This window comes from Carassius carassius, chromosome 39, assembly GCF_963082965.1.
Source record: "Carassius carassius chromosome 39, fCarCar2.1, whole genome shotgun sequence".
Classification (NCBI taxonomy): domain Eukaryota; kingdom Metazoa; phylum Chordata; class Actinopteri; order Cypriniformes; family Cyprinidae; genus Carassius; species Carassius carassius.
In genome coordinates this window covers 26043884-26115972 of record NC_081793.1, presented here as the reverse complement: position 1 = coordinate 26115972, position 72089 = coordinate 26043884, and the positions used below count along the sequence as shown (strand labels likewise).

The window sequence follows — 72089 nt, the reverse complement described above, 5'->3', positions numbered from 1 at the left end:
TTCCTTCTTTTGCTGTAGTATCAATATTCAATAAGAGAAGGGACACGGAATTGGATCAGAAATAATAGTGTTTGTTCTTGTCAATCTATAAACAACATCAGATTTTTTTCTTCTGTTGACTTTTTTTTTTGCTATAACAAGTTCCAAAGATGCATTGTTACAGCATGTAAAAAAAACAAAAAAAAAACACTTAGTTGTTGAAAAGTCACATTCAAGAGCCCAACTAAAGTAAACACTGATCTCCATCATGGTAGAGAAAAAAATCACCTAAACCTATTTAACTCTCAATAAGATCTTCTGTAGACATCTGACAGAAATAAAGTCAGTCTGTTTAGTAATGTGAATCTGGTGAAGCTGTTTTAGGAGTTGTTTAATCAGATCTTGATAGATTTGATGAATTATTTTATTTCAATTGATTTCATCTAAGGCTGTGGCTGAAGTCATTTGTAGTTCTTGTGTTTCTCTTTCCTTTAGTGATTCTGTTTGTTAATAGCAGGTGTTCATCACTAATGCTCAATCATCAATTAATCACATAATTATCTCATTAACTTCACTGATTCAGTGTTACTCAAACACTCTGTAGTGTGCACACATTATAAGTGTTCATTTAAAACTGAAGATTTTGTTGTGGGGTTTAAAGGGTTAAAGATTTAAGATGAAGAAAAAAAAATAGCATGAAACATAATTTAACAGTAATAAACTGTAATTAATTTACAGGAAACAAACTGTAGAAAAACAGTTAGTTACTGGCATAACTGTTTTTCTACAGTTTGTTGCCGTAAATTAATGGTTGCCAACAAAAAAAGTGTTTTTCTACAGTTTGTTGCCATAAATTAATGGTTGCCAGCAAAAAAAGTGTTTTCTACAGCTTGTTGCCGTTAAATCAAGGAAAAACAGTAATATACTGTAAAATGTAAATGTCAGATTTACCAAATAAAAAAAAAAGTTAATTTAACTAAAATATTTATGAACATCCATAGAAAAAAAATTATGCAAAGTCATACACTGATAATGAGAGTAAATACTGAACTCGACTGTATTAATGTGTGTTTGCACAAGAGAGATCGGTTAGTTTAATGTAGTTTTGTTGTTCACCATTGTGTAGGAGAGTAGAGCCTGTGCTTCAGTCAATGATGAGCCACAAATTCTGATCTTCTGCTGCTTTATATAAAGACAGTAAATGTGGAGGCGCTGATACAGCATTTCAGCACATACATGTGTGCTATAGCTGACAATGAGCTGCAGTGATTTGAGTAAAAGTCATGTAACCCCTGCTGCCAGTAAATAACTGATATTTAACGGCACAATTTTTTACAGTGTATTATAACTTTGGCCACAACTGGACTTGCTCATTGAAGGAAAAATCTCTCTCTCTCTCTCTCTCTCTCTCTCTCTCTCTCTCTCTCTCTCTCTCTCTCTCTCTCTCTCTCTCTCTCTCTCTCTCTCTCTCTCTTTCTCTTTCTCTCTCTCTCTCTCTCTCTCTCTCTCTCTCTCTCTGTCTAATGTTAGCAGAGGGTTTGCTGACTGTCTCATAAATAAGGAGTTGCTGTGCACACCTGTGTACCTGCAGCAATGAGGCTGTTACCTGGCCAGAGATATATTTGCTGTCTGCAACCTCATTAATCAGGTCTAATGGAGCTCCGGCGCTCTCCTCCTCTCACACGTGTGTCTCTGTGAACATAAACACACATATATATGTGCATTCGCATCCTCCAAGACTGCTGTGGTTCTACCAGAGATACAAGGACTTTTCAAATAAAACATTCATACACACACAGTCTGTTGAATGTCACCTGGACAAGGTAAGATATAAATAAATAAAAATATTACTCTCGTGGCTAGAGGCAAAAACAGCAGTTCAAGTGCCCTCTACTGTACCGCTCTGTTTCACACATCCTGCATGGTATTATTTACTATTAAACAGGAAGTTTGGGCAGGACATACCAGGGGGATTGTACTGTTATTTGAGCAGCCCTTGATTTACATCACAGTATGATTTGCTACTTGCTATACTAGTCAGAATCATGTGACATCAGGGGGAGGGGCATTCTCATTTTATAGAGCATGTGATTGGACAACAATTTGGATAAAGACAACTTCATACCTTATCTACCTATCAAATGTGCATATGACCTTAGAGTAGTAATGCAAAACCTTAAGCTACTACTATGCACCATTTAGCTGTAAATAAGGTACAAAGATAGTCTTTAAGGGTACTGTGGTTTTAACCCTAAAGATACAACTTTAGAGTGCATAGAAGGTTTTTAAAGCTAATAAACAAGGACTAAAGCCACAGAACTCTGCACAGGGTGGGTGAAACAGGCAGAGGAATTAACACTTAACACGGGCTTAATTATAGCACGCACACGCCTGTGAAAACCTGCCATTCAAGACCATTGGTAAATAAACCTCTCTTTACAGGTGATCCAAATGTGTCTCGCTCCAGACAGCCCTCTGTTCCAGCACTGATATGTAATTAAAATCATCTCCAAAATTCTCCTCGACAGGACGGGCCCGAGCCAAAAATTTAAATGAAATTAAGGGAGACAATGAATTGAATTTTGTTTAATGTCCCTTTTGCTGGTGCTAATTTACATAGCGCTTTTCCAACAAAAGCTCTGACCTTCTAAATGCTGGCATTTGCTCAGCTCCGAGAGCAGGCCTGTGCGCAGATGAGAGGGAGGAGTTCTTTTTAAGTAGCCTGGTCGGAGAAGATACAAACAAAAGGGCAAAAAAATGGAGGAACGATCTGTGTTGGTTTTTAAAGATTAAAAAAACCTGCAACAGGCAGAGTTTGAACACAATTTTTTTTACCCGGCATATGGCTCAAGGAAGACCTAGCTAATAACCAAGCGTAATCCCTTCTGGAAAGGTCCTCTGATACGAAAAATTAATGGATGTTTAGCTAAATCAGCATTGGGCCCAAATACCATGCATCACGAACAGGTGCAGAAGCCTCAGCGAAATGAGCTAAACCGTCCTGCTACACAACTGTGTACTCTGACCAAAAAAAAAGTCAATCTAATGAATTATTCAGTCGAGGGAGGGGGTTGGCTGTCAGAGGTCAGCATGTCTTGACCTTTCTGACAGGAAGTGAAAAGGAGATCGGTTGGCTAGGAAAACCCTGATCGCTCTTGAATCGGAGGGGTATTATTAGTTCTCGGGCTCACACTTGACATGTGTGTTCAAGACATCACCCACAAGAGTTCGAGTCTAGCCATAGAACCCCTCATTTCTGAGGCTCAATATATCTTTCAAAAATACCAATGAATAATCTATGGCGAAGCCAGGTCGGTTGTGAAATATTTAAAGATCCATTGAGGTAGAAATTTTGTAACAGCTGTGAAATACAACCAAGTTTTACTCTTTTTTTTTTCTCCTCGTGAAGAACCTAAAGCTGCACCAAAGTCCAAGAGAAATAGTATAAACAGATGTCTGGCTTGACTACAGGAAAATAGGACACATTTGGAATGATAAGTCTCCTAAACTCCATTGAAAATGCCAGCAGCGAACGGGTGCCAGTTATTGTCCAAGCCCGTGCCAACGAGCAGTATGCCTGGCCCATGTGCCATCTGGGAGAATGTGGCTGAAAACGTTATTGATAATGGATCACCAGATCTTCTGGTCACCATAGCGCTGTTTAGCAGAACATTATCTTCCTCTTTTTGTCTATCTAACCCAGTAAAATGTTTTGACTGTAGTCGACCCTCACACAACTGCACTTTGACTCGACTTCCTGTGCACGCATGCTTGTTTATAAATGGTGACTGAGCATGCATGTATCATAGCTATGCATTAAACACCCTGGTGTACTGTAACGTTCCATTTCTTCCTCAGAGACAAGGAAAAAAGACGGACATAACCAGACATTACCCCACAGGATTGGTTTTGTGATTACAAATTAGCTTTATATCATATACCCCACCTGCACGATTGCTCGTGTTTCTGTGCGTTCCGGGCTCTCCCGGCCGCCTTGTTCTCTGATCGTTGGATAAAATCATCTGTTCACAGTTGTGATATGCAGACAATGTAGTCGGCTAATGAAGCACATCTGCTTTTGTGATCCGACAGAACGGATCAGCCCTCTATGAAAACGATCCTCTCGAGTCTTTCAGACGCTTCACAATCAAATTGTGAGATTTTTTATCCGCCGTTTCAACCTACCACAATATCCCTCCTTTTTGCAGAGTATCAGACCTTCTTTGCACTGTTCTCCTTTTCCTCTTTTACTAGTGTTACACATATTGTTCACCAGAATGAAGCACAAAGCGCCAAGACATCCGATCCATCCACCTCTATTTAGCCACAACACAAAGCCCAGCAATTTATGGTAAGAGTCAGTGCAGTAAATATCAGTGAAACTCTGTTGTAAAGTGTTCAAGGTTTTTTTTTTTTTTTTTTAAAGGTAAATACATTGTATAAGCCATGGCTAGTGGGCAGAATCCAGAATCCTTTTCAGGATCTGCTAAGAGGAAGTGATATGTGTTTTATCTTCTGTTCAGAAAACCAAAACAAATCCTCCTCCTCCTGCTCCTCACTGGGACTCCTCTTAGTTTTTTTATTTTTTTCTCTCGCCCCACTAGCTTATCTTTCTCCTGCGGTTGAGTTACAGTGTGTGCATGAATGTCGGTCCTGTAACTAATTACTGTTCGCACACTGTCAGAGCTCTTCAGCACGTCTGTTTAAACGAGCTAATCATTTAATGCAAAGATAACCAAGGTTACTGGGATTGATTCACATTCTTTGAGAGTGTTTACAGAAGAAGATGTAAGGAATTCCTATTCCCCTCAAAAAGGATAAACAAGGGCTCTGTTCCAAAACCTAGTAAGCCACCTACATAGGTAACATTTTAAGGCATCACATCATTATGCTAATGTGAATAAATATTTAGCATTTATGCTACCTCATAAGACACCACATTATTCACGGGCAAGAAAATCCCAGTTGAATTCATCCAAAATCAAAAAGTATAAATGAAAATGGAGTATTTTATGCTCATTAGAGCACTGCAGATTTAGCAAGATGTTAATACCAAACTCCAATCAAATGTGATTTCTATTTTTCCAAAAAAAGAAGAAAAAAAATCCAACTTGAATCAAACAGCCTCTGTCCACATGAATTAATTCAGTCACATTATTGTTTAGTACGGCAGGGTTTCCGTATTACGACCACATGACATGAGAGCGGGAAAACACTCAGACCTCTAAACACGTCACAAATTCTTCACACAGGGCATGAGTCCGTTTTTCCAATGCTTCATGCACTTTATGTACAGTGAGTGACAGCGACAACTGGTCACTGCTATTTGATTACTAATAAGAGAGATGTTCCCTCTGTCAGATACCAAACATTCCCTGCTAAGCAAACAGCTATTTCAGCAAGTCAAACATTAGCATTGCTATCCACTGGTGGCGCATATTTCGTTCCCGCCTTTACCCACCATCTCACCCTCCAATCAAATATCCCACTCAGTGGACAGACAAGTTTGTGATCGGGAGATAACTTTGGAACAGCTAAGTGAGAAAACAAGAGAAAGAGACTCTTGCTGCTGGCATTGCTTGCTGGTTATTCATGGCTCTTTACAACAGATGGAAACTGGGGAAGCAAGGTAGGCTTGTTCTGGCTCAATAACCTCCAAGAGGCCCGGACTCCAGCAGCCAGCGCTCCCTGTCACATTTACCGTTTCAGCCGCGAGTCCGAGACCTGCCCTGCCGTAATCCATGAACGTGCTGCCACCACAGGGATAATTGGACAAAAAGGAAGAAGTGTAAGTCTCGCAGAGTAAGTGTAACCTTGAGCCAGACTCACAAAGAGAAACTTAAGCTTCAGAAAAAAAAAGAAAGAACGTCAATTACCCACTCGGCGGGAGCCAGTGTGTTTGAACATGCTTTCCCTAATGTGATCAACAGCCAGCCCAGAAACATTACTCATTTCCCACCGGCAGCACTACAGAGTGCAACGTAAAGATACCTTTTTGCCTTGAACATGCACGTTTCGAGATGCAACATTACTGCTCTGCTCCGTCACGCAGTCGTGCCACAAAACCAGCAAGAGGCAGTGCACTGTTTACAGAGAAAGATAAGCAGAGTAGTTGCTAAAATATTACAATGAAAGAGTTGTGAATTTAAAGCCAAATGCTCTCTAGATGCAGTGAACTTGCAAGTCTCAAGGGAACCACTCCCTTGACAACTCTCCAGCAATTACATGGTCCCTAAAGACACCCCACGTCAACCCAACTGTGCGGCCCACCACACAACAACGTGGGGCAAACCCGGGCCAGAATGCTGGGCCACAGCGCCCTACGCTCACAGACCAGAGGAGGGAAGCAGATAGATAGTCTTACCTGTCGATGATCACGGGGTCTGAGGGCGTTTCGTTCCTGTTTCCGCAGCTTTTTTTGTCACAACACCGACTTGAGGAGAACACAGGGAGAGAGAAAACGAAACATGAAATGAGATATGACAGCATCAGCAAACAGCTTGCATGTGTCTTTCGTCTCCGAGCACCGATTTATTCATCTGACATCCACTTTTCTAGCTAACCGCCGAGGTGTTTGGCGTAGGTTCTGGCTGAGCCGGATGGTGATGGTGGCATCGGTTCTCACAGATGCGGGCGGCGGGTAAACACGGAGCCCGGCGCTGTGGCTGAAGGAGGGAAAACAGCATGTTTTTGGTGTTTGTCTTAGTGCTGAGAGGAGGAGAGGGGGTGCCAGGAGGCTGGGGGGGGGGCTCTCTCTCAGTCCCAGCTTTTGTTTACCTCTAATTGTCAAGCTGTTGTGTCTGGAGAGGATGCAAGATGCCACCTTCAACCAGGATTTCTGTGGGGCACTTATTAATTACCAGCTCAAAAAGCCTCCATCAGTCTCCTACAATGTGCCAATGCCTCCATTTTGAGGCCCTGAAGATGCTTCCATTATGCTTTCTTTAATTAATGTTTAAACTACAGAGGGGAAAAAATGTTATGCCTCTTGAATTTAAAGAAGCCCACTTGTATAATGGTTACATGTCTAAGTGAGCTAAATGAACACCATATGGTGTGGAAAACACGTAAAGCTCCTTAAAGCTGACAGCTAAAGTGATTAAGGTATGTCTATGGACCTCTGCTTGGGACTCTGAAACGCATCTGTGTGGTTTTGACGCAAGCAACAGAGTGCAATGCGAGGAGCTTTCTTGATGTCTCAGTACATTCTTAAAAGTTTGAAGCACGCAGAAGTATGTGGCGTGACCTTTGCGCACGGTTCTGATTCCTTTCCTTTTCATTTGGTGGAAAATTGAGTGCTTGCTTCAATAAGCGTCGGGTTCTATTTAGTGCAATTATTTTATTTATCGTAATTTTTCTACTCTTAAAATAACCACAGGATAAGGATTTTTTTTTCTGTGGCGTGTGCGAACAGACAGACAGAGTGGCGCACGATTAAAATGCTGAGGATGAAAAGACACTTTCCAAAAAAAAAAAAAAATAAATTCCAGAGTGCCCAAACACGTCTCCATTTAAGCCGACCGCTGTGTGTGTGAATTTCAATTCATCCTCTTCAGTGTTAAAAGTCCAGTGAAATCATTCATAAGTCCAATGTCACCAAATGATACGGTCAAATTTGCGCTTCTGAAGTAGAACTTGTGAAACTCGCAGAGCAGGGCGCAAAGCGAACCGTAAATCATTAAGCATAAGCCGCCTGACAATTCTGAACATTTGGATTCTTTTCAGCGTATCCAGGCAGATCTATTCAGGGATTCATTGATTTTCTGTAAGTCTGAAGCTCGGAGGCCTGGATCCTGGCCTACATCATGTGCGTTACGCATTTATGAAAACACGACAAGACATTATGGATGATAACATTCAATTACGCAGTCAATGTAGTAGTTTATAATTATCTGGAAATTAAAACGAAGTGTGTTTGTTCTTACCTGCACATAATTTCGTGTGTGAGAAGAACTCGGCACATTTCTGGATTTTTATCTTGCCCTTCATACATAATAGCCTTAAAATAAAAGTCACAGTGAAGACATTTTAAACAAGTGGATAACACATAAAATATAACATTTAAAATATGAAGTATAAAACCGCATTTCTCCTGCAAAAATAAATAAATAAATAAAATACAAAATAATTTAATTAAACATAAAATAATAACGTGTTTTTGATCCCACAAAGTTCAAGTTCATCCATTAAAAATCGTCAAGAGAAGGCGCGTAAATAAAATCAATTTAGCCCACATACATTGTTAAATCTGTAAACCAACACACATGCCCACACTCTAGATAGAGATAACCTTTGTGTTATTAAGGTGCATAAATAAATATGATGTTTGAAATGAATATCATCACTTGGACGGTCATTGCGATGAAAAATTATACCACATGCATATCACTTCAGAAATGAAGAGTCGCATATGGTTCTGTTTAGATCTTTGCACTATTTATTTGGGGAATGATAATAGAAATCACAGACATGTCGCTTCTCCGACGCAGATGGCCGCGGTAAATAATACCCATAACCGTACACATCAACGCGGTTATAATCTGCAGATATTTAGGGGTAGAGTGCTAATGGGCAATCTGTTGTTTATTTTGAGCCGCTAACAATGATTTTTCTTTAGATAAAAAGCGGTGTCGGGGGGTACGCTTGAGTAATTTTTGAGCATTGGCTTTAACAGATGGCGTTTGGAGCTGTAGGTGCGCACGGGCCTTGGTGCTTTTTGCGAGTTCTGCCTCACTCTCTCTTTCTCTCTCTCTTCTCCCTCCCTCCCTCCCTGTTTGCCCTGCTCCCGTTATGATGTACTGTGCTAGAGCGCACTCCAACGCGTCCTTCCGTGGGATCCGTGGAACGCGTTGGAGTGCGCTCTTGCACAGTAGCCTACATCACTGCAAAAAGATAAAAAAAAAAAAAAAAAACTTGGACTATATATATATATATATACAGTAGTCATTATTGTTGCATATAAATGTTTAAAAATCAAGCACTGTTGTATACACATAAAACTGGAATTTAAACAAAAATACTCATGCGTAATGTGTCTAAATAAACTCAAGGTGCAAAAAAAAAAAAAAAAAAAAAATTGCAAACTTATAATAAAAGTATAGTAGCAATGACTGAATTTTTATTTGCCAGCTGCATGCTGAATCTAAGCGTTGGTCTGTAATTCTCATGATATTAATTATATTAATCAATCCTATTAAGAAATGTATAAGAAAGATAAACCTAGATAAATCCGTTAACCTAAATCTAGAAATTGCAAATGACTAAATAAGCATTTGATAGAATTTGTCAGACATTATGTGTCCTTATTTATTTTCCTGCCTCTCGCTGAAAATATATGGAAAACCATAAAGATGCTGTTCAGCGCCCTTGACTCTTTGATCATGTTCAGCTCCATTCAGAGGCGCCTCAGATAAAACCTTCATATTTTCTCTCCTGTGAAGCCAAACGATGGATAAGCTACAGATAACAAGAGCCTCAAAATCAAGCCAAAGATCCGCCCTGTTCTTTACCATGAGAGGCTGAAATGGACAATGGAAATGAGCTGAGAGTGATTTCATAGAACATCAGACTACAATATGAACTCAAGTGTGTGTCTCAAGCCTGGAGCTTTATTTTTATGCCTTTATCCAGATCTGATTACAGCACAACAAAAGCGAGTTTATACGTTCGACTGCGCGATATGAATGACACACTAAATATAGTAACTGAAAGGCAATTAGGTAATATTGCACTGCGAAAAAAATAAATAAAATAAATGTATATCATATACAAAGCAGCAATGATATAAAATTATTAAAATAATGTTCATGTATTATAAATTGGCATTTTGTGTTTCACAAGCACACGCATATCAGCTATATATTGTCTCCGATTAAAAACACAATAATTATAATAATAATAATAAAACAGCCAAGCGCAATACAGAAATATAGGATTTGACAATTATGCTCCATATGCGAGAGTAAGACTATAATGTGGCTCTTAAAAAAGTACTCGGCATTAATTATGAAGAAAATTATTAACACTTTAGGTTATTTTCCCTTTATCCTCAGTATTATATTATTATATTGATTTATTTTAAAGAGCTTTTTTAAAAGTGTGTATACATAATTTTGTGACCTGCACCATTTCATTAATTCGCAATAAATTATCAAGCAGCTACACGAGAAGAAAAAAAAATGTGGTAATGTGATTCATATTAAATTAAATCCGGCAAATAACCTCCCCCGTTAATCAGAGCAACTCAAAATACAGCCACGGCTTTACATTACAGTGTTCTTTGTACATGTGAATATATCCAGTTACAACAGCAATAACAATAAAATGTTCTGCATCTCCAATAAATATTACATATAAAGAAGTAGATACATTTGCTTGTTTTGTTTTTACTTATGGAAACATGTATACTGTAATATAAAGTGTGACCAAACCACGTGCAACAAAATATCACACAGATTAAAAATATAAATACACACACGCAAGAGAAAGGAAAAGTTCTTACCTGTTTTGTCATGGAATCGATTAACCGAACATAAAGATCCTGTTCTGTTCTGACGCCTGTGGGAAATTATTTGTGTTTTTCAATTTGGAAAAAGTCTGGTAAAAAATAAAATAAAAAGAAAATACACAAAGTTTCCTCGAAAAAAAAGCAATCTTGAAATTTACTAATAGAAAAAAAAAAAAAAAAAAAAAAAAACAATCGAAGGCTTGCCAACTAGGCTACTAGAATTACATCTGTGGAATAAACTGAACTACATTTTAGGAAACCAAACGTAAGTTAATACGGCTCCACCGAGCGAATAAAACACTTGTAAATCTATCCTTGCTGAATAGAGAAATTTACACTTACCGTTGCTGTACAATAGTTGTAGTTTGTAATGTATCCCATTGTTAGTTTTTTCACTGTTAGGCTCCTGAAAATAAGCATTTGTTTGGGATCAGATTGGCATAATTGGGTTGTTGAGAATTTTATTTTAGTATAGGCTACTTGAAATGCATGCATTTTTGTCTGAATGCATGTTCTCTCGTATTTACGCTTTTATCCAGCAACTCTATTTCAAGGTTGTATTTTTGTAGATTAATTCCTGGCAATAATGTGTGTAATGCAAATCTATTTCTGTGAAATCCGTCAAAACGGTTTAATGGCGCACGTGTTTCCAGGGATCTAGAAGTGTGGAAGTTTTAAGGTGAAAATTCAAAGCAGTATTCCAGAGTGGCGCTTACTTTCTCCTTTTCCACAAAGTCCACAAAAGCTGTCCTTTCGATCTCCACTGGCTGTCCCTGTCTGTCATAAAGCGCCAGCACGAAGTGGAAAAAATTGGATTTTCTGAGGTTGGATGGCGGTTGTTTCTCATAATGCGCCCGTGCCAGACCAACTCCACTGCGGGGGAAAACAAGACACAAGTGTGGGTTAAAACAACAGGCATACACTTGAGATATAGATAGATGTAGATAGAATGAAAACATTGGAGAATTCTTGATTTGTCACTTAAACTGTAATATGATGTAATGAACAGGGGAAAGCGGCGAAGAGGTGCATGGGGAGAGTGTAATTGATACATGGCATATTGGGGATTTAGGGGTCGATCTGAGAAATGCATTAAAAAATCGGATGATTTGGCAAACGTACCTCTGGGCGGCCGTGTTCGCATCCACCACCCCAGCCGTGTGCATCCACGATCGGACCGAATTCATGCCACTGCCCAGCGGTTCCTCTTTCATAGTGGTCCCCCCTCTTGGTATATTTTCCTGAATCCCAAACATTAAAACAGTTCGCGTGTAACCCACTTCCAGCCAAAGAGATGAAATGAGAGTGTGAGCGAGGGCGCGTCGTTTCTCCAAGAGCCCCTTCGGATAGCCGTGAGAGTTTGTTTGGGATTTGTCAAAAAGAGAAGAAGAAAAGAAAAAGCAGTCCCGACTCCTTCTTCAGTCCGTCCTGCGTTGGCACCACATGAACGATTCAGTGAGTAAAGATTCTCAAGCCTCTCCAGCAGCTTGTTTGGATAGATGGAGATCCTCCCTTGGAAGAAGCGAAACAAGTCGCGCAAAGAGCTGGGATATTCGACTTGTTTTAATTCAGTTAAACATTTCTTGCAACTTTCTGATGTTGTTGTTGTTGTTGATGATGATGATGATGGTGATGGTGCTCTTAGCTTGGTGGCATCCTATAACAACAGCATCAAAAAAGGCTTCGGGACACTGCTGAATCCACCACTTCTGGCTCCAAAAGACAAATAAACGCGTAAATGATCACCGTGGAGGTGTTCCCGGACACGGGAGAGGATGATGAGGGGCCTTTAGCGCGTCTTTGCAGAATGGATGGAAGCATACAAAACTCAACCCTCTATCCCCCAGGACTGGAACCTTTCCCGGGAGCCAAAAACTCCAGACCCACGGGATACACGCTGTCAGAGGATGACGCGCTGGTGGGCGTGGTTTTGCCCATACATGGAGAGCATTGACGCTTCCTGTCGCTGAGCTTTAAGCTTGGACCGTGAGTACATACACGAGCTTTTTGCTCGCTGCTGCTGCTACTGCTTTTCCAGTGAACATCGTGTCAAGTAATCATCAGAGAAGAACAAAAATGAATGATAATGAAAGCCCGCGAATGAAGCGCGGTGAGCGGGAACTATATATCCTGAAAAACTGCCATGCAAGTTTATAGATTGGAAAAGAGCACTGATTGACCACCCATCCGCTGCATTTGGGTTCCAGAATAAAAAAATAAAAAAGTAATATAACAACTCTTACTGGGCCATCATCACAATGACAACAGTGCCAAACGTCCTGGACGCAAGCCTCCAAATCGATTCACTTTGATTGCTCTCAAGTCAGGAAGGTGCACTGGCATTTTAAGACTAGATGCTCCTTATAATAAACAGTCTGGGCATCTGCATAATGGCGTAATGCGCGTCTTAAATTAAGGCAACGTTGACTGCTTGAATCTAAAACCCAGTTTGCGTGCGTGGAGCGAGCCGAGGCGATGTCAATCTCCTAGTCCTAGCGCGTACACGCTTAATTTTGTAAATTATTGCAAAATTACATCTGAAACTGTGAACGGACTCGGGGGAAACATTGCGTCCACCCTCTCCTTCTGTGCGCAAGAAGTAGGATGTCTTTTGTAATAAAGATATAATCATTTATCAGGACAATAAGGGGTCGTTTTTTCTTTCATTTCGTAAGGTGCTCATGTCTACGATTCATGGCAGACTCTGCATGTATGTTAATATTTGAATTAATGGGCGAAAATGGAAGTCCGATGTTGGTTATCTGGGGACCCTGTGCGCTGGAGGGAGGGATGGATGGATGGACGGAGAGAGGAGAAGAGAGATGTGTTATACACAGCAATCTATTCTGCTAGTGTTGGGGGTTAATGACTATTGCCAAAGATAAGTGAATTATCAAAGCTGTTGCTCCTGCCTCGACTCAAAATCCATCACATTGCATCGTCGTCTAATTAAATACGTAAGTAATAAAATTATATGTTAAGACAATTTAAGATTGATATGCTTTTTTGTCTTTAATCTGCAATGACTTTGATCCGTCCATACACTGAATGCCTCGGTGAACTTGAATGTTAAATGGCACTCTAGGCAGCAAATGATGATTATTATTATTATTTGTCTTAATCACGAAACAGTTGTTTTATGTTTCACGTGAAATGTTCTTATAATTACTGTTATCAAAAAAGTCTTAATAAAATGAAGTGTGTTATAATGAATAAACTTAAAGTTTCCGGAGACCTATTTGGCATGTGATAGATATTTTACTTGTCTTTATTATTATTATTATTATTAAATTAGTATTATTTTTCTTTTTATCCAAACTCTATTCTAATTTACCATCATAAATATTTCACGTTTGCTAACTCTAGGCCTAATCTACATAATCTTTAATACAGATTACACACCAAAGCGATTTCAATCTGATTACCAAATTAGGGTTTTAGTCTAAATCCCTTTAAATCTGATACTGTTGACTAGAGAAGTTCAACAATCCCATCGCGTAGGTAACGATCCCGCCCTAAAAAGGAGTTCTAAACCTTATTTGACAACAAATGCAGCTGCCCCTCTATTTTGGAAGATATTAGGCGAAAATAAATGCAAATCTGTGTTCAGAAGCCATCTGGCAGGGGACTGGAGAATCAGCTGCTCGCCTGAATCCATCTCGGCTCATTCCTGAGGCTCATCTGGAGCCCGGAGCCAAAAGCGTGCAAAATGCGCTCTTTAATTCACCAACTTTCACTTTCACTCCTCGACGTTTGAAAATAAAGTGCGGGACAAATTTATGACACAAAAAAATCCGCCGTGTTTATTGTGATAACCGCTTTAATTGGGTTTTACATTTCGAAAGTGTCAGATGTGTCAGTTTTTGTTATGCAGACAAAAATTAAAGGCGCAGTTTAAATATCTACTGCATGCAAGAATTTCTGTAGGAAAAAAAAAACATTTGGCAACACAAAGAGGTTTAATTGTTTACAAACCTAATAATAATTAAAACATGATTTGTGCTTTTTTTTTTTAGACCTTTAATATTATCTTCAATAATAATACTTGCCAAATTATATTCTTCAGATCAGTAATTTGGTTTATGTGTTTTTTTCTTTTTCTTTATTTTTCTTTTAAGGAATGTTTTAATATGAAACGTAAAACCTTATTGCTTCTAACTGGAACGTTTCTTTATTTGTTATTATTATTATTTTTTTTTAGTGAACGCTGTGGATTGAGCTCTATTCTGTCTGCCTATGTTAGATCTTATTTGGGGAGATGTACTAACCGAGAGCGCAGGACAAAGGAAAAGTTAGTCATGCAGAAGGTGTGTGTGGGTTTGAATAAGATTTGTTCGGCGTTGCCAAGGCCTCCCGAAGAAACGACCCTCCTCCTTATTGTGTGTGAAGTGTTCCTTTTGTGTGAATTTACGGGGTGAGGCTCCAATGATCCCCAACAAATTTGCATTTAAATAGCGACATCAACCGATTCGCGTGCCACACACCAGTGGCTTTCCCAGATGTCAAGGCAAAGTCAGTCAGATGGCCAGTGCCCAGATGTCCCCTCCACACATCATACCAGCGCTCCACGATTTTCCTATTTGCATCTTTGCGCGCGCCAAATCACCCAAAGCCCAGTTTTAATCTTAAAGGTCTGGAACAGAAATGACACCTGCGAAACTCTGGAAAAGCTGTAAAGGGTAGGCATGTCCGGGAAAAAAATAGCTTGGAGAGAGCGAGGGCCTGTCTGTCTCCAACATCACAGAAAAGCGTTGACATGTGCATGCGTTCGGGCTGGTATTGCATTGAGACCTTAAATTAAATTAGCAGTGCTGAGATTCTGGGTGCGTAAAATCGGACAACTGACCACTCAGAGAGCACGCCATGTAGTGAAAGGCGTGAACCAGCTCATCATAACTCATGTAGAGATGCTGAAAGATGAATTACTTTCGGAATATAAATGCTCAAGTTTCTATGTTTTATGCGGATATGCCAACTCCAAACGTCTCAGTTCTGTGTTTGCGAGCATCACAAATAAATCTGGAAACGAACGATGGTCGATTTTTTAAGAGTTAAATTTCATATTTGCATGCTTTTAAAACCAAGTCCTCTTATAAATAATTGTTATATTTGGAGTGGGTTTAGCCTATCTAAAAGGGAATGTGGGAGAGAAAGAGGGAGAGAGATGGAAATCAAAGATGCGTAAACGTCAGTGCATGACAAACAGGGGGAATCAATCATTCGTCTTTGCATTTTTAAACTGTTGCATATGTTCTCTTCGCTTTAATTATGACAACTAATTACATCGTTAATGATCAGAAAAAGGAAAATGAGGGCAAATAAAATCTTCATGAATTATGTGCAATACTATTAGAGTCGCGACACATTTCCCTATCACTTTATCGTAGTTTCTTGCGCCATTATATAAAGTTGTGCTTAGAGCAAGCGCAGATATTGCATTAAATTATATTGCCCATTTTATTATACATGTTTTATAATGAAACAAGTTCATATATTTTTCAATTGTGGCTTTGTAGCGGGTTGAAATAAAGACTGAAAAACAAATAATAAAATACATCAAAAATAAAACATGAGAATAAATAATAGCTTACATTAACAGGAGAAAAATAATCAAACAATATGCTTAATAATTTACCTCGTATAAAATATCATTAACGATATGAAAAATCTCAATATCATTCTTTCCCGCAAAGTTGAATTTGAACATCAGCCTGAATGAATAAAACGTGAAAATGTATTAATTTTCCGGAAGAAAACTGCAGGAGCTTTTCGCGGAGCAGCTTTTAATATTTGAGAGAAATTTGATGAAGAGCGCCTCCTTTCGACGCATCAGTGAAACAGCGTTTGAGATCACAGCACAATTAAACGTGGAAGAGCACTAATCAATAGTCTATTATCGATCAAACATGAGCCAATCAGTTTCTGCTAAAAGAGTGCCAGAATTTATCACTTTACAATGTTCGCGCATTGGATATATCTCTGCAAACGTCAAATAGTCTGAATAAAACAATAAATAAAAAAGACGATGGGAAAGATATAAATGAAAAATAATGAAAAAAATAATAAATAAATAAATAAATAAATAAAAGGCAAAGTCTGATATGATTATCATCACATGTTATTATTTCGCCGATTAAAGAGTCCAACATATTTTAAATACACACACACATACATTTAACAGTGAAATATAATGTGGTGTTGCTGCAGAAAACAATAAATCTCCAATAACAGTATTATATCGTATGACACGCCGTCGTGTCCAGTATCTGCTGATGGTTTTATTTTGCAGACCAAAAGATAAAAAAAATAAATAAAGAAACAGATAAATCTCCATATGCAGCATCTGTATCGCGCAGAAGCACAGAGTGCATGTGCTGCAGAATGCATGTGTTATTTCTGTGTGAAACAGATCGTGCTGAGGGCACCTTCACTGTGTAAACAGGTTTCGATTAGGTAATTTTAGATATTGTAATTGGCTTTAATTAAACATGTATCGCGCTAATTAACTCAGATTTTTGCTCAGCCGCTGGGACTCTCGTGTCGGCTTTGATACAGTCGAGCAGATGTCCCAATACAACTCCAGTGACAATTACAAACTTCAGCTCTATACTTGGCTGGAAATAACTTCAAACCTCATATGCTGCCTGACGACATGAAACAGTTCACCGTTCCTATATATTCATCATATACTAAATATATATTTACCTATTTAGTTTCATTGTAATATTTATTCTAAACTAGTTATTCACACAGAGTATTCTTATTTGATATATTAAATTTGATGTTTCGAACGTAACATGTACCAGACCGACTTGAATATAAAATTGACAAGCATAAATAAAGTATTATTATTAGCTTTGTTTTTAATGCTATTATTGTTGTTGTTGAACTATGTATATTTTAAAAGTATAAACAATAACAACAACAATTAAAAGTTCAAATTACAATATATAGTAGGCTACATGAATTATAAATGTATAAAACATTATTAAAGATTAAACAACAAGTATAATAATAACAATAATAATAGATGTCATTTATAACCTAAAGTTCTCTCTTTGTGTGTCGGTGTAACAAAGATCGTGGTTCACAGCTGATTTTAAATGAAAACAGCAGAACATGTGAAATGGGCTGGTTATGTCGAGGTTGCCATATAATAATTAGCATTTTCATTCTGCTGCTGAAATGAAGAGGGAGAGAGAGAAGGAGCCCGAGGCGCAGCTCCAGGCAGCACCTATAGAAAGAAAGGAGCGGTGAGCCATTCTACACAATTAACATGTAAAATATCCAGTGGAAATGGGCTCTGAAAAGAGACGGAGCGGGTCAGATACACCTCATTTCAGTAGATCCCGTAAACTCTCGTGATTACAAAGTTTACCGGAGTAATTAACGGCGCGGGGCCGTCAGCTGCACCTGCGCTCGGGGCCCCACACACACGCGCGAGTGCGCGCGCAGACATACACCACCATTGACAGAGATTTCAGGTATCGTTTTTAAACAGCTCACCCTGCAACGAGTTTGTCACCAGCAGCAAGTCCTTCACGAGACGTGATTGACCTACTTTCATCCAGTTATTTTCACAAATCAGACGCTCGTTGGGAGTTTGAACATCTGGTGACCGAGAGGAAGAGCCACCGGTCTGTCTATTCAGGCCCTTCTATAGGCGTTCAGTTACTTTTACCCTGTAGGTGAGACGATCTCGGGCTTTACTAGCACGGAGAGGGAGAGGACCATTATGTGGTGCCACTGCCCCACCTACAGGCCTGAAGGGGTAAAAAGACCCTGTAGTCGCAGCCCCGGGTCAGAGCCTGCATCTGCTGGACAATAGAATAGAATATAATAGAATAGAATAGAATAGAATAGAATAGAATATTTACAACAGAATAAAACAACACAAATCCAGTCTTGTTGCTGAATGTGTGATTTTAATTTCTTATTTTAAAATAAGTTATCTACACTAAAAAAATGTTTAGGAAGTAACCATTTTTTCACTCAGAAGTTGCTAGTAAATCTCACAAATAATTACAAAGAGTCAGCAAGCAACATTGAATTCAATGTGTAATTCACTCTGAAAGATTATAATTTTTGTATCAGTGTACAGAAGTGATCAAAAATAAACATACACATTTAAACATTCAAATCCCTTTCAATAATGCATTGACAATAATTAGCTATTATTATTTTCTGTGCATATATATAATCTATAATCTTTATATTTCCACTTAGATAATTTGCTATTTGCTTATCTTTTTGTGTTATTTACTAAAATAGCATTATGGAAAGGTGGCGCTGATGGTTAAAGCTAATGTACATGCTGACAGATGTTTCTATAGGAAACATCAAATTTTATTATCAGATTAAGCTGCCAAACCAAAATAATTCTCACTTAATTGCAAACTATTATGATGCAATGAGACAACTAAATGTAGAACACAATTTATCATTCGGAACTTCCTGCTATTTCCTGAGAGCACATCTTCCAAACACTCCACATGACAGAGTCAAAAAGGTCAACGCTATGAAATGAAAACTACAGAGGAAAGAAATTGAAAATGTGAGAAATGACAACTCATAGCACGAAGCGGGACTGTTAGTGACTGCCTTGCTGTATCAAAACGAAATTCCCCAGCTGCCAGCTCTAATAGGGAGGGTCAACAGGTCAAAGTTCACACAGCCCCTTATTGCTGTGTTACGTTGCAGTTTAAATTCCCAGTGGTACTGGCATGAATGTGGAGGCGAACACTCACTTAAAAACGTGTCTTACATCCACATAATAGCAGGTCAGATTGTATCGAGGTGCATTATTAGCCCATGCATTTTTAATTGAGTAGCCTTAATGCTGATATAGAGTCTGGTAGTTAATTATTTTTTGTGGTCCATTGTTTTGATGTTATAATGGCATATCAAGTCTGAATTGTTTCAATACCACTGCTTTAAAAAACTATTTCACACCCAAAAGGGCCATTTTTAATTTCACAAATGATTAAAGAATTAAACCTCTAAGAAATCATTCTGGATGTTGAATGAACAGCTTAGTCTAGAATCAGACCACAGTAGTGACAAGTCTCACGGCTGGGAAGACAGTCTAAATGTGTGTGTGTGTGTGTGTGTGTGTGTGTGTGTGTGTGTGTGTGTGTGTGTGTATGTGTGTCTTGCACCATGTGGGGATACCACCGTCTTCTGTGGATTCTACTGTATCTCTGCCCTGAACAGATTCACACAGTTTCATTCTAAAGATGTTCGACGCCGCCCACGTGCATAACTGAACCTTTAATCACACAGAGGAAGCAAACAAACAGACTCTTTAATGATATTCCTCAAAAGATGGAGATGAAAACAGCTGGTGGAATTATTTATTTCCTAAAAACAGCATTTTATGCATTTTTAAGTACAACACAAAACATCAGATGTGGATTCCTCGAAACTACCAGGCGGCCGTTTTTGGGATGCATTACTTTCACATATCTTAGATGAACTTTAGTGGAATAGTGCCACTCCAAACTGTGAAAGATGCTGGGCAAAATATACAGTGGGGTCCAAAAGGCTGGGGATTTGTTCATTTAGTGCAAAATTTACAGAGTGGAATAACAATTTTATGAATTGCAGAATATCTTAGTATTTAGAGTCACCCATTTGCTTTAATCACAGCAGCACACATGCTGATAAAAAAATAAATAAATAAACAATAAAAAACCTGAATATCGTGATCTCCAGCATGGTATGAAGAACATGGTATGAAGAACATAGCAGTGGATCTTCATTTAATATTAAAAACCTGAGTGTAATTCGGACATAGAATGTTCTAAAGAATGTTCTATATGTTTTATATAACCAGAGAAAGTAAGAAAGGAAACCTGCTCAGATGGAGAATGTGAAGATCATTCCGATGTGTGAACACTACATTATTAACAGACAGGAAGATTAAGATGCAGCCGTGATAAAAAAAAAAAAAGCACACATCCCAAAATACTTAAAATAAGCGCTGTCAGCTTAGCACTGTGTAACACAGAGGTGAAAAAAAAACTGTGAAAAATTTACAGAGATTTAAATTAAACAGTAAAATGCAACATCTGCGTTCAAAAATCTTTTACCCCCAATTTCACATGTAGCCTATTGTTTTCTCTCTTTTTTTATGTGTGTGTGTGTGTGTCAATGTATGTGCAGAAGTTTGAAAAGATTGTAGGCACTGAAATGCTTGTCTCATTTCCACTGATTTAAAAATCTAAGGGAATGAACAACGATGTGATTGTGGTGAACATCGCCTTGGTGAAGAGCCGCCCTAGTTTCCTGAGCTGCTCTGCGAGGAAGAGGGTGTGCTGGAAACAGCATATGGAGGGCATGTTTGTTAGTGCATGCACAGCTGATAAATGGATTAATTGGTTAGATTAAGCCGCCAAAGCTTTGATCACAGGGACCGCACAAAGAAATGTGTTTATTGTTTGATGATTTTGTTCATTGAGCTGTGGCATGGGCTAAATATGCAATAAAAAAAATGTATGCACTCGTGTGTACATGTTATTTCCTGTTTGGAGCAGAAAATAAACTCATAACTCATTGTGAAATGGGTTTGAATGTGAACTATGGGCCATAAAAGAATGTTCTCAGAATGTGCTTCAATTTAAGGACCTTTTACAGAACCATTGAGTAGAATGAACACAACTTGAAACATTTCACACATCAATTGGATTATAAACAATCTAAACTGCTCAGATCATTTAACATTTGCCAACTTCAACTTGAGCAAAAACACTCTTTCAACTTATAAAAAGTATAAGAGGATTCCACAGACCTTTAATGGTCAAAATCAGACACTGAAACGTAATCTATTATAAATTATAAACTTACATGAGTGTGTCAGCTTGAACTTGTGTTAATTAACCAATATTTATATAACCAAGCTGATTTTTGTTAGCACATATCTTTCATTAAACCAGATAGGATGTTCTAGAATGAAACAAACCATCTACACTCAGTAAAGGTGCTAAAAAGATTCTTCATGGCGATGACATAGAAGAACCATTCAGTCAAAGGTTCTTAATAGAACCATCTCTTTCTTACCTTTTTATAAGCTGAAGAACAGAAAGGTTCTTTATGGAACCTTTTAAACAAAAAGGTTCTTCTATGGCATCGTGAAGCACCTTTATATTTAAGAGTGCAATACCAAAACAACAGAACTCAACAAATCCATCGCTTTTACTCACTAATATTTGTACTGTTGTTTTCCCTCCAAAGTGATGTCACTTCCTGCCTGGATGATGATGATAATGTCATTAAGGAGTGTCTGTAATTTAAAAAGATTTTACAAAAGACATTTCAGAATGACAAGTGATATTGAGGACACATGAAGAAAAAAAATGAACTGATTATCATTTGAATATTCCCAAGAAAACAGTATAAAAAAACAATAAACAAAAAAAAAAAAAAAAAAAAAACCAACAACTGGAATATTTCATGCAAAATGGTTTCTTTTCAAATCAAAGAGATGGGTGGAAAAAGCTTGTTAATATATTTTTTGCATTATATATATATATATATATATATATATATATACATATATATATTCAAACACCTCACCTGAGGGTGGATATGTATAAATATGTAACTAATACACACACACACACACACACACACACACACACACACAAACTCACACACACACATAACATATAGCCTATAGTTTGTTGTTGTTTTATGGCAGAAATCATTACTGAAAAACTGTCAACGCAGCAGATATTTCAGAGGAAGCTCAACTCTATCACTCGCAGGTGTTTTCCAGCATTTTACGCTGCCTTAAATTTATATTTCAAGCTAATCAGAGAACAGCCAGCAGCATGTTTATCCCCTTTGGCTGCCGGAGGTGAGTAGAAAGATGTGAATTGAATCTTCGTGAGTGTGAATCGACAGGCCTGTCATTGCCAAGAACCGCAAAGTTTCCTCCCCAGAAGAACAGCATGCGTCTTAATTCTCTTTACCTTTCTCCGCTTCCTCAGGGGACAGGCTGCAAGTTCGCCCCTCTTTGACTCAGATTTGATTTAACCTTTAAAGCCAGGTGCGCGGCTTCCTCTGTAAACATCCTCCGATGTATTTACCACGACTGCTGCTGCGTAGATGGGCTACAAACAAGACAGGGGGGCTGTGAACTCGGCATGCATTATTAATCTAGATTATGCTTTATTTTCTCTATCAGGAGGGTGTGAGAAGATAAAACGTGAGCATTAGGTGCTTTTGCTCTCTTCCTGCATGACACACGTGGGCCTCGCTTCCTTTTGTTCACTTCAGTCTCTTCTGACAAAGCAGCCTGACGGGAAGCAAAGAGAAAGAGGCCTGTTTGTGTGTGTATGTGTGTGTGTGTACATGCTCGAACACTTTCAGCATTTCAACTGTTAGCGGCGTCTGACTCCTGACTGACAGGTCGACACGCCAGTGCTACTCTACATGCTTTCATGGCATCATGTATGTCGTGCGGGTCTGTGGGGAATGCTTTGAGCGCCTGGAGAGCTTCGAGCACTGTCAAGGCTCACTAAGAGCCACAGAGGTGATCGAGGCTAAGTAAAAAACCTTAAAATACACCAGTATCACTTGTGCTATTGTTTTTTGTTTTGTTTTGTTTTTTCACTGAAGGGAAAGAGGTCTCGTCGAGGTCCTTGTTCCCAGGAGAGCGAGCGATGCTAAGAGATGTGTCTTTCGAAAAATAAAAGCACCTTTTACATGACTTGATGTGTATTTCTTTCAAAGCACAAGCTACAAATTTGCACATGGTTAGTGTGACATATCACACAACAGATAATTCAGTTAAAACAATAGAAATATGGTGGCGTTGTTTTGAAACCTGTCACCTGTAGGGGAAATAAAATAAAAATAGACTACAGACATAATGCTGAAAATGATATTCTATTAGCCTATCCGCATGAATTCAGGTGTATGTCTGTAAAGACAGTTTATGGTTGAATATCACAAATCCTGTCAAGAACATGTCAAGGCCATATAGCATCATTATGAAAGTTAAACACGTTCTGCCCTAAATTGTAGTCAGTGTATTATACCAACATCTCACTGCACTGCCTTATTTTCATTAAGCAAAATATTATTTCTTATTTTAACCTTTTTTTATTACAACCCGAATTCCGGAAAAGTTGGGACGTTTTTTAAATTTTAATAAAAGGAAAACTAAAAGACTTTCAAATCACATGAGCCAATATTTTATTCACAATAGAACAAAGATAACATAGCAAATGTTTAAACTGAGAAAGTTTACAATTTTATGCACAAAATGAGCTCATTTCAATTTTGATTTCTGCTACAGGTCTCAAAATAGTTGGGACGGGGCATGTTTACCATGGTGTAGCATCTCCTTTTCTTTTCAAAACAGTTTGAAGACGTCTGGGCATTGAGGCTATGAGTTGCTGGAGTTTTGCTGTTGGAATTTGGTCCCATTCTTGCCTCATATAGATTTCCAGCTGCTGAAGAGTTCGTGGTTGTCTTTGACGTATTTTTCATTTAATGATGCGCCAAATGTTCTCTATAGGTGAAAGATCTGGACTGCAGGCAGGCCAGGTTAGCACCCGGACTCTTCTACGACGAAGCCATGCTGTTGTTATAGCTGCAGTATGTGGTTTTGCATTGTCCTGCTGAAATAAACAAGGCCTTCCCTGAAATAGACGTTGTTTGGAGGGAAGCATATGTTGCTCTAAAAACTTTATATACCTTTCAGCATTCACAGAGCCTTCCAAAACATGCAAGCTGCCCATACCGTATGCACTTATGCACCCCCATACCATCAGAGATGCTGGCTTTTGAACTGAACGCTGATAACATGCTGGAAGGTCTCCCTCCTCTTTAGCCCGGAGGACACGGCGTCCGTGATTTCCAACAAGAATGTCAAATTTGGACTCGTCTGACCATAAAACACTATTCCACTTTGAAATAGTCCATTTTAAATGAGCCTTGGCCCACAGGACACGACGGCGCTTCTGGACCATGTTCACATATGGCTTCCTTTTTGCATGATAGAGCTTTAGTTGGCATCTGTTACACACTAACATCTCCAGTTTCTCTGAATCTTTTGATGATGTTATGAACTGTAGATTATGAGATTTGCAAAGCCTTTGCAATTTGACGTTGAGGAACATTGTTTTTAAAGTTTTCCACAATTTTTTTACGCAGTCTTTCACAGATTGGAGAGCCTCTGCCCATCTTTACTTCTGAGAGACTCTGCTTCTCTAAGACAAAGATTTTATAGCTAATCATGTTACAGACCTGATATCAATTAACTTAATTAATCACTAGATGTTCTACCAGCTGAATCTTTTCAAAACTGCTTGCTTTTTTAGCCATTTGTTGCCCCCGTGCCAACTTTTTTGAGACCTGTAGCAGGCATTAAATTTTAAAAAGAGCTAATTAAGTGGATAAAAGTGTAAAATTTCTCAGTTTAAACATTTGCTATGTTATCTATGTTCTATTGTGAATAAAATATTGGCTCATGTGATTTGAAATTCCTTTAGTTTTCATTTTATTAAAATTTTAAAAAACGTCCCAACTTTTCCGGAATTCGGGTTGTATTATTATTTTTAAAATAATCAGATATGACCAGAAACATGTTTTTGTGAGGTCCACAATTATAATCATTCACTTCTCTAGCTGTTTTTATCATCCACCGACCTTGACATCCTGAGGCATTAATATTTGATAAAGATGTCCTAGACACCTTCATATGATTATGTTCAGACCATGAAGGATTCCTGAGGTAGAACAAAAGAAATCCTCTGTGACACTTTCTTATATTTCAAGCAATTTTTCAAGCATTGCATTCTTCTCATTTAATTTTATGATAATTGAGAGGTTTCACTACATATTGTTTGCAGCCAGATTAATTTGTGGTTTGATTATTATGGCCTCTGCATCCCACATTTTTCTCTGAAGATGAATAAAACATATTGGGTAAAGGTTACACATTACAATATCTCTCTGCAGTGGGATATTGATTCTATAAAAATGAAATAAATAAACAATCCAGTGAATCCCTTCCAAATCATCAATTTATGAAAGCCACCACACCCACCAGTCCACAAATGCATATTAACTGTCTATGAGAGCATTGTCAGATGTGATTTTAAATGGATGGATCTAAAGATTTAGGACAAAAGGCTTCCATTAAAGTCTGAATGAGGCAACAATGAATCAGTGCCCCACATTCATGTCTCTGAGACTTTCTTTAACAGATATAATGCAGACACCTCCACGGCTCTTTATTCTTTCCCACAATGTGCAGCTTTCAGTCCATTCATAAACAGGAAACATCAAAAGATTAGGCCGAAAGATGTAGATATCTTAACATGCAAAATGGTCATAAATACGCAGGTCACCCGCATGGTGCATTTACACTTTTCTCTCCCTTTAACCGCATTCAAAGAGTTACGCCCTTTATTGACGAGGGTTTTGATAATGCGGCGTTATCTAGCAAAGTATCTTTAAGTGAGTGCAGAGGTAGCAAATTTGACTCATTAAAGGAGCATAAAATTGTGTCTTTGTGCATGACCTTTTGTTCAGCATCTTTGGAGAATTCTGTTACTAAAGAGAGCAGTTTTTTGAGAGGAGAGAAGAAAGACTCCACGAGTATTAGGTTCCTGTTGGGAACAATGCCGACAGGTTCACCTTGCATAGCATGGGTGTAACTTAGCCTAGAATATTGTGGATCAAAGCCTCATAAACAAAGTAGGTGGAAATGGTGTAAGAGTATATGAGATCCAGAAAAGAACACAGCCATGAAAGAGACGGGCCTAAACTTCAGGAAGAGGCAGAGGAAAGACGGAAATGTTGTCACTGCTGCGTTTCGGCCTTTAGACTCTTTTAACTTAGATTTCCCATTGAGCTAGAGGAAAATGCAACTTTAACGAGATTCTTGAGTCTAAAGAAGGGCCTGCATATAACAATAGTTCCTTTTTGTTCGGTTTTAATGACCAGATAATGGGTATGTTCAGAGAAGCAATACTAAATTCTACTCGTACTGTTTCTACAGTAAATAACAGGCGTAATGTCCACAACTGTTTCAGAATGGATAAAGTAGTGCTTCTCAACCAAAAATTGGCAGAGGTAAAGACAGTAGAGAAATAGTCCAACTAGGACAGCACAATATAACTTATTATTTGTTAAAAGGGAGGAGAGAAATGCCCCCCCCCCCCCAAAAAATCTTTTATTTATTTTTTTTATTTTTTTATTTTTTACATCAAAGGCCATGCCTTGATTTTCAAGATCTCTTTGTTAATTATTTGATTAAATTGCCAAAACTTAAGTCATTTTTACACAAATGATGTGGTCATGTGACAGCAATGTAGCATACTACGGTTTGAAGTTATGTTGTGTGTAATGGTGCATCCCACAATGCAATGCACTTAATGGGAAGTAATTAGAAACTTTATTTTTATCTCTTTACTGATACAAGTTGCTGCCACTCATATTCACTTTTTAGAATTAATTAAAAATATGCTATGTAGTAAGCTAGTACATTCTTAAAAAGGTTTTTTTGGCATCAGTGGTTCTATGAAAAAAGGATAATAAAAAAAGAACATCCATGGAGCACAAAGGGTTCTTTATAGTGGAGAAAATATTCTTTAGGTTCCACAAAGAACCATTCAGTGATCAGTTTTTAAAAGAACTAATTTGTCTTAGTTTGAAAACCATTTTAATAATCTAATGACCCTTTTTCAACTATACACAACCTTTTGTGCGATGGAAAGGTTCCATGGATGTTAAAAGTTCTTCATCGAACCATTAATGCCAGTGAAGAACCTTTATGATTGTATTCGCTAAAAGGTTCTTTGTGGAACCCAAAACGGTTCTTCAGTGGCATTGCTGAGAAAACCCCCTTTTGAACATTTATTTAAAAGGTGTATTCCATTGTGAACATACACTTTTTAAAAAGTTTCCATAATGGAAGAACCATTTGGGTTCCACTGAGAACCTTCCAGTAATCATTTCTTATAAGGACCATTTTATTTATTAGTGTGTAAACTTTTTTACAATCTAAAGAGTCTTTTTCCACTATAAAGAAGCTTTGGAATGTTTCCTTCATTCTTCAGGGAATCATAAACTATGCCAATAACGAACCTTTGTTTGTAAGAGCGCAGACAACAATACTTTCATCATTAATACGCATATAAAATCAAGAAAGCAGCTAGTCAGCATGTTAGAATGCTCGATTGGTTTTCCTCCTCCCTGCTGACAATGAAAATGAACCAGAAATTTCCCCTGCATGTGCACATGGTGTACCCTGACCCCGCTGATCTGTACAATAAACCCATAATAGCCCTTTGTCTCCCTAAGGAGAACACACCGGCAACCTGGGCCACTTACGGGAAACCAGGAGCAGGTCCACACAGCATCAGGTCACAATGAGAGCGGAGGGGGCTGGAGAGGAAAATAATAACTCATCTATGAGGCCGAAAGCACCAACATCTAAACAAACATATATGTGCACCTGTCACAAGCGCTCAGAGGGACTACTGTGTTCATATCCACTGTGTCAGATAGCAGTTGTCAGGCTTGACCGGTCTGATCTCCTCGGCATCTCATTACTGTCCTTATGAAAGCTCTTATGGGCAGCACTTGATCTCCAAATATGAGTTCTGAAGATGAGATGTTGTTTTTTTTCCCTGCTCACGCTCTCACTCCTCGGCCTCCTTTATTAGCAGCTAAGCTCTTTACACTTGTAGCATATTGCAGTAGGTTATAGGACTAAGCTTTATTGTCCTACATTATTGAAAATCTAGGCTCTGAGAGCCGGCCCCAAGAGGTCAAGCTTTGTCTGAACGGTGCCTCTCATTTCTCCTTCGACAAAAGCTAACACTGAGGGAGGGTGAGGAAGATTGAGCTGGTAATATACTTAAATCCATCTTGGTTGACTTAGCACAAACTTCGACCCGTCCCCACGGCTCCTCCTGAGCTGAGGTAATTCCTTTATAACTTACAGGAGCAGAAACTATGACTTATGAATACAGGGCCACTCTTATAAGTCTCTTGTAGGAGAAGCTTGTTTTATGAGCTGGGCCGCAGATTGAGGAAGTCATATCTGCTAGAAGAGATGCTCGTGTCAAAATGAGTATTAAAACTTGCTGTCTGAGGGGAATAGCTGATATGGAAAAAGCATCAACGTGTTGCAGGTGTTCTTTTTATTAATCAGAGTCATTATTGAGAAGATAAAACTTCAGAAGAATGTTAAGGATGGGTTAGATATGTATGCGGCTCGGACTGCAGTGGACCAATAAAAAAAATGCATGTATTGTAAAACTAAGAATAAAATACCAGGGATATTTCAAATTAATTAAACACAGAAACAGATGTATGGTGGTATTACAGTTTTTCTCAGTCGCTTTGGTACATTTCTCGAATCAAACTCACAATTTGCAAAACAGTAAGTGCATTTCTCAAAACAACTCGTACAAATAGCAAAACACAATGGATTACCTGCAAAAGCCAGTCTCCTGCTTAAAATCCTTAGTTAATCGCTCAAAAATAAATATCTGTGTCAATGAACATGTCAGTGCCATCGAATGACAAGTCCTTGTGTCATAGTTTACGGATAAGACAGTCAAATTGCTTAGTCATGTTGTCAATATAACAGTGTACTCTAGAGGGATGTTATCCTGTAAACTATGGCAACATTTTGGATGACAGTTGCTGTATTGAACAGTATGCCATATGCTTATGTATGCCATATATCCATTTCAAAAGTAGAAATTGACACATTACTGTATGTGGGATATTGATTGAAAGAGACTGGATAGAATTTCATTTGCATGGATGTACCAAAGCATTTGCAACTTGTTCAAAGAAATGAGAAACTGGTTTTTGGATGTGCACAAGTGACACAATGATGTGAGAATTGAACAGGTAGTTTTGAGAATTTCAATTCTGATCTGAGAAATGTACCAAAGTGACTGAGAAAACTGTAAATATTTGAAAGCTGGCTTTTAGACACTAGTGAGTTGTCCAAGTCCCCATGGAAGAGAAACGGAATGGGACACTGCCATCTTGTGTGCACTTTGGGGAAGAGCATGTATGTATGTTTGAAAAGCCTGAGTTGGCTCTAAAGAAAACACAAAACACAAAAGCTTTAATCAAATTAGACTTCATGCAAAATATTCTGGATTGGTTTTAAAAAATATATAAATAGGTTAAATCACTGAATGCGTTGAAATGTTTTCAACAACTATAAATAAGGTTTTAAAAGAAAAGAAAAAGCTAAATCTATTAAGAGAAGAACTAAACAGTGACATATCTACATAAATATCATTCATATATATATATATATATATATATATATATATATATATATATATATATATAGATAGATAGATAGATAGATAGATAGATAGATAGATAGAGTAGGTAAAAAAGCACTAAGATTAGGGAAATGCATGGAAGGCACAAAGCATGCAGGATGGTACAGATAAACCTGCTGATTGTTTCTCTATATCGGTCGTTTATTCAGTCGATTCATTTTCTCCAGGAGCCATTGGTAATGCTGATCAATACCAATGTGGTTTATATGGCCCTGTCAGAGACAGAGAGAAACATTGATGTGACACAGATCAGCTTCACTCAACACATTGTGTGTATAATGTTCATTAACCCTACGCAAATTGCTATTCATATATGCTGACTGTTCTCGTGTTGTAGTGGTTAGATCAGCTGGTAGGTACTCTGGCCTGCGGGAAAACCGTTCAAAATGTGCATTTCTTTTTCTTCATGAATAAATATTGATTTGCAGGAAGTACACTATTTCCAAAGGCAATCATATTGCTTGTATCAACACCGTCCAGTGAAAGTGCTGTGGGTAGATGGAGTGTGTATGTGTGTGTGAAAATTGCACAAAAAAATGATGAATGTGTCATTTTATAAAAAGTGGCATGTTATCCACACCCTTTAGACATAAAAGAAGAGGGAATATTATTTGTAACCAGCAAATAATATCAAATATGGTATATTTGGTATAATATCATATGATGACTATAAATTGTATTTCTATTTATTTTTTTGGTTAGGATCAGTACTAAACAAATCAATGGTACTTTCAATGTAAAATCAGGGTTCATGATGGTAAATTTCAGACTTTTTAGTATTAGTAAGTAAAGAAAATTTAAGGCAGGGGTGTCAAACTCAAATTCCTGGAGGGCCGGAGCCCTGCAATGTTTAGATCCAACCCTAATTAAACACACCTGATCCAACTAATCAAGTCCTTCAGGCTTATTTGAAAACTGCATGGCTTGTGTGTTGGAGCAGGGTTGAAGCAAAGTCGTAGCCTAATGGTTAGAGAGTCGGACTCGCAATCGAAGGGATGTGAGTTCAAGTCTCGGGCCGCCAGGAATTGTGGGTGGGGGGAGTGCATGTACAGTTCTCTCTCCACCCTAAATACCATGACTTAGGTGCCCTTGAGCAAGGCCTCGAACCCCCATGCAACTGCTCCCATGCAACTGCTCCCCGGGCGGTACTAGCAAACGAAGGCGGGGCAACATCAAATAGATTGTTACTATTCGACGAGAAAACCCTGAGAGCGAATGAGTCGACATGAACGAATCAGCCAATGTAGCCTACTGTAAAGTAATAGTTGGCCTCAAATTAAAAAAAAATATATATATATTATTTGCTTTCAGTCACACCAATATTGTACTACTTTTTTTTTCACACGTGAAATTGTTAAACCAGGGTCTTTTTTTCTTTTAACCCTGCTTGTTGTCTTGTGCCAATATTCACATACTTTTGCCATGTACGTTTGTTAAACATTCGGTTAAAATTATAATTTAATTAAAATGGAGTCATTAAATCGAATGTGGTTTGAGACGTAACATAATGACACAAAACTGTCATAAAAATAGTCCTTTTTTTATTCATGCGCAATACCAAGTCTGGATCTTGTAGTTATTTAACTGTACATTTCACCTCAGAAAGATGTAAGAAAGCGGAAAAGCTGACTTAAGATATAGTACGTATACAGTTCAAATGTTTATATATTTAACCAACGTCTTAATATTCAACTCGATATTTCTCAAAACGGTCTGTGTTCGATGGTAGTGGTATCGTATATTAGTAATGTCTTGCTTCAGTACAGTGTCTAGATGGAGGGTTCGATGATCGCTTAGTAATGTCTGGCAGCATGGCGAACCTCACTGACGCGACATCACTAAAACAGTTCGAGGAATTATTAAAAAATAACAACAAGTAAGTGAAAAATAAATCCTTTGTCAAGTATGTCATGAAATCTAATTAATTTCGAACAGATATTAACACGTATACACGGGAATTAAACGTTTATAGAGTTGAGAATGAAATAACCGATGGCCCGCTCAGATAGGCTAACGTTAAACTCTGAGTAACTTAAATGTGATGCAAATCTATATCGATGGATTAATATGATCTACATCACATGATTTTGGACTGATTGTGTCCCTCATGTCAGTCCAAACCTGTATGATAAATCCGAAATAGCATGGGTCAGTTTTATTCTTCATTGAATACTGGTAACGTTAGATCCTGTTCATCTGGTGTCATTGTTGAGGAGCATTATGAACACACAACTAAATGATTCTGTGCAGGGTTCTCCAAATTAGGTCCTGCAGATTTTAACACACCTGAACACATCTGCCTGGAAGTTTCAAGTAATGTATTCTAGTAAGACCTTGATTAGCTGGTTGAGGTGTGTATGATTAGAGTTGGAGCTAAACTCTACAGGACACCGGCTCTCCAGGACCGAGTTTGTAGACCCCTGGTCTAGATTCACATTTAAATAAATTGTAATTCAGATCTACATGGATTTGCTTTAAATCTGTATTTCCAAAAAAAAAAAAAAAAAAAAAAAACAATCCTCTCTAATCTCAGCTTCTGTGATCCAGGTTTCTTTTAAGATCAACATCATTCCTTCTCTGTCCAGGTCCCTCACCGTTGTCCATTTCCATGCAGCATGGGCTCCGCAGTGTTCGCAGATGAACGATGTGATGGCAGAATTAGCCAAAGAGCACAAACACACCATGTTTGTGAAGGTATGGGTACCACTGACACGGCTATTCTTGAAATCATTTCAACAATAACATTCATGCTTAATTTGTGCAAATTGTGGTTAAATGCCGTTGTGGTGTGTAGTTTCTGTATCATTAGCAGAATTGGTTAAAAAAAAAGTTTCCCACAGACTCCAGTCGCCCCCATATCATACCTGTGGCTGCCCAGAAAATGACCTCTCTGGCTGCTAAAACCAGCAGAGCTGTTTTATGAATGGGCCATATTGTTTGCATGCATTTATTTATTTATTTTTCTCATTGCACAATATTTTTTTTTCTTTATATATATATATATATATATATATATATATATGTATATATATATAAACACATTTAAACAACAGAAGTAATTAATTTTAACAACAAAATATGCTCAGATAATAATATTTAAGGTCTATTTTTATGGGAACACCTATTACTTAGTGCATGTATAAATTATTATACTTGAATAATAATTAGAAATAAATTGCATTGGATTTCATTTTAATATTTTTATTTTAACAGGTTTAAAATTGATTTCATTTTTATTTTTATTAAATGCTTTCTCTTATCCCAAATAAATGTGTACAACACTCTGGTACAGTCAATTTTATTATGTTTGTTTCAGCATCTAAACTAGTTGAAATATGCCTCAAGCAATGGTGTGAGTTTTGGTGTGGATCTCTTTTTTTTGTTTGACCATCTGCAAATGCATGAATTTGGTACCTGTTTGAAAATGCCTATTATTCTTGCAAATGTTCCTGTGTGCACCGGGCTCTAACTGATGGTGAAACGGCTGTAGCTCCAGTAACACAGATCCAGCTGCTCTCCTCCCTCTGCTCCGGCTCGCAGTGGAGCGCATTGAAATGCCTCGGGCTCTGAATGACTTTACTTTCCTCATGGCCTTAAACCAGCAGAGAGAAATTTGTCCTTCTGTTAAGGGTTAATACTGCCTTTCATCACACAGTCAGCAGAGCAGAAGAGTTCTTCAAGCAGAAACTGCCCTTTTATAATCTATATGGAATAAATGATGTGGAATTCCTTACAATACATTCAGAATTGGAGAATTTCTCTTTGCTTTTGAGTTCTTTTAAGAATTTCATTTTTAACTTCAGTTTATGTGTCCAGAAATGTATATTTCAATAATTATCATCATCAGAAGCAAATTAATTATGAAGTTTGTCTAAACGTTTTACATGTTGTAGCTGTGGCAGTGGAGTTTAGATTTGTATTAGTTTTCAATTTCATGTGAAATGCTTTGTGTGTGTGTTTTCTTTCATAAAAGTTTTTTTTACAGCCATATAAACTGTCAGTGTGTGTGTTATATTTGACATGTTGATGTGTGTGATGTTTTATTAATGTGAATTATAAAGAATCATTAGTACAGTAGTTCTCTCTCTCTCTGTTTTTAGCTGGAGGCAGAGGCAGTCCCGGAGGTTTCTGAAAAGTATGAGATCACTTCAGTTCCCACCTTCCTCTTCTTCAAGGTAAAACGTCCACGTTTGACTTCAGCTGTGCTCACATTTACCTAAAGTCATGATTTTTTTTTTTTTTTTTTTTTTATAATAAAGGCAAGTTTTTTTGTTTTTAGAGAGTAGGAGGTTAATTTTGCCACAAATAGGAACATTGTATCATATATGATTCAAATGATTTAAACCTTTTAACAGACTGCATTTATTTGATCAATTATTTGCTCTAAAATATTGTTACAATTTAAAATAACTACTTTCTGTTTTAATATATATTTAAAATGTTAGTTATTCATGTGATCAAAGCTGCATCATTACTCCAATCTTCATTGTCATGATCCTTTAGAAATCATACAGATATGCTGATTTGATCTTCAATGTTGGACTTTTTTTTTTTGTGGAAAACATATCTTTTATTTTTCTTATTTTTTAGGATTCTTTGAGTTCTTTGAAGGTTCAAAAGAACAGTATATATTGAATATATTTATTCATATTTTATAGCATCGGTATAAATCTGGTTCCTTGCAGAATGTAACAGTGTTACAAAAAAGTTGCATGAATTATTCTATTAAAATTGTATTTGTTTATCCAAGTTTGTTTTATTTATTTTGCCAATAATCATAAATAGACCAGGTCACCGAAGTAAAACTGTGAACAGCAATTCATTAAATGGATTGCTTTGTTCCCAAAACATTCAAAGTGTCTAATTTAAATTACAAATGAAACAATTTTGTATGTAAAATTAGTGACTTACTATATGACTGGATTGTGAATGTTAGGCTGTGATATTATTATTATTGGTTAGTATTAGTTATCCTCGCCTACACAGCCTTTCTTACATCAGAAGAAAAGTTGTTTCAAAGGCAGAGAAAGTTAACACATTTAAATAAAAGAATTGAAGACCTAATACGCTGTGTTCTTTGTGTTTCATAAAGCATGCTGATCTAGGCCAGGTTGTGTTTTTCTGTACACACAGCTTGTATTTATATTAGGTGTGCTGCGATAGTGTTTTGCGTTTATTTAGCAGAGGGAGGCGGGGTTAGAAAAACAGAGCCTGTTGGGAAGCTGGAGTTTAACGATCAAGTAATGTGAGCTGCAAAATCTCCTCGTGTTAGAAATCAAGCAACTGAGAAATAATGGGAGGTTAAACAAACACACGGCTTGGCAAGACTTTCCCTCTCTCGGTGTAACATGTCAAAGAACCAGGAGAGCCTGCGGCCTGTTTTCTCTCTCTCCCTGCAAACAATCTAAACAAACTGGCAAGCATCCTAAAAAATTAATGCTGTTTTTTTTTTTTTACTCCTCAATCTATCACTACTCACTCTTTAGTGTTTTTTCTTTATTTGTTTACCGACAACCCTTAGGGCGGTGAGAAGATTGACAGGTTGGATGGTGCGCATGCCCCTGAGCTGACCAATAAGGTGCAGCGGCTGGGGTCCGGTGGGGGCGGGGCTGCCAGGGCGGGGGACGTCCCTAAAGAGGACCTCAACGAGAGACTGAAGAGGCTGATCAGCGCCGCACCCTGCATGCTCTTCATGAAGGGATCGCCCCAGGAGCCTCGCTGTGGTAAACACATGCATATATACTCACTCGCATAAATTAACACGGGGTCAGCAACCGTTAGAGCAACCGTTGGTGATGGAGTGACACAAATCAAAGTTGCATGAACAGGACGGAGAGAGAAGTACATTGCATCTTTCTTAAGAGCGATGGACAGTCAGTATGGATGTGCCACTATATTTCAAATTCCACCAAAATACAGCCTGGCTCGGTTTGACCCAAAGTTTCTAACTTGATTATCTGAATAGCTCCCATTGCAATCAACGAAGATTCTGCAGCACAGTGCATTGTGCATTCAGTTACTTTTTTGTCATATTGCATCTCTGCTTTCACGACTTCATGGGTGTTTTGTACTGTGTGTACGGCAGTGATTCCCAGACTTAAAAATGTTCTTGAATGAATCAACTGAGATATTAAGTTAATATTTTTTTAACCGTTTAACACTACATTTGCATACTAATGGTTCTCTGATATTGTTTAATGGTTGCATTACATGCAGATAAACAATATAAAATATGCAATTTTATTAATGCATTTTATCCAAATTGACTTCCATTCACAGTCTGTGGAAAGCATCCATATTTATTTAAAATTCACTAGAATTGAAATTCTCTTGACGATGATGCTGGTCGATTTTGAAGCTGCCACAAGTGTGAACAACCACTTTTGTTAATCAAACGTTGGTTGATAAGCAGTCACTCTAAATTAGGAACATATTCTGCTTTTGTAAGTCAAAGTTATACTCATTAAATCCTCACAGTGAAAGCTTGAGCACTTAATACCGTTTTATTCTTTAGTTTGTTTAACTTTAGGCTGTCAGCTTGATCTTGCTTATTTCTGTTTGATTCGCTGATTTTCTGGCATGCTTTTTTTCTTCCTCATGTCAAAGATGTGTGGTGTAGAGTTGGAAAACATCCTCATATTAATTTCACCCATTTTTAACAATACTTTTTTGATAGTTCAAAGTGCATATTTGGTCATGGACTGAGGCGCAGTTTAGCGCTTGACGTTTTGTCTGTGTAAAGAGGAATGTCTGGGGGAATGCTGGCGTTTGCCATCCTGAGATCAAACTAAAAACGATATTGAACTCTAAACTCAAACGTGATGTTGAGCTTTCAACGGCTGCCAGCTCCTCCAGCTCTTCTTTATTAATAGAAGATCCTCAGAGTTTACGCCGCTTCGTCTCTGAGCCTGGAACCTGTTGCTCAGCGCCGTTGATGTTATTTGAAGCCACGCTAGGTGTCATTGGGTCGGTCCGACTCGGAGATATTATAATACTGAAACTTATTGATGTTCTCATTCACTTGGCTTATACCCAAATCAAGAAATAATGCACGGAGAGCGAGCCATGCCTGTTGGTAGCGTGCATTGGGTTCTAAATGTAAACACGCTCTTTCAATCCAATGCAAGCGTACAGCCAAATGATCAAGTGTTCAGCTAACGCTAACTCTAAAGCAGTTATGCATGTCAAATTAAAAGGTTAGGGGTCCATGTGTCAATTCAGATCTCTCAGCCTTTCTCTCTCAGAGTGGGTTGTCCTTGAAAAGAGAAACGATGCTGTAACATCGCCCCTTTCCTGGAGCAGAGTCGGCCAAAGCGAACGGTCTTCAGCCCCTGTAGGTGCAGGCATAGAGGGGGAAAGAACTCGGCAATCAATGCAGCATGTCTGGTGGAGTTCGCCCGGAGCCAGAGAAAGCAGCTGCCCGCATGTTTGCCCGCTCTGATAGAGTTGAGCTAATATACCAGCAAATGCATAAGCACAAGTGAGGCGCCTGGAGCTGTTTTATAATGAATTCCCTCATGAGCCACACAAGATGAAAATGGGTGTTTTACTGCAGGGTCTACACAGACTCTACACATCACCTTGCACATCGTTCTCTCCTGATCTTGTTTCTTTCTCTCGCTCACTCCTCCTTATGCGCCACTTCTCTTGCTTCTTGTTCTCTTTGTCTCCTCCCATATAATATCCCTCTCTCTCTTTTATCTTCTCTCATTTTTGACTTGTAGTCTGCTCATAGGAACAGGGGTATTTAAAATTCAGAAATCAGAAAACTGTATTCTAAAACTGTTATAGCTTGTGTTGCCCAATATTGCGTAGTATCTAAAATGGACGAAAGGGTAATTATGATTGCTGATTGCAGGGTAGTTGTGATTGCTGGATATTTCACTCACTGTGGGACTAAAACATACAAAAAAAACAACTTTTGTTGCCATTACAGAGTTATTAAACTAAAACCATTAAAAAAATAATAATAATAAATCATTATTTCAGCAACATCTATCACAATAGTTTAACATGATTTGCTACTAAAATAATAATAATAACTATTTTAAAAAATTACTTTGATTAAACCCATATAATAAATATACCAACCTAAAATAATAAAACAAAAGCACAACAGTTACTAAAACCTTAATTGATATTAAAATGGAACATGTATGTAAATAAAAAAAAAAAAAACGAATTGACTAACTGCACACACACACACATATAGATAGATATTTAAATACATTCATCAGTTTATTTTATTTATTTAGTTCCTCCAAACTTTAAAACAAGTGCGAGGTAGTAAAATGTACACAGTCAAACCAAAAAAAGTTGACATTGAACAAGAAAGTCTAATGATAAATGACAACTTTTGTCATTGTGGTGACATAAAAATATGAATAGGTTTATTTGCTTTTATAAAATGTTTAGTCTCTTTCTTTAAAGCTCCTAATTAAGTGAAAGCTAGTAAAAAGCTCTCAAGCAAACTAAAGGGTGAACTTAATAGTTTCATAATACAATTAATAGATTTTTATTTTGCAATGACAAATGAAAACATTAGTTGTCATTGTAGTGACATTTCAAATATAATCGTTTGCTTTTTGTTTCTTCAAAGCCTTTAAATATGTGCAAGCTAGTAAAAAGAACACTGCACTAATGATACTCTTTTTAACCTGTTGCAGGTTTTAGTCGTCAGATTGTTCAGATTTTGAAGGACCACAATGTACAGTACAGCAGTTTTGACATCCTCTCAGATGAAGAGGTCCGACAGGGACTCAAGACCTACTCCAACTGGCCCAGTTTTCCGCAAGTGTACGTCAACGGAGAGCTCATCGGAGGACTGGACATCGTAAAGGTACGAGGAATCCCGTTGTCGATGAGATACGAGAAGAAACTTTAACATTATTGATTGCGTTCAATGAAAATCAAGGCATAACAGTGTATTTTAGACATTTCCCTATTTTTCCAAACACTGATTTCTTCATCGCTTGATCTTGTGCGTTTTATCCCATGCGTATTATCTTTAATGTTCGTGTTTCAGGACTTTTGATGCAGTGTGAGTTCTCAGCTTTCTGTTATTAGCTTTATGTTGCTTTACATTCCCAGCGAGCTCATAGTGCTTAAATCAAGCAGAGCACTCCTGCTGAGAGAGGAGGGCTGGATCAGCCAGCATCCATCCTCTATCCTCTCTCTGGAGTCCAAGAGGCCCTTCCTCATTAATATACTGCATTTACCTTTACAGAGAGGTAAACCGTCTCAGCAGGGAGCTGTTAGTTATGAAAGGAGAGCGTGCATGTGTGAGTCAAGTTGAAAGGGATCGGGATTCAGAGATATTTGATATCCTCCACAGGAGCTGGGCGAGTCTGGTGAACTTGAGAATACTTTCCCCAAGACCGTCTCACTGGAAAGCAGGTAAAGACAGATAGACGCTCGCTCAAACAGCCCCCTTCAGTACAACTGGACTTATTTAAACACTCTTTTCTGACAGGCTGAAATCTCTAATCAATAAATCACCCATCATGCTCTTCATGAAAGGAAATAAAGAGGTAAGTAACTTAAATGCTCTCTTTTTCTCCCTTTTCTTTCGAATGAAACCCAGTTTAAAAGAGTGAGGAGAAAGCAGGGGCTGTTAAAGGGATAAATCACCCCCAAAAATGAAAACTGTCTTATTTATTCAAGCTCTTGTTATTCCAAACCAATGTGATTTCCTTTTTTTAATTAAGTACACTTTTTCCTACAACAACTTCATAGTGACCATGTATCTCATGCTCCCCAAGTACAGAAAAAAAAGCTATAAAATATAAAAAACAGACCAAATTTCAAGGAGTATACGGCAGATAATCCAATACATGGAATGCCATTCAAAATTAACAGTATAGGTTGAAGAAATTAATATTTATACAACGCTATGCAATATCATGTAAATTACTTCTACTGTTATTATTATTGTTATTATGTAGTGTTATTTCAGTTTGTTCTTTTAGAATTTTTATTTTTATATATTCAGTTTTCAATTTAATATTAATGTAGTAATTTTATGTAATTTTTTTTTTCATTCAAAAATATTTCTGTTTTTTTTACTTTAATTTTAGTTTTATTGTAGTTAGTGTTTCTAGTCCTTCACCTAGTTGCCAAGGCAAAATAAGTTAATCTGATATTTATATTTTAAGTAATTAAAAAAAATAAGAAGAATGTTCTAAAGTAATAATGTGAACATTCTGCTGAATGTCTTCCTTTGTGTTCCACTGAAGAGAAAATGTAATAATTTTATTGTATTCCATAGTAGATGGATAAATTGATAAATTGTTATTATTAAATATAAAATACTTTGTATATAATTATTTTAGAGCATACTGTGAAAACAGTCTGCAAAATGTCTTCCTTTATGTTCTAATGAAGAAGAAAAAAGTCATGAGGTGGGTTTGAAATGACAAAGGTGAGTAAATAATTACAAAGAGATCTGTTTTTTGGGTGAACTTTTCCTTTACAGTAAAAAAAAAAAAAAAACATGCACAAGGATGAAGCGGTGCTGGAAATCAATGTCAGGCGGCTCTGGCACTGATAGAGCTGCGTTCTCTTTCTTTAATGGAGGAGAAAGACCCCTCACCTCCCTCCTCATAACTGTATTGATCTTTAACACTCACACATGAAAAACATTCTTTGCAGTAGTTTAAAGTCTTTCCTCATGAGACCTCTCTTTTCTCTCGTCTGACTGGTTTCTCTCTCTCCGTCTCTCTTGTTCTATTACCTCCTCTTTCTCCCCTAGTTATTGAGACGCACTTCAGAATGTCCTTTGTAGGTGGTTGTAGTTGTAAGTTTGGTTCTGTGCTGGTTTGGGCCCAGAGGAGCCTCTGTGGAGTTTCTCCAGTAGTCTGCATGTGTTTTGGTGGAGTTAAAAACGTGCTTCCTCTGATTGGCTTTCAAGCGCAGGGTTTCGCTTTACTCCAGCCTTTCATGATGTTCTAGCATTTTCACTCTCCTAACTCGTGTTTTTGTGAATACTCAGGCTGCCAAATGTGGATTCAGCCGTCAGATACTGGAAATAATGAACAGCACGGGGTGAGAGAATCTTTTACAGCGTTATCTAACTACGACAGATGCTCTTTTTGGATAATGTTCTTAACACGAATTATGAATTACTGAAAGACTAAATGCATGTTAATATAGTAACAAATGTTTATTTTTTTTACATTTCAGAGTTGAATACAGTACGTTTGACATATTAGAAGATGAAGAGGTGAGAGTTTCTTCAGTTTTAAGTTTATCTTTCCATTTTTAGTAAATGTTTTCTTGCCATAGACGCTTCAAGAACAACTGTTACAAATCCTAGTGAGCTCCTGACATACTGAGAACGGAATAAAGAACTGTTAAACAGTTATGTTTAGAATATGATTTTGTTTACTATGTAAATGTCCCTAAATAAATAGTTTGTTTGTTGTGTTTTTAGGTTAGACAAGGACTCAAGACATACTCCAACTGGCCGACGTACCCACAGCTGTACGTTAAAGGGGAACTGATCGGAGGACTGGACATAATCAAGGTGAAATGCATAAATAGCACTGAAATTGTAATGTTTCAGCTGTAATGAATGTAAATAATGCTAGATTTCAGGAATTAATTCCATATAGAATGCTATAATTTTTTTGTTTTTTTTTTTTTGATTGCTTTCCTTATTATACAGGTTTGAAGTGCAAAATATATTACCTATGGTCAATAATATGTTTTAATGTTTTTTTTTAAGAAACTCCCCAAGGTTGCATTTATTTGATCAAAAATAAATATTGTGAAATATTAATTAAATTTTAAATAAAATATTTTGCTATTTGAGTGTGTGTGTGTGTGTGTGTGTGTGTGTGTGTGTGTGTGTGTGTGTGTGTGTGTGTGTGTGTGTGTGTGTGTATGTATATATATATATATATATATATATATATATATATATATATATATATATATATATATGTATATATATATATATATATGTATATATATGTATATCTGTAAAGGTGTTTCATAACGGATGGGAAATGTGTATATTGTTAAACAGGAGCTGAAAGAGAATGGTGAGCTGGTATCGGTGTTGAAAGGAGAAAACTAAACCACTCCAGCACTGAAGAACATGCCTGTAACCTGCACCGCTAACCTCAGGAATGGAGGACTCAAATTATACTTATTCCATCCGAGTTAGCATTTTATTAGGAAATTACTCATTTTGAAAGTCGATGTTGATCCTATCAGGTAAATCCAATGAAGCTTATTGTGTTCTAATCTGTTTTTGTTGCACTGACATGTTTTAGATCTTATTCATACCTGGTATTTACATCTGTCTCTGGTAATCTGATTAAAAGTGGACAGCCAAGATTTAAAATGTACACCAGGTATTGATGTGTCTTAAATATGTCTGCTGTGACCACACATTTTTGCCAAATCAAATAGTTTAGAATGAGAATGTCCATCCCATTAAAACCAATTTCAATGAAAATGGTATTGGGCAAAATATAAGACTTATGCATGTATTTGTATGGGTATTTTCTTATTAAACTGCAAGTAATTAACTGTTTTAAGAAAATGATTAGATGTTAGTTGGGTAGGCGATGCTTTAATGTTTTCTGTGATGCGTCAGTGTGCATTTTCCTTTATTTTTAAAATATTTATGTCAGATCAGATGTTTATGTCATGTAAACTTGGCTTTAATGCAAGTCCTGTCAGAGCCAATGATTTGGCATGTAAAACCAACCTGTGTGAATCGGTGCCCTCATTAATGAGCCCATCCATCTGCTTTTAATTGCAGGTTGTTAGATTAGGACAATTTTTGCTGCCTTTGAGTTTTTATCCTGGATATGTGACCTCTTTAATGAGTCTGGCAATGATGGATGTATCATTCACGATCACGTCCACTGGCTTTAATTAATGTGATTCTTGAGCTTTTCAGACAGAGTAACTCTGCCAAACTCTTGGGGACAGGAAGAACTGTCTTATTGTGATTAAAGATCCATAAATATTAATCAGCAGTCAACCCACACCTCATCTGGCTTTGAGTCGAGAGCGTAGAGTGGCAATTATGTTACTCTCTCTCTCTCTCACACACACACACACACACACACACACATAACTGAAGCGCTCCCACGAGAATCTGATTGTTGTGTTGAGGAAAACTTTTAAACACATTTGCCCACAATAGTACACTCATATTTACTGATGCATTAACTGAAAAATATGGCCACCCCGTGTTCGTAGTCATGCATAAGCACCACAGGTACACAGAGTTTCATAACACTGCCTAAAAGATTGTGATGGTTCACTTTATTTTAGCATCAGTATTAAAAACAGTAGTAGGTTTCCAGGTGTATCACTTAAGTCAGTAAAGTCAGACCCTTAATATTGAGAAGTAAATTAAAAGATAAGTGTTTATCTACAATGGCACTAAGTAAATAAAAAAGTATCTTCTTATGTGTACTTTGACTTATGCATATGCAGATATTTTCTTAAACCTTCAGAATAGACAATGCCTGTAGGTCATATGATAGCATATAAGCTCAGTTAAAAATCCTTAAAGCAATTTGCAAGTTTATATTCCTAAGTTATTTTTATATTGTACAGTAATTGGCAGTGTCTCATGTCATGGTATTAGTATCCATGATATGAAGCAGAATAAATGATATGCAAAATAGAAAAAAGACAGTTATTAAAGTAATCTCAGAATATTGTTTCTCTTGCTAAATGGGAGAAGTTCTTCTGGAACAAGGCCTCTGAAAACATGGGCTATAACTATACTCCATAAAGGTTTAGTATGTTATAGGTGATTTTTATATTGTAAACATCACTCAGTAATTTGCATTTTATTAGCTGTTTTTGCATGTAATATTATTTCACTAAAACCAAGCAATGTCTTTTATCATAAAATTACAGGTAATATAAATTGTCCTCTGAACACTTTAGCAGATTGGCTTAATTTTGAGAAATGATGTCGGGTTGTGTCTCATTTTCCACATGAATATAATAAACTATGGGCACACATACATACACATTCACACCACAATCTAGACCTCCAAAGATGTCTCTCACTGCACTAAATGATGCTACAAATTGTGGAACAAAACTCGTAGTTTCCTCTCACCTCAGTGCTGTCTCTAACACATGAAAGGATTTCCATGGGATCAGGTATCATTACAGTCGTGAAAGGCCTGTATCCAACCCGTTGGTCATATCTTTACTTCCTCAAAAGTCACTGCACTGCGGATGGGTTTGTGGAGCTTATTACATGGATCCATATCTAGAAGTTAATCACCTGACTGCATTCTAGTCACTCAACTCTGCTCTGTCAAGCCCAGGGGCTGCCAGTCTCTAGTCTCCACAGTCATGGAACTAAACACTGAATCCTATTGCTTCAAGGTAATCCAATCAAAATGAGATGGTACACCTTGAGTGGAATTTGTTGCCGTTATTTGAGACAATGAAAGGGGAGCAAGCATCTATAGTGAGGAGATAAAAATGCATTTCAATGCCTTCTTTAACAGGAAGAAAATGGAAATATTGATCTGTTCTGCCCCTGTGATTTCTGCTGCTGAGTGTTCGAACAGTGATACTTATACAGGTGGTCCCAAAAATTGCTAACTGTCCAAGTTTGGAGAGAGAGAGAGAAAGCAAAACAGCAAAAGATGCAACATAAATTGTCCCAGCTGAAGCTTATTCTGCTCAACAACTGTTGAAGTAGACAGGTGAGGTCTGCCTGACCCTAAAAGGTCAATCATTCTGGAAAAAGGTATTGGTTCAAATTTTGTAATCTGGAAAAACAAAATCACACTTTTTTTTTTTTAAGTCATTAAGGAGGAGTTTAGCTGAAATACTGTAGATGATACCACAAACAAAATAGTGTTGGTCTGCATCCTAAAGAAATGAATACAGATTAGTTCACAACCATGACTCAAAAACTAAGCAGAATTTTTAAATCGGAGTCCTGTCTTTCTTCAGTCTTTTTGAGTTCCTCAAATAAAACTCAAAATATATTTTGCAACTAACCTTGGCAAATTCAGTTACTAGGTTAGTGAATAGACAGTCTGTAGGCAGGCTGTCTGAATCGGAGACTGGTGACCATGACCTTGCCAAAGTAAAAACATGACTACTATTTAGATAATGGTTCTACCATCCTAGATGGTCAATGGAGCTAAATACATGACAGGAAAATGCTATGCAAAACATGTTAGTAGTCACTATGCTGGAGTTCCTTTCAGTTTTCTTTTTTTAATTGATGGTGATATCTGATATTTTGCCCTAAGGTTTTTGACCCCCTTGATCTCGGACCACCCACGTTACTCGCCTTTGACCTATTAATAATCTCAGGGGTCAGTATATCATATGGTTTTAGCATATTTGGAATTATAACATTGACCCGTGACCTTTAATTATGCAACGGACCACTGAATAAACAAGTTATCTAGGATGTTAAGCAACCATTGAGATACAGAAAACCAGCCATTACATAAGGGCCCAGGGAACGAAGACCTGTAGATGAGGCATGTAGCCTGATTATAGCTACACCTACAGCAGTAAGATTGGCATGTAAAATTCAGAAAGTTCAAAACCATTTATATTAAACAATTTATTGAATCAAAGTTTGAATGCAGCTTTATACCATTTAGCATTGCCATTCCACAGTACAAGTGTACATGGCAGTTCCTTAGCCCTTGACAGAGGACTACCATCCTATACCAGGGGAGCTCTGGGAAGATTTGGAATAGCCTGAAGCTTTCTGGTCATAACCATAGCTACTGGAGATAACTGATGTTGGGCTGCTCTGAGGTTCAGCGGTGCCAGAGGCCTGAAACCGTTTGCTCCAAGGAGAGGCTGAAGGCTGCCATTTTTTAGATGCCCCTGAGCCAGTCAAGGAGGATCCAGGTGAAGCCTGAGTGGAGAACCTACTGGGAGCCTTTAAGCTTTGAGATGAAGAGCCAATCTGTAATGGGAATGCCCCAGAGGTCTGAAAACCTTGTGACCACCTAGCTGAAGTCTGCCATTGAGATTGGCTCCTAGACGAGGTTCCACTTGAAGATCTGTTACTGTACCCATGCACTTTTGCACTCAAGGGTAAAGGGGCATACTGGCTAGAGGTACCTGGCAGCTGCGGAGACGATCCATCAGTAGAGCTGCTTACGGACTGCACAGGCACAGAAGGAATGGGGTCTGCCAGCAGAGTGCCATCCCTGCTCTGGGAGCTTGATGTATACATGCGGTTGGTGCTCAAACCACTGGAAGATTTCCTAGAAACATCAAACAGGGAGGAACCACGCTTGATATATGTAGGGGACTCAGGGCTAGTTAGAGTTAAGGCACTTTGAGACAAGCCACTATAGCTACCACTTCCTTCTTTTGGTGAGGCAAATTGGTCAGAACTTCTTGCAGAGGTAGAGAACATCGTGGGAGTCTTGGGGCCTTGAGATGGAGAGCTACTCTGCGAGGCCACTGTACCAGAGTTCTGAAAAGCTTGAGACAAACTAGAGGAAGGCTGCCATTGAAATGGTTGGCTCAGAGAGCGTGATGGTCCACTTGGAGCCTGATTGTACATAGGCATTTTAACATCCAAATGAGGTGGTGCATACAGAGAGGTACCTTGCTTCTGGAGAGAGGAGCCGCCAGTAAACATGCTTCCAGTCTGCACGGGTGCATGGTGAGTAGAGTCTGCCAGCTGAGGGCCAGCTCTGCTCCAGGAGCTGGATGTATACTGGCTGTAAGAGCGTTCTCCACTGGTCGGCAGACTAACACCTAGGGTTGAGGCAGCAAGCTTAGCATATTCAGATGACCCAGGACTATGCAGACTTGAGGTACTTGGAGACTGAATGGATAAGCCAATATATCTACCACTTCCTTCCTGTTTGGAGGCAAATTGGCTGGGACTTGCTGCTGAGGTAAGGGTAAAGGACTTACTAGTAGACGAACCTTGAGAGGGAGAGCTGCTGTGAGATGCTACAGCTCCAGAGGTTTGAAAACCATGGGACCATCTAGAAGTGAAAGGATCCCACTGGGATGTCTGGCTTGGAGCAGAGGATGCACTTGAGGCAGTTTGACTGTACTCCGGCACTCTTGCATCCAAAGAAGCCAGGGCTTTCTGGCTAGAGGCAGGTTGAGACTGCACAGAACCTCCTGTTGAAGACAGTGAAGAGAACCCATTATTAGGCCAAGAGGTGCTCCGTGATGTACCGGTTCCTGATACTGTCTGAAATCCTTGGGTCCTAGAGGTTGAAGGCTGCCACTTCAGAGATGACTGGCTTGGAGACAGATAACCACTTGGAGTTACTTTAGAGTACTGACTGGACACAGGCAGTTTTGCACCAAAGTAAAAAGCTGGAGCATGCTGGCTAGTGGTACCTTGAGGCTGGACAGACGAACCAGAGCTACTATCCTGTCTAGGTACATAACGGGAAGCTGCCAGCTGATTGCCAACTCTGCTCACAGAGCTTGGTTTATATTTGCCATAAGAACTCTGACCAGTGGTAAGCTGGTGAAAACCTATGGGTGAGGCAGCAGGCTTGGCATAAAAGGACCCAGGGGTATTCTGACTTTCAGTACTTGGAGAGTGGATTAGCAAACCACTTGCAGAAACACGTTGGCTTGAACCTCCTGCCAGTTGTGGCTCAGAGCTGCCCTGAGAAGTAGAGAGATGGCGATAACTGCTTGAGGACCCTGTGGAAGAGCTACTCAGTGTAGAAAGCCAACTAGAGGTTCCTCCCAACTTAAGGCCAGAGTTGCCCTGAGAGCTTGCAGATGGATTTGAAGAGCTTTGATCACTGGGGAGTGGACCAGAAACATCAAGAGGGGAGAAAAACAGATTTGACCGGATGGATGAGCCACTGAAACCATCACCTCGTACTGGTGTGGAAGAGAGGGGAGCAGAAACGCTTTGCAGTCCAGAGCCATATTTTGAAGATAGAGCAGACGGACTATAGGAACCTTCTCCACTAGCTGCCTTGTTAAATATCTTCTGTGCATTTGGACTGGAGGAACCCTGGAGTTGTAGCGGTGATGAAATTCTGTCCAAGACATTTGGTGCACTTTGGGTATGAGACATAGATCCATAACTGCTGGAAAAGCCTCTTTTTACATATTGTGAACGGGAAAGTGGAGACTTGCTGGCATATGGGTTCTTCCCAGCAAGCATATTAGAGGCCACTTCTTCAACAGGAATGCTTCCAGTCACTGGAGCCTCCAACACAGAAGACTGGCCATTCCTAGGATTGGAGAGCTTGTGGAGGACGGACCAGTTCTGAGGCTGAACACTCTGAGAAACCCAGCCTAGAGAACATATCCATGAATTAGTTACATTAGTTGTGAATTAGTAAAGCTACAACTGTTTGTGTTGTAGTTAGTTTAATAGAAGGCCAATTTCTTCATGAACACAACACTCACCTTCATATCCAACAGCAGGTTTCAAGAAGCTCAAGAAAATCAGTAAGTGGACCCTAGGGAGAAAGAAAAATAAGTATTCACATAGTACATGTAACTAAAAACAATGCAACTTAAAACTTATACATACCGCTTCCACTCCATATCCATAGCAGAAAAAGAAACAAACAGAAAAAAAAACGTTTTGTGGAGATGTGAATCTACAATTCCAAAAGAAAACTACTACAACCAAAACAACTACAAATCTAGACAGGCATCTGTATTTTATTAGCATGTTTGTTTGAGCAGCTCACACATCTAATTACATAAAATACTGTTCACCTGTGAACACTTAGCTGGATATCTGATGACCGAATTTGCCAATAACTAATTATATACAATCCCGTCTCATCCATTCGCAACCATTACACACCTCATAAGGACTGCTCCACAAAGCATACTGTGGCTACCTGAAAGTGTGTGTGTGTGTGTTTATATATATATATATATATATATACACACACACTCACTCACACACACACACACACACACACACACAAATGAATAATTGTTTATGAAACAACTATTTAATTATTATGACATCTAAAATATGCATACTGGGCAACTAATTTACTGCTATTCTCACTAATCACTTTCTTGTAGTAAAAATACACTCGAAAAACTTGAATATTCATGTCTGTTATTTGTATATTTTGATAAGTAGCTGTGTATTTCATGATATACAGTAAACCTGTCATTTTTGCTAAATAAACGTATCCAGGATGATATCAGACCTGGTGACCCTGTTGGGGTGTATTTTGTGATGATTGAACATGATTGTATATTATTATCCACTACTTAATATGCACAGTCAGATCTGTTTGCTGATAACAAAGGTTTCATTAAATACCCTTCTGCTTTCTATTCCATTCTTTTTTTTACAATTACTTTTTGTTTTTTGCAATTTGTTTCATCAGTGGCCCTCAAAACACAATGGAGACTCTCGTCTTTACATTTCAATCATCTCCCTGCTTTTATTTTTGTCTTTGGAGAATGCTAGAATTGCTTTTCAGATGAGAGATTGATTTTTCTCTAGAGTTAAAGCAACTGTTTAGCAGGAATCGAATTGGAAGTGGAGAAACCCGCTGGAAAAAAGAGTAAATAAAAATAGAACTGTTGTTTAATCTCTGTGGTGTCCTCTGGTAAAATGTGTTTAATAAAGCCTACTTCTGTTGCATTTTTTTCTTACCACTGAGTGGCGCCAGAGACAGTGCTGCAAATCACGTGTAGTACCACAGCTGGCCTGAAGAGAGCAGTAGAGACGCTGCTGCTTTTCACTGCATACAAGCCTCTTCATCACAGTTTGTACACAGCACCAGGAAAGCTGATTACCACAGCTAAGAATTTCATGCTATCCTAGGTATTGCAGTCTATACTGTCTTCTTTACCTTCTTAAGTTTTGTTAATGTGTTTTAAGCATGTCATGTCAACCTGTCCATGTTCAATTTGCCAAGTGAAAGAGTGAAATTGTAACCAAAAAGTTTCATTGAAGAATTAACAACAAACGATTTAGTAGACGTTATGTCCTTACTTTTAAAAGTACAGTAAAAATGTCTTCTACAAACTTCATGTTGGAGAATTTGATCTTACTCCTATTCACTGCTGTTAAGGTGTTGGAATCCAACAAACATGCATTTATTTGTATCTCTCAATGCTGGCCATTTTGATTATATTTTCCACAGCTTATAAAGTTTTATATGCAAGAGACTCTTTCTCTTCTAATAAGACATCACAATCTTCTATCATAAAAGAAAGTCCTTTGTAAGTCCTTGAAACTGTACAACACTCACAGCCTTCAAAGCTACATTCCCCTTCCTTGTTCTAATGCAAATAAATCTATCTTTGATTTTAACTCTTCTCTGCAAATCTAAATGTCTCAGACAACACTGAGTTAAAAGTAAACTAATATACTTTTCGTTTCAAGAGTGAACCTTCTTCATTATGTATAAGACATTCTAGGTGCACTGTGCACTTTGTCAAGGGGATTCACGCAAAAGTGTACTCTGAATAACCTTTGCAGCATAAGATATTTTGTGGAACAAATGTTGTAATGTATAAGGTCTTGTTTTTAAATCTGATTCAGTGATTTAGCATTAAATAAAAATTGAGTTTAACAATAGCCCACTTCAGTCTTGATAACAGCATAAGTGTTTGGTGATGTAATAAAAATGTAAAAAAAATTTGGAAAGTATGATATATGCTACAGAATATTGGCATGGGGAGTTAAGGCACAATGTGCTGTAAGTAGATTTCAGGAGATTTGATGTTGTATAACAGTAGAAAAAAAGAGGTAAAGTGAGACCTAATATAAATAAAAAATGTAGAACATAATTATTATAAAACATCTCTCCTGCCCTTAAATGTGAAGTCTAAGCTGGTGTGAAACAGAGTCTCATTCACAAGATTTCCCCTGCCTGAGGTGTGTTTGTTTCTCAGTGTGTTCATTTCTCCGTTTGAACATTTAAATGTATTAATCAGTGTGTAATAAGCAGCAGGTAGTAGTATTGAAAAAAGAAATCATAACATTTCATATCTATCTATCTATCTTCATCCATCCATCCATCTTTCTGTAAGGCATAAACCTTCTTTTTATCAGAACTTTCAAACAAAACTTTGTAATTCTAACATTCAATGCTTTATATATATATATATATATAATATGCATGGCATAAAAGATATAAATATATAAAGATGTACAAAAGTTTAAAAAAAAAATTCTCCACCTTACAATTTTATAATTTCATTAAAAGTTTCCAGAAAAGTATGACGCAGCAAAAACTTATTACAAACTTCCAAGATTGTTAGTAATAAGAAATATTTATTGAGCAGTAAATAAGCATATTATATTGATTTCTGAAGGATCATGCAACACCGAAGACTGGAGTAATAATGCAAAATATTGAGCTTTGAAAATTATATCTAGATAGAATTATATATATATATATATATATTTATTTATATTATACAGTACAGACCAAAAGTTTGGACACACCTTCTCATTCAAAGAGTTTTCTTTATTTTCATGACTATGAAAATTGTAGATTCACACTGAGACAGAAGCCCACCAGGGAGGCGCAGAAGACCACCACAACCGTGCGGTCGAGACAGAAGCCCACCAGGGCGGCGCAGAAGACCACCACAACCATGCGGTCGAGACAGAAGCCCACAAGGGCAGCGAAGAAGACCACCACAGCCGTGCGGTCGAGACAGAAGCCCACAAGGGCAGCGAAGAAGACCACCACAGCCGTGCGGTCGAGACAGGAGCCCACCAGGGCGGCACCGAGGACCACCACAGTGGGATCGATGATACATGAAAACAAGTCTGGATAGGCAAGTCTGAAACAGAGAACATGAACAAGTTAAGGGTGGCCTCCGTGGCCACGACAGGATCAGTCGAGCGCTCAGAGAGTTCGGCTGAGACATGGAGAGGCTCTGGTAGTTCCGCAGAGTTTAGACTGGATTCAGGAAAATCATTGGTGACCTGACTCTGCTCATGAGGATCATTGGTGACCTGACTCTGCTCATGAGGATCATTGGTGACCTGACTCTGCTCATGAGGATCAATGGTGACTTGCCTTTGCTCATGAAGATCAATGGTGACTTGCCTTTGCCCATGAAGAACACCGGTGACTTGACTTGACTCCTGAGGTCTAACTGTGGTAGTGCTTAACTCATGAGTGTCAACTGTGACTTGACCCGACTCTGGAGGGTCAACCGTGACTTGACCCGACTCTGGAGGGTCAACCGTGACTTGACCCGACTCTGGAGGGTCAACGAGAACCTGACTCGACTCTGGAGGGTCAACTGTGGCTGTCCTTCCGTGTAGAGGCGCTGGACAAGTGGCCATCTTGGGTAGTGGCGCTGGGCCGGTGGCCACCTTGTGCTGTGGCGCTGGGCCGGCGGCCATCTTGGGCAGTGGCGCTGGGCCGGCGGCCATCTTGGGCAGTGGCGCTGGGCCGGCGGCCACCTTGTGCTGTGGTGCTGGGCTGGCGGCCATCTTGCTCCGTGGCGCTGGGCTGGCGGTCCTACTGTCTGTAGACCCCGGTCTAGAGTCGGCCATCCCACCGAGAGAGACAGGTGTGGCTGAGTCATCCCACCGAGATCGATGCTGTAGGTAACTGGTGAACCCCCAAAAGTCCAGTATCTCCAGCCCCTTCATCTCTAACCCAGGCAAAGGGTCATCCAGGCAGTCTTTGAATAGGTCCTTCAGGGCTTCATCATTATACCCCATCCCCACTGCCATTGTCCAGAACATTTGCACCAAGCACCCCACCTCACTCCCCTTTTGACGGAGAGTGGTTAGGTTGGAAAGTCTCCCATCCGCTCCTCTATGGTGTCTGGGGAACGTATACGAAATCCCACACCGCTGGATCTTGGCATGATGGAGTCCTTCTGTCACGTATGGGAACACAGGAGACAGAAGATCCAAGTGCAGTGTGAGATTTATTGGGTAATCCAAATCAGAGTCAAAAACAAGCCGGGGTCGTAACCAAACATCAATCCAAACAGAAACAAACAAACAGGAACAAGAACAGGAACTCGAAGACTAGGAACGCGAGGAAACTAGGTGACGGAAAGTAAGGACTCCATGCAGACAAACAGAAAAGGACTGGTTAATATAGGGAGGATAATGACTAACAAGTGAAGACACCTAAGTGCAATTAACAGGAGTGCAATTACCTTGATGAAGGGACAAGGCTAGTGGGAATTGTAGTGCCTACGGTGAGGTGCCTATGGGGAAGTGATACCACTAGTGGACACCCAGGGAAACAGAGACCAGACAGCGTGACATTAATCCCCTGTTGGCTTCTCACTATAAAATCAACTAGCATGTTTAGAACAGGTTTGGACGTTATATTTACATTACATTTACATTTAATCATTTAGCAGACGCTTTTATCCAAAGCGACTTACAAATGAGATGAATGCATATATATTATACATATAATATATATATATATATATATATATATATATTTTTAAATTTTTTTTTACTGTGCCTTTGAGGGAATCAGGTGCTAAAACTATACAGACAGTGCATGCAAATTGATTTCTTTGGGCATGATTTATTTATTCTCAGTGAATTTCCCAGTCAAACTAATCGTGACAGACAGGGTTACCTGCAGGACCTACTTTAAAGATGTTTAATTATGCCACTGTCATTCTCCTTCTCAGGACTGACTACAGATCTGCATTCAAATTAGACAAGTGTTCAATAGCAGGTGAAATACTAGTAAATTCTTGAAATGGCATGTCGAGCTGAGCTCTGATTCGTTTACCATTTCATGTTATCCTGCTCTACTGTAGTGAAACCCCCGAGAACGTTTATCCAGGAGAACATTCTTGATCATATTTGCAGTGTATGAAAGGCCATTGTTGGCAGCTCATTGCTACTGTACTTATTAAATATGAAAAGTGAATACAAAATTGTGTTTTTAAAGAAATGAGCTGTAGACAACAATAATTTTCATTCACAAAGAAACCTAATCACGAACAGTCCTTCTACCGGTGTTCGTATATTTTTTCCAGTGAACTCTGTCAGTTTTTGCTTTATTTGTTAAAGCCTTCGGCCTTCTTAGATTTGTATTCATAAATCATTATTAGGATATAATTACTGCATTTGCTGCAAGTCGAAGAAATACACAAAGCAATGTGCCATCTTTGAGAATCTATGTGCTTCCCTGCTGTTTCTGGTGCTTACGTGATTTGAGGGACTTGTTATCAAACCTCTGTTACTTTACAGCGAGAGATTTCCGGAAAATAATAATTGGACGTTTGCTAGCTCTGTTGTAGAACCAAGCTAGCAGCCTTCGTGTCTACTTCTTACAGAGGAAGCATCCTTACAAAAATGAGTAACTGATTTAGGATATTTTTTTTTATGTTTCTGAAATAAGTTTCTTCTACTCACCAAGCCTGAATTTATTTGATAAAAATACAGTACAAAAAAAAAACAGTAATATTGTGAAATATCATTCTCATTTAAAAGAATTGTTTTCATATATATATATATATATATATATATATATATATATCTCATTGTATTTGTTATATTTCAAATTTGCTTCTCAATAAATATTTCTTATTATTGTCAGTAGAAAACTGAAAACATATTTTGTGGAAACTAGAAGAAGTATTTACAACATTATCCATCTATCTATCTGTAACGACTGGGGTGAAGGAGTGGCAGGAAGCAAGTGCGAGGTTAAGGTAATTTAATGAAAAGACAATGAAACAATACAATACTGGGACATAAATAACGTTGGGAGGAATGCACAGTCCAAGATGGTGGTGAAAAATGATGAATCCGGAAGGCGGAGGTGAGTTGACAGCAGGAGAGGGTGACACAGGAACTGCGGGGAAGCGAGCCAAAGGTAAGTGGTGTTGCTTGGTGGTGGGTTGTGTAGAGTGGACGGGGTTCCGGGGGAAACATGGACAGCCAACACAGAAACACACAAAAAGCACAGGTCACAAACATGAAACAACGCTCTCACGAACACAAGACGCTAGACAAGCCAATATATAGGGATGAGTAATGAGTGACAGCTGTTGCTGATGACAATTAATGGAGACGCCCACAAACTAATCAGTGCTGACGCGTAACACACAGACTTCACCCACAAAGTGCAAAACCCAATATCTATCTATCTATCTATCTATCTATCTATCTATCTATCTATCTATCTATCTATCTATCTATCTATCTATCTATCTATCTATCTATCTATCTATCTATCTTATAAGTTTAATAATTAGGCCTCAAACCTGTTGCAACATTCAATATAAAGATGCATGTTTTTTTTGTCAAAGATGTCTTTTGTTTTCATCTGTTGTTCTTGTCTTCTCACCACAGGAAGCTTACTTTCTGTCAGCAGCTCAGCACACAAGCTGTTCCAGGCATGACATTGGTCATGAATATTTATTACATTATGTGACATTTCCTTGATTTGCTGAACAGCAGATGTTGCTAGGTGAGTACTAGTTGTGGGATTATCGTTTAGAGCTTACATGCTTGTTTTATGGAGTCGGCTACATTATTTTCCCCTGCATGTGACCATTCAAACATATAAAAAAAACATATAATGATGATTTTCCAAAAAGTGTGTTGGGGGAGAATTGTATTATTTCTAAAATTGCTTTATCCATGATGGATGCATGCAGTGCTGCCTTAGAATTTGGACAAAATTATTATTATTATTTATTTTATTTTTTTCTTGTCAGTTGTGGATATAAAGTCTCACAATGCTGTGCAGGTCTCTGGAAGGTTCCATTTCAGTGAAAGGCACATGCCATCACAGATCCCATTGAGTTTACAGGCTCACTGAAGTAACGGTTTCATTTCTGACTCAAAGCTGTCATACAATAACATTCTAAAACCGGTTTCGCTTATAAGAAATGAGGGCAATGCTGCTGTAAGGAGATAAGACATAGCCTTAGATTTTCCCTTTGACACGGGAATACAGGAGCACAATGCTTTCTTGGAATCTAGTGACTAAAGCTGATTGACATATACAGCTTAGACTGAAGACCAGAGGAGTCCCTTGTCTTGCACTCATACAAAGCCATTAAATATCTCATGCGATTCCAATGAAATGTGTTAAAATGTAAATGCAAAACAGCCTCAAATTTATTTGAAACACCTTTGGATTCTTCTGCATTTCATGTATCCTATATGTTGAAATTACAACTTTATTGGAAATTATACAGAATTTATATATATATATATAATTTTAATGAATTTGAATGTTTCACACAGTCAAATTTTTTTATGAGTTCATGGAGATAATCATAAATTAAAAAAAAAAAAAAAATATATATATATATATATATATATATATATATATATATATATATATATATATATATATATATATATATATTATTGTGATTTCGTTTTTAAAAATGAAAGCCACTTAAATTTCCATTATAAAATGATAAAAGTATGAAAAATTTCCAGAATATATTTTTAATGTGACCTTCTAACTAAGCTGAAATCTGTCCATTCTTATAAACGGAAACTCAGATATAAGTGTTAGTAGATCAATGGCTTGAGTTGGATCGAGCCTTGTTAACTGCTGGTACAATGAGACGAATAACAGCCTGTGGTCTGTTAGAGTCTTCAAGTCAAAGTGCTCAGTTCCAGCTCTTAAGTCCAAAGGTCATTTGCCTTTATTGCATTTTTCATTATAGTTTTTAACTAAGCTTATCATCACAGTAATAGGGATTCTGTCCACGTGGTTATCAGTGGGGGATTTGATAATTGGAAAATTAAGATTGGCTCCGTTCATTAGATTTGATCTAATCTTATTATTCCCTTATAGACCATTAAACTGATAATGTCATATTGTCAAGAGAAGAAATCATCAGGAATGAGCTGATCTCATATGTTCACACTTACACTGATAACGAGAGGACTTGACATAAGTGTGGGAGTGATTGGAGAAAGACATTTCAGAGGGTTTGAAGGCAGAAATGACTACCGAATCATTGGATAGTGCCTGAATAGAAGATTTGTTATCAGGTTCTACAAGTGACAAATATGATTAAACAAAATGTACTCAAGAAATCTCTGAAATGTAAAATTAGTTTATTTTGAATGACTATTATTATTATTATTATTATTATTTATTAATTTTTTTTTTTGTCTCAGCAGAACTCCATGTAGCAACAAATATGTGGAATATTCCCATCATGAAGCCTGAAAAAATGAATGTATGAGGAACAGTCACAACAGGACAGTTAAATAATGCCACTGCAACAAACAACCATAGTGACTCTGTCCTGAGTTCTGTGTGTGTTTTTGCTCCCAATGTGCCTTCCTTGCTCTTATTTGGTTTTCCTGTTCCTGTCCTGGGGCCTGTACCATGAAGCCGGTTTAGCTGGCCAGGTAAGTTTCAGGTTAGTTTGCACCAATCCTGGGTTTTAGGTACCATGTAATTGGCTTGGCTTTTAGCAGATTTGCCATAGTAACTTACACTCCACGGCTAACTTGCTCCGGGGCATGTTATGTTCTGGGATAGAGATCTCAAACTGAAGTTGGACCAATCAGATGTGAGAAAAGTGATACATGTCTGACACAAAGTTACTCCCCCAGTTTACCTTGCTCCAAATTAAAGGTCACTAATGCTAAAAAAAAAAAAAAAGTCTGGCTTTATTGATAATTACGTCATTTTATGATTTATATAAATATTATGATTCATATTATTATTATTATTATTATTATTATTATTCATATTATGTATCTATTACACACAAGCAATTTTTGTTTAACAGTTATAAATTGTTTATTTTAAATAAATATTAATGTAAACAGATCATGTAATATAAATAAGCAGTAGTATCAAAAGATTGCACTATTTTAAAAAATAAAAAAATCTCTATCACTATATATTTTTTAAATGTATAAACGAAGTTAACAAGTTTCACTTGGGACTGCACTGATAGAGCAAGATTATTTATTTTATTTGTCCTTCTTCATTTTTCATATGACGTTTAAATTTGTCATATTCTTCAAATTCTTCAAATCTCTTAACCTGTAGCAAAACCTTTAGTTTTGAATCTTGCTGGGTCTCTTGCGAGAAGTAAATCAAACTTGCTTTGTGTTGCAAGGCTCGGGATTGGCTGTTCGCCAGTGATGTCACACATTCATGTGCACACGCTCCACAAACTCAGAATCAAAGCCTGAGTTGACAAAGAAATTTGATGATCAGCATCATGGTACCAACAAAGCCAGATTGGAGAGGCGGAGGTGAGTAGACAGCAGGAGAGGGTGGCACAGGAACTGCGGGGAAGCGAGCCGAAGGTAAGTCGTGTTGCTTGAAGGTGGTTGCGAAGAGTGGACGGGCTTCCGGGGGAAGACACGGACATCCAAACGCAGAACACACAAAAAGCAAGACACGGTTAACAAACAGGAAACAACGCTCTCACGAACACAAGACGAAAGACAAGCCATTATATAGGGATGAGTAATCATTGACAGCTGCTGCTGATGACATTTAACGGAGACGCCCACAAACTAGTCAGTGCTGACGCGTAACACACAGACTTCACCCACAAAGTGCAAAACCCAGAGATCACGGTTTACCAACCATGACACAATCAAGGGAAGAAATCACAAAAGAAACACTGGAAACCTCTTAAATAAAAAAATAAAAGTAATTTAAAATTTTTTAGTTCGATTGACCTGAGTGGAAAAAGTTCACACTGTAACACTGAATACAGAATGCTGCAATATATAATAATAATTTATGCATTTAGCAGACGCTTTTATCCAAAGCGACTTATAGTGCATTCACGCTATGAATTTTTATCTATTATATATGCAGTTCTCAGCAACACAATTCCCCAACAAGATGCTGCTTTTTGCATCAGGATAGTTGTACTTGATCATATACATTATTTATTATCAAATCAAAAGTTTAAAGTCAATATAAAATAGCATTAGCCCATTTTAGTTCTGAGTTTCTAAATTGAAGTAAATGAACCAGGGAGGAAATCATTTTACTCAACAGGAATTGATTGCATTTTAAAAAGTGCCTTTACTGTATATGACAGCTAGTTGGATGGAAGAGCTGACGTGAAATGAAAATAAAAAAATATAAATAGTTTTAGAGGTGGAGAATGTTATACTTTCAAAAAAAAAGTATTATAAAAACAAACTTTGTAATAATAAGGTTAGTCATGCTGACTAACGTAGAGTAATGTATTTCTATTTTAAACTCAAAACAAAACTTGAGGGATGCAGTTCACAGTGGTATGGTAAGGCCTGAAAAGCAAAGACTGGACTTTGGGAAGGACATGTCTCATGGGGTTTGAGAGAATGTTTGATGTGTTTTTTATTTTTTTTATTTTTTGTAGAGAGTTTATTAAAGTTTCATGCATATTTAAATCCTCTGACATTTACATTCTTGGCTCAAACCTAGTGCATTTACAGAGGCCAGATTTTGAGGCTCGACTAACAATTTAAAGAGATGCTAAATCTCTAATTTATTATTACTTAGAATGCTGATTATTAAATGCAGAGCTAGTTTTTCATGTATATAATTTTTTGGCTTCTTTTAATAAAAGAGATGCAAATGTGAGTGCTGTTAAAGCAAGTTTTAATGATGGTATATTTGCTTTTGGATATGAAATGCTAAGAGATGCTAAAATCTTGCATTTTATATGCACGCAAACTTCTACTTCAAATTACACTTTTAGACTTGATGATTAACTTGTCCTTGAAAATTTATAAAACTTGGATAATAAAAAGTAATAGTATTGAGAGATTAAGATGTATAGGATGAGGCATAGGACAAAAGTGATATTGGAAAGATTTGGGATAATGAACACTTGGGCTCTGTTCCAAACACATTTAACTGACTTGCACGACAGGTTTGGAACATTCTATATTGGCTGCAATTTTTTAAACATACAAAAATGGCCATAACTATACTTGCAAAAATATGTTTCACAATATATCCATAATGTTTATATATTATAGCATTATTATATTATGTAAAATATAATTTTTTTATGTATATTTTATATGGTGTTTCAAAAATATGTTTCTTTGAGCTTGGTTGTTTACAGCATTTAAAATATATTTTGACCAAATGCCTACTTAGGCAGCTTACTAGGATTTGGAACTGAGGCTAGATGTGATATTAATTTGAGTTATGAGTTTTCACTCCAGATGGAAGTATGAAGGTCTGCCTAAGTAATAATCTGAGCAAAAGTTTAGATTCCTTGAGCTCTCAGCACCTGTTTGACAAGATAATTTCACATAATTTGAATTTCTATTTCTATTTTTTTTTTTTCAGATTTTAGTCACACTTTGGATGCATGTGAGTGCGTGTAAGAGCGAGCAAGTGAGAGAGAGAGTTTTATAATCATCCAAATTTAGCTGCTCAGTTGTGTGTGGAAAAGAGCACAAAAATCCTTTAATGTACTTAGTCTATCTCCAGAGATAATATGTATATATTTCATAGAGTATATATCTGAGAGTTCGAGCCTGAAGTAATTCAGAGAGGGATATTTTATACACAAAGAGCAACTAATGAGCGGGGAAATGAAAAACATTTAGGAATGACTTAAAGGTGCACTATTTATTTCAAATTTATTTTATTGGATTTTTTCAGTACAGAGCATCAAATCAATAGATACAAACTTGGATTTTATGAAATTAATGTCACACCCAGGGGCTGGCTATGCTTTAACTAAGCCACACCCCTTCTCAACTTCCACCTCGAGGAGGTCCCCAAACCCGACCCAATGGCCAAACAACACGAGAACAAGTAAGTGATAAAACAATCTTTATTTAAATATTTAAAAATAGCTTGGGGAATAGGGAAAGGGCAATTAAAACTAAACTCTAACTCGGCCCTCCAGATGGGCTATGGCCGGGAAGAGGTCAGGGAGCAAGGGGGCCACGGGGATCCGGGGCGTGGGACTCGGGCCCCGGCCTGAGTCTTAGGTATCCGTAGCGCCCTCCTTCTTCCTCCTCTTCGCTGAATACAGCTCACGGTAAGTACTGGTTCACACAGTTCGTTCTCGAGGTGCTCACTCTCTTTCTCTTCCTCCACAGGCAACGGGCTCTTTCTCTTTCTCCACAGGCAACGGCTGGGACACACAGGCACAGTTAATTCAGCTTGGTTTTGCTCTCACCTCTTCGCTGATTACAGCTCACAGTAAGTACTGGTTCACACAGTTCGTTCCTTGGGTGCTCACTCGCTTTCTCTTTCTCCACAGGCAACGGTCGCTTTCTCTTTCTCCACAGGCAGCGGCGTAAGTACAGGTTTCCTCAGTCTCTCCTCGTGTTACCCACTCTCTCTCCTTTTCTCTCCACAGGTATCAACTTGGGCACAATAGCACAGTTAGTTTGCTTTGAATGGCTCTCACCTCTGGGCTGGACACAGCGTACTGTAAGTACAGGGTTCGCTCTATTCCTCCTCGTGTTATTCACTCTCTCTCTCCTTTTCTCTCCACAGGTATCAACTTGGGCACAATAGCACAGTTAGTTTGCTTTGAATGGCTCTCACCTCTGGGCTGGACACAGCGTACTGTAAGTACAGGGTTCGCTCTATTCCTCCTCGTGTTTATTCACTCTCTCTCTCCTTTTCTCTCCACAGGTATCAACTTGGGCACAATAGCACAGTTAGTTTGCTTTGAATGGCTCTCACCTCTGGGCTGGACACAGCGTACTGTAAGTACAGGGTTCGCTCTATTCCTCCTCGTGTTATTCACCTCTCTCTCTCCTTTTCTCTCCACAGGTATCAACTTGGGCACAATAGCACAGTTAGTTTGCTTTGAATGGCTCTCACCTCTGGGCTGGACACAGCGTACTGTAAGTACAGGGTTCGCTCTATTCCTCCTCGTGTTATTCACTCTCTCTCTCCTTTTCTCTCCACAGGTATCAACTTGGGCACAATAGCACAGTTAGTTTGCTTTGAATGGCTCTCACCTCTGGGCTGGACACAGCGTACTGTAAGTACAGGGTTCGCTCTATTCCTCCTCGTGTTATTCACCTCTCTCTCCTTTTCTCTCCACAGGTATCAACTTGGGCACAATAGCACAGTTAGTTTGCTTTAAATGGCTCTCACCTCTGGGCTGGACACAGCGTACTGTAAGTACAGGGTTCGCTCTATTCCTCCTCGTGTTATTCCCTCTCTCTCCTTTTCTCTCCACAGATATCAACTTGGGCACAATAGCACCGTTAGTTTGCTTTGAATGGCTCTCACCTCTGGGCTGAACACAGCGCACTGTAAGTACAGGTTTCCTCTGTTTCTCCTTGTGTTACTCACTCTCTTTCCTTTCCTCTCCACAGGTATCAACTTGGACACAAAACACAGTTACTCTGCTTTGGATGGCTTTCACCTCTGGGCTGGACACAGCGTACCGTGCTATCTCCGGAGATCTGAAGCACGCTCACAACATATACTGTACTGAACTAGGCTAGGACCAGCAATCTCCTTGTCCTCCCACGCCGAAGTGCGTGAAGGCGGGGGTTTATCTGACAGGACACACGGCAATACACAGCAGCCCACAGCAATATACAACACCACGTCAAAATTATAGGTTTTCACAGCACGAAGACTCACCCACCACACTCAGTGTACGGAAAGGACACCCGTCTTCCTTCACTTCGCTTGGTTCGGATCTGGCGATGGAATATGCGGCCTAGCTAGTGATGTCGTCGTTGTGACTACTTCAATAAGTATTCCTTCGGCTCTCCCACCACACTATATTAGGGGTAGGGCCGCCCTCCTCCTCCTGGAGAGATCTACACAACGCCAGGTCAATATACAGGGCACTTTCGACTGGCTCTTAGTACTCACATCAATGCCACTTCCAATCCCCTTTTTCACGTCGTCTCAGTTCGCCGTATAATCTGTTCACTTCTCAACCTTTAAGGTTCGCGATGTCTTCACAATCATACAATTCCAGCCTGAGGGAGAGAGAGAGTTAGACAGCTACCAGCAGCGTACCAAGACGGGCACAACCCAGTGCTTCACACACACCAAAAAGAGCTTCCCAGACTGGGAAATAACTTGGCCTTAAGTACTGCCTTGTCCAGCGTATCCTCCAATCACCAACCGCTGTCCCTAACTAGGCACAGGTGCATCGAATTCCCTGATTTTCCTTCTTACGGCGCTACCGGAAGTTCCGGTGTTCTGTTTTTCCGGTCCGGGCGGAAACGCTTCCGGGCGGAACCAAACTTCCCGAATTTTGGTTCCGCCCCTAAAGATCGTCACCTTGTGACATCCTCCCCCGCCAATCCGTTCTAGTCCCTAGAACGTCCTCGGGCTGTCCACTCCCCATAGCGGGCAGGGGGTCGGCCTCGGTTCTCTCGCTGGGATCGTCTCACTGGTGAATCGGGCTCAGCTTGTTCAGGGGCTGCTTCTGGTTCTCTCGGGGCGATCGGGGGTGGTGCCACCACGGGTCTCCCTGGTACCACAGCCCAACCTTCAATCCAGGGGGCCGCTGGTACAGGTTCCGTGGGGACTTCTTCCACGGCTTCAGGGTAGTTAGGGCATGGGCGAATCATGTTCCGGTGCACCACACGGTCGGGGCCTGACTTCCCTTCTGGCCGGATGGTATAGACCGGCTGCCCCGGCCTCTGCTGCCGGCAGACTACATAAGGGGTGGCCTCCCAACGGTCACTCAGTTTCCCCTTCCCCTGCCGCCGATTATCTCTCACCAACACCCTCTCTCCTGGCAGTAGAGGGGCTTCTCTAGCAGTCCGATCATACAACCGCTTACTTTTCTCTCCTGCCGTCTGTATCCTTTTCGACACCTGCTCGTAGGCGAAATGCAAGCGCTGGTGATGGCGCCCCACCCACTCCGTTACACTTGCTTCCTCTTGGTCGGCTATCACTCCTAGGACCAGGTCAGTAGGCATTCGTATGTGTCTGCCAAACATCAGGTAAGTGGGAGCGTAACCCGTAGTACTATGTATACTGTTGTTATAGGCCTGTAGGAGGTTTGGCAAGGCACTCACCCAATCGTCCTGCCGTTGTTGGTCCAAGGTCCCCAGCAGCCCCAATAGGGTCTGATTGAATCTCTCACAGCCGCCGTTCCCCTGAGGATGATACGAAGTGGTGTGAGTTTTCGTGCAACCGTACAACTGGCATAGTTCTCTAATTACCCTGGACTCAAAGTTGGCTCCTTGATCGGAGTGCAGAAACTCCGGGCATCCGAACGTCTGGAAGACGGCCCGCCATAAAACTGTAGCGGTGGTGGTTGCAGTCTGGTCGAGGGTGGGGATAGCCCAAGCGTACTTTGTGAACAAATCCGTTATTACCAAGATGTTCTGGTAGCGATCTCGTGGTCGGCCCAGTGTCAAGAAGTCCATAGCCATGATATGAAGGGGGGCCTTCGCATGGATGGGTACCATTGGCGCTCGGACCTCCCGTCTGGACTTAAACAATATGCATCTCGGGCAAGCTTGAATTAGGGCGTGCACCGATGCCTCTAGCCCGGGCCAAAAGAAGAATCTCCTAAGCAGGGACACGGTCCTCTCCTGTCCCTGATGCCCCAACTGGTTGTGGTACGCCGAAACTAAAGCCGTTACCTCATCTGCGGGTACCACGATCTGGCGTACTTCTTCGCCCAACTTCGGGTCACTGACCCTTCTGCACAAAACGCCATCTCTCAGCTCCAGCCTGTCCCATTGCCCCAGCAGCCTCCTCCCAGTATCCGTCTGGGCTAACCTCTCCGCTGGCGTCAGCCGTCGGCCCTGTTCCAGCCATTCTCTTACCAGCCGCACATCTTGATCCCTGGCCTGTCTCTCCCTCCACCGACGGGGATCCCATCCCCAGTTCTCAGGCACGGCCTCTTGTCTGCTGCCTGGTGCCTCTACTGCTCCTACCATATAGCCCTCCTCCGGGCTGGCCCCTCCGGGGCTTTCCGCTTCGGGCAGCCTTGAGAGGACGTCCGCGTTCGTGTGTTCACGCCCTGGTCGGTACTGTAGTTGATAGTCAAAGTTGGCCAGTTGGGCCACCCACCGCTGCTCCACGGCTCCCAGCTTCGCCGTCTGTAAGTGTACTAATGGGTTATTGTCTGTAATGATCGTCACCTTGGCACCCCAGAGGTAGTCTTTAAATTTCTCACTTAGGGCCCACTTCAACGCCAGCAGCTCCAATTTGAAAGAACTATAGTTCGCATCGTTCCTCTCGGCTGGGTGGAGGCTCCGGCTGGCGTACGCGATGACCCTCTCAACTCCGTCCTGCCGTTGAGCCAACACCGCTCCCAGCCCGAGATTGCTGGCATCTGTATACAAAAGGAATGGTTTTGTGAAATCTGCGTATGCCAAGATAGGGGCCTGTAGCAGCTCCTGCTTCAATGTCTGGAACGCCGACTCACAATTTGCATCCCAGTCTACGTTGGGCGACCCCCGGCCCCGGTTACGACCTGTGCCAACCAGCAACTGATTAAGGGGTTTAGCAATTTTTGAAAAGTCCTTTATGAAACGCCTATAGTATCCCACAAATCCTAAAAAGGATCGCACTTGCCTCACTGTCCTCGGGGCCTTCCAGTCCTTCACGGCCGATACCTTTCCAGGATCGACGGACACTCCAGCCGCACTGACCACGTGGCCCAGAAAGTTGACTTCTCTCCGTAGTAAGTGACACTTATTGGGCTGTAGTTTCAATCCGTACTTCTCCATGGCCCGAAAGACTTCCTCGAGGTGCCTCAGGTGTGAATCAAAATCTGGGGAGTAGACAATCACATCATCCAGGTAAACTAATACTGACTCCATTAACTGACCTCCCAAGCACCGCTGCATCAGCCGCTGGAAGGTGGCCGGAGCGTTACAGAGCCCGAAAGGCATCCGGTCCCATTCAAATAGTCCAAACGGGGTTGTAAAGGCAGTCTTCTCCCGGTCTGCTTCGGCCACCTGCACCTGCCAGTAGCCACTGGCCAAATCTAGGGTAGAGTACCATGCCGACTGCGTGAGGCTGGCAAGCGAATCTTCGATCCGTGGCAAAGGGAAAGCGTCTTTCTTAGTCACGAGGTTCAGCTTACGGTAGTCCACGCAGAATCTCCAAGCCCCCGTCTTCTTTTGCACCAGCACTATGGGGGCCGCCCACGGGCTGCTGCTTTCCCTAACAACTCCTTGCTTCAGCATGCCTTGCAGGAGTGTACGTACCTCGGTATACAAAGTGGGCGGAATTGGGCGATACCTCTCCCGGCTGGGCCCTGCATCCCCGGTAGGTATATGATGTTGTACCACCTGGGTGCATCCGTAGTCTTCGTCGTGGGTGGCGAACACATGCTGCCATCTCCGAAGGAGGGCCTGTAACTTCTGTGTCTGTGCTTGCTCTAAATCCTCCCCTTGTAACGACTCACCCGCCAGGTGGCTCGGCACCCTCCTCTCCATACCACCCCATGGGGTGTCTACTTGTGTCAGGGCCACCTCGATGACAGTGGGGCACACCTGACGAAAACTAATATCCCTCTCTTCCCTTACTTGGTGGGATGTAACCGTTGTCAGACGGGCTAATCGTTGGTGCCGATGTAGTTGCACCGCGTATGGATGTACATTCCGTATCCTCACGGGGACTCTCCCCCGCCGGACCGTCGATAATCCTCGTGCCACTTCCACTTGTGGACAATCCACATGGGGCTCCACCAGCACCCACTCTTCTGGGCCCGCTCTTCGGGGCGGTACTCGCGCCCACACAACAGCCTCACTTTTTGCGGGGACAGACAAAGCAAAACGACACATCACTCTTCCTACCTCTTCCTGTTCCCTGCGGACTTGGCTCATTTGCACCCTTCGACAGTCAGCTACCACACACTCCCACTTGGGCCTCTCTGCAGGTGGTATCTTCGATACGGGCCTAGCCCGAAATAGCTCTTCCCAGCAATCAGCGAGGACATTCATGCCCAACAGGGCTCGATGTGCACCCAGACAATGGTCTTGCACGATAATCACACCTTTCTGGGGGACCATCACTCCGTGAACCTCTAGGTCCGTCAATCGGTAGCCAATATATGGGATGTCGAGGCCGTTTGCGCCCTTCAGAGTAAGCCAGGGGGCCTCCGCCCCTGGTGCCCCTTGTTTCCCAAACACTTCTTCGGATAAACTCTCAGCAAACAACGTCACTTGGGAGCCTGTGTCTACCAGGCATTGAATCTCCTTGCCGCACACTCTCACCTTCGCCACGGGGCTACGCCCAATCATCTGGCTCCTAGAGCCATATCCTCTTCCAGGGTCTTCTCGAGGGGTCCCGGCCACACGACCCACAGTGGCCGGCCGACCTAAAAACCCCCTTCTGACGCCCTGCGGGGCCCACACTGACGGCTATAGTGACCTGGTTTGCCACAGCGGTTACAGATGGGTCGCCCTTGCTCGTCCCATTCGAAACGGGGCCGGTTAAAGTGGTTCGGGCGCCTGAACGGCTCTCGGCCTCCCTCTGAGTACACTCGGTCTCGGGGCGCCGGCCGTGGTTCCTCCCGCGCCCGTCCTTGGCGCAATTCTCCTACGAGGGCTTTAGACAGTTCAGACATCTGATCGCGGACATCTTTCAAAAGTTCAGCCTTCAGTGCTTGCTTCCAGTCAGGGCCTCCGGGTTGTGCTGGTGCTACTTCACTGACAACCGCACACACTGGGGAACCACTCACCTCAGTCTCATCACCTTCCAGGGCCAGTGCCTCTTTCTTCAGATCTTCGAACGTAAGACCCGGGTCCCTTCGAAACTGGATACGTAGGCTCTGTCTCACCGGACCCTCCTTCAACCCCAGAAGAAACTGGTCCCGCAATAGAGTCTCTCCATCTCCCAACCCGTGGTCCCGACGGGTCTGTAGTCGGGCGAATTGCTCTCGCAACCTCAGGGCGAAAGCTCTAATCGGTTGGCGGGGGCCCTGCTTACAATTGAAGAACTGGGAGCGAAGGACAGCTACGGGGGTGTGGTCACCATACTGTTCAGTGAGGAACTGGAACACGGTTTGGGCGTTGGCTCTAACGGCTTCGGGGGCGGCATGCACCTCTCGCCGCGCTTCTCCATCCAGGGAGTTTAACACAAATTGAAGCCGCTGGGCTGCACTAAGGCCCTGTAGGTCGGCCAAGTACTCTAGTTGAGCCTTCCATTCAGACAATCGTACCTCGGATTCTGTCCCCCCATATTTTTGAATCCAGGGGCTCCCCATAAAAACGGGCATGGCACGGGGTTGGGCTGAAAGCCCCGCGTTGTCGGTCATTGGACGACCTTGGTTACTCAACTCGAGGTGGAAATCCTGCCGACTGCGCCAAATCTGTCACACCCAGGGGCTGGCTATGCTTTAACTAAGCCACACCCCTTCTCAACTTCCACCTCGAGGAGGTCCCCAAACCCGACCCAATGGCCAAACAACACGAGAACAAGTAAGTGATAAAACAATCTTTATTTAAATATTTAAAAATAGCTTGGGGAATAGGGAAAGGGCAATTAAAACTAAACTCTAACTCGGCCCTCCAGATGGGCTATGGCCGGGAAGAGGTCAGGGAGCAAGGGGGCCACGGGGATCCGGGGCGTGGGACTCGGGCCCCGGCCTGAGTCTTAGGTATCCGTAGCGCCCTCCTTCTTCCTCCTCTTCGCTGAATACAGCTCACGGTAAGTACTGGTTCACACAGTTCGTTCTCGAGGTGCTCACTCTCTTTCTCTTCCTCCACAGGCAACGGGCTCTTTCTCTTTCTCCACAGGCAACGGCTGGGACACACAGGCACAGTTAATTCAGCTTGGTTTTGCTCTCACCTCTTCGCTGATTACAGCTCACAGTAAGTACTGGTTCACACAGTTCGTTCCTTGGGTGCTCACTCGCTTTCTCTTTCTCCACAGGCAACGGTCGCTTTCTCTTTCTCCACAGGCAGCGGCGTAAGTACAGGTTTCCTCAGTCTCTCCTCGTGTTACCCACTCTCTCTCCTTTTCTCTCCACAGGTATCAACTTGGGCACAATAGCACAGTTAGTTTGCTTTGAATGGCTCTCACCTCTGGGCTGGACACAGCGTACTGTAAGTACAGGGTTCGCTCTATTCCTCCTCGTGTTATTCACTCTCTCTCTCCTTTTCTCTCCACAGGTATCAACTTGGGCACAATAGCACAGTTAGTTTGCTTTGAATGGCTCTCACCTCTGGGCTGGACACAGCGTACTGTAAGTACAGGGTTCGCTCTATTCCTCCTCGTGTTTATTCACTCTCTCTCTCCTTTTCTCTCCACAGGTATCAACTTGGGCACAATAGCACAGTTAGTTTGCTTTGAATGGCTCTCACCTCTGGGCTGGACACAGCGTACTGTAAGTACAGGGTTCGCTCTATTCCTCCTCGTGTTATTCACCTCTCTCTCTCCTTTTCTCTCCACAGGTATCAACTTGGGCACAATAGCACAGTTAGTTTGCTTTGAATGGCTCTCACCTCTGGGCTGGACACAGCGTACTGTAAGTACAGGGTTCGCTCTATTCCTCCTCGTGTTATTCACTCTCTCTCTCCTTTTCTCTCCACAGGTATCAACTTGGGCACAATAGCACAGTTAGTTTGCTTTGAATGGCTCTCACCTCTGGGCTGGACACAGCGTACTGTAAGTACAGGGTTCGCTCTATTCCTCCTCGTGTTATTCACCTCTCTCTCCTTTTCTCTCCACAGGTATCAACTTGGGCACAATAGCACAGTTAGTTTGCTTTAAATGGCTCTCACCTCTGGGCTGGACACAGCGTACTGTAAGTACAGGGTTCGCTCTATTCCTCCTCGTGTTATTCCCTCTCTCTCCTTTTCTCTCCACAGATATCAACTTGGGCACAATAGCACCGTTAGTTTGCTTTGAATGGCTCTCACCTCTGGGCTGAACACAGCGCACTGTAAGTACAGGTTTCCTCTGTTTCTCCTTGTGTTACTCACTCTCTTTCCTTTCCTCTCCACAGGTATCAACTTGGACACAAAACACAGTTACTCTGCTTTGGATGGCTTTCACCTCTGGGCTGGACACAGCGTACCGTGCTATCTCCGGAGATCTGAAGCACGCTCACAACATATACTGTACTGAACTAGGCTAGGACCAGCAATCTCCTTGTCCTCCCACGCCGAAGTGCGTGAAGGCGGGGGTTTATCTGACAGGACACACGGCAATACACAGCAGCCCACAGCAATATACAACACCACGTCAAAATTATAGGTTTTCACAGCACGAAGACTCACCCACCACACTCAGTGTACGGAAAGGACACCCGTCTTCCTTCACTTCGCTTGGTTCGGATCTGGCGATGGAATATGCGGCCTAGCTAGTGATGTCGTCGTTGTGACTACTTCAATAAGTATTCCTTCGGCTCTCCCACCACACTATATTAGGGGTAGGGCCGCCCTCCTCCTCCTGGAGAGATCTACACAACGCCAGGTCAATATACAGGGCACTTTCGACTGGCTCTTAGTACTCACATCAATGCCACTTCCAATCCCCTTTTTCACGTCGTCTCAGTTCGCCGTATAATCTGTTCACTTCTCAACCTTTAAGGTTCGCGATGTCTTCACAATCATACAATTCCAGCCTGAGGGAGAGAGAGAGTTAGACAGCTACCAGCAGCGTACCAAGACGGGCACAACCCAGTGCTTCACACACACCAAAAAGAGCTTCCCAGACTGGGAAATAACTTGGCCTTAAGTACTGCCTTGTCCAGCGTATCCTCCAATCACCAACCGCTGTCCCTAACTAGGCACAGGTGCATCGAATTCCCTGATTTTCCTTCTTACGGCGCTACCGGAAGTTCCGGTGTTCTGTTTTTCCGGTCCGGGCGGAAACGCTTCCGGGCGGAACCAAACTTCCCGAATTTTGGTTCCGCCCCTAAAGATCGTCACCTTGTGACATCAACATTCTGCAATATCCCAATAAACACCTCCCTCAAGCTTTTATGTTTGTCAAAAAGTATTTGGGCTACCAGACTGTCTGAATTTTTCACAAGAATAGAATCGTCTCTTTGAAGGCCATAAAAAGATTTTGTGTTGATCAGATATGGTCAATCTGCAGTCACACATATTTCCATAGCTCATTGACTGACCCAAGTGTCGGAACAAAGATGGAACGGAGTTATTGTTTTCCTTTTTATACCGTTTTGTTTTCTATTTCAAAACCTGATCCTGTGAGAAAATCATCAAGTAAAATGAATCCTCCAGCATGCAGATTTATGTGTACCTTTCTGTTAAAGCTAAGGCAAAGTTTACTCAAAAATGTGTGGACGACAGCTTAGTAGATGATTTTTCTTTTTAGGCCATGCTGCAAATGTTCCAGCACGAAAGGGAACGATCAAATAGGTATTTTTGTCCTTGCAACCTGTTCTTAAGGGGGACATTATTTGGCTGCAGAAAAGAAAATGGTAAGAACACTGTGCTTGCCCCCCTTCAGTCATCAGCATCTCTGAGAAAATTTGAAATTCTCAACATTCACTTGCATGAACCTGGTGTAACCCAGACTCAAATTAGCATATTTGCAGTCTTTGCTCAAGTTAATTTGTCCAAAATATTTAACAATTAACCCACTAAAATTACATATTTAACTAAATATGTATGTGACTGAACAGCAAATAGAATAAAACTTCATGACAATGTAATAGTTTATTATAATGTTTATTATAATATGTAAATTATACATTTTATTATTCATATAAGTGATATGTAAATTATTGCAGCAAATCGCAACGAATGGAAAGTGTGTATACTGTAGCGCTGCAGATGTTAAGCATCCAATCAGGAGAGATCACAGGCAGCAGCGCTGACTCCGCCTCCCTGTGCGCAGGGCAGAACGGAAAAAACAGAGAAACAATACAGAGAGGAGAAACAGTGATTAGGAGAATTAATGGTGAAATACCTGAAAGAAAACCTAGAATTTCATTGAGAATCAGTTTATTGTTACAACTACACTGATTGAGAAGCGTTTGTTTAGATACTTACCTGGGTAGAGTTCCTGTTGATTCTGTAGATGTTAGGCTAAGCTAACACTAACGAAACTAGCGTGGTTCATCTGGGGAAATCTGGAAAGAGAGACAAACAAAAAAAAGTTAATTTACAGAGGAATCGGCCAGATTTTGCATGTATGTGTTTAGAAGTTGGATTTTCGTATTGTGGACTGCGTTCTTTGGTGTGGATGCATCGAAACGTGTGACGAGTGAAGGAAATAGATGGCGAGCCACCCGTGAAAACCGAACTTGGATCTACTTTTCTCATCTTTCCTTGGATTTGCGTCATTCCTGCAGGTCGACCATCTGTAGGAGTTCTTCTCTTTTTTTGACTTTAAGGATTGAGGTATCTTTTATTTCTTTTTTGGGAGTGACATTTTCTGAAAACTAAAGGGGAAATTTCTATTTTTTTTTGTTGTTTGGACTGAGAATCTTTGAACTGAAAATAATAGTTT

General features: G+C 40.0%; 3 protein-coding genes across 17 annotated transcripts in view; 1 reads left to right on the top strand and 2 right to left on the bottom strand.

Moving 5' to 3' along the window:
- LOC132121691 (transcription factor COE3-like) overlaps positions 1-12823 on the bottom strand; it is a 101197-nt gene extending 88374 nt beyond the window's left edge. For 4 of the 15 annotated variants that reach the window (XM_059531393.1, XM_059531396.1, XM_059531397.1 and 1 more), the window contains exons 1-6: positions 11609-12822; positions 11203-11359; positions 10829-10892; positions 10481-10536; positions 7905-7978; positions 6344-6412 (exon numbers count right to left, since the gene is read on the bottom strand). In XM_059531393.1, the coding sequence (XP_059387376.1) occupies positions 6344-6412; positions 7905-7978; positions 10481-10536; positions 10829-10892; positions 11203-11359; positions 11609-11742 (554 nt within the window). In that variant the 5' untranslated portion in view covers positions 11743-12822. Of the gene's footprint in view, positions 1-6343; positions 6413-7904; positions 7979-10480; positions 10537-10828; positions 10893-11202; positions 11360-11608 lie in introns of all 15 variants that reach the window. The other 11 variants (XM_059531394.1, XM_059531399.1, XM_059531386.1 and 8 more) reach the window with 7 other exon arrangements.
- Positions 12824-31545: 18722 nt separating this feature from the next.
- On the top strand, positions 31546-42306 carry LOC132121690 (glutaredoxin 3-like). Its single transcript, XM_059531383.1, has 11 exons — positions 31546-31699; positions 32409-32517; positions 33924-33998; positions 35345-35546; positions 38490-38662; positions 39158-39219; positions 39296-39353; positions 40814-40866; positions 41005-41044; positions 41255-41347; positions 41852-42306. The coding sequence occupies exons 1-11, from the start codon at positions 31623-31625 to the stop codon at positions 41900-41902; spliced, it is 993 nt and encodes a 330-aa protein (XP_059387366.1). The 5' UTR covers positions 31546-31622; the 3' UTR covers positions 41903-42306.
- Positions 42307-45388: 3082 nt separating this feature from the next.
- zgc:111868 (uncharacterized protein LOC556628 homolog) lies at positions 45389-48401 on the bottom strand. Its single transcript, XM_059531382.1, has 3 exons — positions 48332-48401; positions 48205-48257; positions 45389-48090 (listed from the first exon to the last, which is right to left on the bottom strand). The coding sequence occupies exons 1-3, from the start codon at positions 48349-48351 to the stop codon at positions 45500-45502; spliced, it is 2664 nt and encodes an 887-aa protein (XP_059387365.1). The 5' UTR covers positions 48352-48401; the 3' UTR covers positions 45389-45499.
- Positions 48402-72089: the final 23688 nt, after the last annotated feature.

What these genes read in the sequence shown, in the direction of transcription:
- LOC132121690 (XM_059531383.1), top strand. Translation starts at nt 31,623, where the DNA reads ATGTCTGGCAGCATGGCGAACCTCACTGACGCGACATCACTAAAACAG. An exon ending in AACACACCATGTTTGTGAAG is followed by an intron (nt 32,518 to 33,923) that starts GTATGGGTACCA and finishes CTCTGTTTTTAG; the next exon opens with CTGGAGGCAGAGGCAGTCCC. An exon ending in ACCGTCTCACTGGAAAGCAG is followed by an intron (nt 39,220 to 39,295) that starts GTAAAGACAGAT and finishes CTTTTCTGACAG; the next exon opens with GCTGAAATCTCTAATCAATA.
- zgc:111868 (XM_059531382.1), bottom strand. Translation starts at nt 48,351, where the DNA reads ATGGATATGGAGTGGAAGCG. An exon ending in ATGGATATGGAGTGGAAGCG is followed by an intron (nt 48,258 to 48,331) that starts GTATGTATAAGT and finishes CTTTCTCCCTAG; the next exon opens with GGTCCACTTACTGATTTTCT. An exon ending in ACCTGCTGTTGGATATGAAG is followed by an intron (nt 48,091 to 48,204) that starts GTGAGTGTTGTG and finishes TATGTTCTCTAG; the next exon opens with GCTGGGTTTCTCAGAGTGTT.